Source organism: Carassius carassius, chromosome 27 (assembly GCF_963082965.1).
Source record: "Carassius carassius chromosome 27, fCarCar2.1, whole genome shotgun sequence".
In the NCBI taxonomy this organism is placed as follows: domain Eukaryota; kingdom Metazoa; phylum Chordata; class Actinopteri; order Cypriniformes; family Cyprinidae; genus Carassius; species Carassius carassius.
The window spans coordinates 19395523-19467611 of record NC_081781.1 but is presented as its reverse complement, the minus strand read 5'-3'; the positions used below and the strand labels follow the sequence as shown (position 1 = coordinate 19467611).

At 40.0% G+C, this 72089-nt stretch overlaps 1 protein-coding gene across 2 annotated transcripts; it reads left to right on the top strand.

Annotated features, from left to right (window-relative positions):
• Positions 1–17026: 17026 nt before the first annotated feature.
• LOC132106947 (adenylate cyclase type 1-like) lies at positions 17027–66005 on the top strand. Of its 2 annotated transcripts, XM_059513056.1 has the most exons (20): positions 17033–18052; positions 22856–23005; positions 32128–32246; positions 33922–34033; positions 41746–41873; positions 43925–44083; positions 44181–44322; positions 45310–45465; positions 47576–47770; positions 49888–49985; positions 50142–50226; positions 53061–53150; positions 53320–53573; positions 53848–53974; positions 55418–55534; positions 57781–57927; positions 58053–58151; positions 60255–60369; positions 62923–63047; positions 63131–66005. In XM_059513056.1, exons 1-20 carry the CDS (start codon positions 17435–17437, stop codon positions 63431–63433), a joined length of 3339 nt encoding a protein of 1112 aa, XP_059369039.1. In that variant the 5' UTR covers positions 17033–17434; the 3' UTR covers positions 63434–66005. The 2 variants fall into 2 exon arrangements, with proteins under 2 accessions (XP_059369040.1, XP_059369039.1); XM_059513057.1 differs by lacking the exons at positions 57781–57927; positions 58053–58151; positions 60255–60369; positions 62923–63047; positions 63131–66005 and adding an exon at positions 55992–56442 and having other exon boundaries at positions 17027–18052.
• The last annotated feature ends 6084 nt before the right edge of the window (positions 66006–72089 follow it).

Here is a 72089-nt window from a genome sequence, read left to right as displayed (position 1 = left end):
GATATATTTTTGTTGTTGATATGGACTACGCTGATGAGAGTGATGTTAACTGTGAAAGCTTACACTGTGATGTACCTGAGAGAAAACAGAGATGACCATCTGATTTTCACCAGTAAGAACAAAGTATTTTAAAGTTTGTTGTTTTACAGAACATCACAGTTATATATGACATGATAATAAGGCCTGAAGTTCGGAAGAACATTTTAAGGAAAATATAATTATATTTTCATAATGATTTTTTCCTTCTCAAACCTTGTCTGTGGTGTAAAAACACCCCTGGCCAAACGGGGTGCATCTCTTCCCACTTGGATAATTACTGTAGTTACCATGTTCTGAACATCACATCCTTTCTTTTCTCCCCAGATGTTATCTATATATATATAGGTGTGTGGCAGGGGGGGCGTGGTTTAGCGAAGTCTGCAGCGGGAGAGAGAATCAGGAAACGAGCGGTAAGTGAGTGGTTTGGGCGAAAATTATCATCACCTGTTTCTGGTTCTAGTAATTGGCGTGGAGAGAGTATAAAACGCCAGGAGAGTCGGAAGCAAGCGAGAGAGAGACGGACTGCTGACGCGAAGCCGGAAACGAAACCGGAAAGAGTAAATCGGAAGTGCCGGGACAACGTGCCAGAATAGAAGTCACCATTTGGTGTTTGCAAAGTTTAAGTTATTTTCTGTTCAATAAATACGTCAGCAGTCCTGCCGACCCCTTTGTCCTCTTCCTTGCCCACACGAACTTACTACACTGGTGCCGAAACCCGGGAAGGAAGTAGGACCGCCGCCGCCGCCATGCAAAGCCCGTCCTCCACGCCACTTGCGGACGTTATTGCTTCCCTCGCGGTCCTGCACCGCGAACAACACCAGGCCCTGCTGGACCTGAGGACCGATCAGGAAAGACGATTCCAAGCCATCGTTCAGGCCCAGCAGGAGGACCGCGAGAGGTTCCGGAGCTGGATTGATCGGGAGGTTCGCGCCGAGGCCTTCCTGGAACTGTTTGAGAAATCGGCGGAGGCCTGCGGGTGGCCCCGCGAGCAGTGGCCGGTGCGCCTCATTCCCCTGCTCTCCGGCGAGGCCCAGGTGGCCGCCCAACAACTTCCGGTGGCGAACCTCCTGGTCTTCAATGACCTGAAGAGGGCCATCATCCAGCGGGTCGGCCGGTCGCCAGAGCAACATCGCCAGCGCTTCCGGTCCCTGGACTTGGGCGAGGCCAGTCGGCCCTTCGCGATGGCCCAACAGCTCCGGGACTCCTGCCGCAAGTGGCTACTAGCCGAGGGAAGCGACGTGGAGCATGTCGTCGACCTGGTGGTGCTGGAGCAGTTCATCGCTCGGCTTCCCAAAAATCCATCTGGCGGAGGACCACATGGTGGCGTGCCCAGGGGTCGGCGCACCCCCAGCTACTAATTCTCTCTCTCCTTCTCTCTCTCCCCCCTCTCTCTCTCGCCCTGTCCCTCTCCCTAGGTCCCGTCCACCCGGCCCTCCTCGGTTTGACCAAGAGCACTTCGTGAGTCCCAGGGCCCCGCCCAAAACTGTACAGGGACAGTGCTTCCGTCTCTCCGCTCTCTCCGCGCCAATTCTCCAATCCACTCCCTGCCACTGGGGCGGCGGGTAGGTCTGGGCTGGCCTGTTGGCGTTGCCGGAACCCAGAGCATTTCGTGGACAGGGGTCCAGTGATGGAGATGGGGACGATGATCCGGGTCCCGGACGTCCCACAGGTCACCCCCGGTCAGGCTTGCGAGTACCAAATACCTGTGAGTATCAAGGGGGGTACATATCCGGCCTTGGTGGATTCAGGATGTAACCAAACCTCAATCCATCAAAGCCTGATTCAACCGGGGGCATTGGATACAAGCCGCGTGGTTAAGGTGCGGTGCGTACACGGGGATGTGGTGGAGTATCCGGTTGTCCCAATTATAATTCAATTCCGGGGACAAAAGCATAGTGTGGAGGTGGCGGTTAGTCCCCACCTTCGGCATCCGATAATCTTGGGAACGAATTGGCCCGCGTTTACGGTTTTATTGGGGTCGTTATGTGCGGATGATTATTGGGGAAATAAGGTGCGGAAGGAGACCGCACGGGTACAGGTGGGGGAAACTGAGCCAGGACCGCTGGGTTCTGCTTCAGGGGAACCGAACGAAATCGGGAGACTGATTCTCTCGGAGCGTGATGACTTTCCTCTGGAGCAGTCTCAGGATGAGACCCTAAAACATGCGTTTCAACAGGTCCGCGCTATCGATGGCCAGTCTCTCCAACCTGCCCTACCGCTCTCCTATCCATATTTTGCCATTTAAAAAACCGGTTGTATCGAGTGACCCAAGACGCTCGGACAAAATTGAATACAACCCAATTGTTAATTCCAAAGGGCTGCAGGGAAATGCTTTTCCATGCGGCTCATTCTAATCCTATGGCGGGCCATTTGGGACAGGCAGCAACACTAAATCGCCTCATGGCCCGTTTCTTTTGGCCGGGCATTCATGACAACGTGCGCAGGTGGTGCGCGTCTTGTCCGGAATGTCAGTTGGTAAACCCACCGGCCGCCCCAAAAGCGCCTATGCGCCCTCTTCCCTTAATGCAGGTCCCCTTCGAGAGAATTGGTATGGACCTCATCGGGCCATTAGAGCGATCGGCACGAGGACATCGCTTTGCACTAGTCATAGTTGATTATGCAACACGATATCCTGAAGCGGTGGCCCTCCGCAACATTTCCGCTAAAAGTGTTGCGGATGCCCTGTTTCGTCTTATCTCCCGGGTGGGGATTCCAAAAGAAATCCTCACCGATCAGGGCACAGCGTTTATGTCACGTACGCTACGCGAACTGTACGGATTATTGGGCATTAAGTCGATTCGAACTAGCGTCTATCACCCACAAACCGACGGCCTGGTCGAACGATTTAATCGCACGCTTAAATCCATGATCCGTAAGTTCGTTCACGAAGACGCCAAAAATTGGGATAGGTGGCTAGAGCCCTTGTTATTCGCTGTGCGAGAGGTCCCGCAAGCCTCCACGGGGTTTTCCCCCTTCGAGCTTCTCTATGGACGCCAGCCCCGGGGGTGCTCGACGTACTGAGAGAAACGTGGGAGGAGGGACCATCTCAGGGCAAAAACGAAATTCAGTATGTGCTGGACTTGAGAACAAAACTCCACACATTGGGGCGGCTATCAATGGAGAATTTGTTACAAGCCCAGGACCGCCAGAGCCAGCTGTATAACAGGGGAACTAGGTTACGCAAATTTGCACCGGGAGAGAAAGAACTTGTATTACTCCCAACGTCGAGCTCCAAATTAATGGCTAAGTGGCAGGGACCGTTCGAGGTCGCACGACAGGTTGGTGATCTCGATTATGAGGTAATACGGTCCGATAGGAACGGGTCCCGTCAGATCTACCACCTCAATCTCCTTAAAAAATGGAATGAGGCGGAATCAGTGATGTTGGCAACGGTGATTGGCGGAGACGCTCGGACAAAATTGAATACAACCCAATTGTTAATTCCAAAGGGCTGCAGGGAAATGCTTTTCCACTCGGCTCATTCTAATCCTATGGCGGGCCATTTGGGACAGGCAGCAACACTAAATCGCCTCATGGCCCATTTCTTTTGGCCGGGCATTCATGACAACGTGCGCAGGTGGTGCGCGTCTTGTCCGGAATGTCAGTTGGTAAACCCACCGGCCGCCCCAAAAGCGCCTATGCGCCCTCTTCCCTTAATGCAGGTCCCCTTCGAGAGAATTGGTATGGACCTCATCGGGCCATTAGAGCGATCGGCACGAGGACATCGCTTTGCACTAGTCATAGTTGATTATGCAACACGATATCCTGAAGCGGTGGCCCTCCGCAACATTTCCGCTAAAAGTGTTGCGGATGCCCTGTTTCGTCTTATCTCCCGGGTGGGGATTCCAAAAGAAATCCTCACCGATCAGGGCACAGCGTTTATGTCACGTACGCTACGCGAACTGTACGGATTATTGGGCATTAAGTCGATTCGAACTAGCGTCTATCACCCACAAACCGACGGCCTGGTCGAACGATTTAATCGCACGCTTAAATCCATGATCCGTAAGTTCGTTCACGAAGACGCCAAAAATTGGGATAGGTGGCTAGAGCCCTTGTTATTCGCTGTGCGAGAGGTCCCGCAAGCCTCCACGGGGTTTTCCCCCTTCGAGCTTCTCTATGGACGCCAGCCCCGGGGGGTGCTCGACGTACTGAGAGAAACGTGGGAGGAGGGACCATCTCAGGGCAAAAACGAAATTCAGTATGTGCTGGACTTGAGAACAAAACTCCACACATTGGGGCGGCTATCAATGGAGAATTTGTTACAAGCCCAGGACCGCCAGAGCCAGCTGTATAACAGGGGAACTAGGTTACGCAAATTTGCACCGGGAGAGAAAGTACTTGTATTACTCCCAACGTCGAGCTCCAAATTAATGGCTAAGTGGCAGGGACCGTTCGAGGTCGCACGACAGGTTGGTGATCTCGATTATGAGGTAATACGGTCCGATAGGAACGGGTCCCGTCAGATCTACCACCTCAATCTCCTTAAAAAATGGAATGAGGCGGAATCAGTGATGTTGGCAACGGTGATTGGCGGAGAGGATGATCTCGGGCCAGAGGCGAATATCAAACCACAATCCCTCGCCCTGGCTCCAGGTGGAGATCACCTCTCGCCGTCCCAACTCACTGATTTAACGAAATTGCAGGCAGAGTTTGCCGACGTCTTCTCGCCCCTACCGGGCCGTACTAACCTGATTCAGCACCATATCGAGACCGAGCCGGGCGTGGTAGTTCGCAGCCGGCCATATCGTTTACCTGAGCACAAGAAAAAAGTAGTTCAGGCTGAATTAGGCGCTATGCTTGACATGGGGGTAATAGAAGAATCTAATAGTAACTGGGCGAGCCCGATAGTTTTAGTTCCGAAAACGGACGGCTCAGTCCGTTTCTGTGTAGATTACCGCAAGGTGAATGCTGTGTCGAAATTCGACGCGTATCCAATGCCGCGGGTTGACGAGTTGCTTGATCGGCTAGGCACGGCTCGCTTTTATTCGACATTGGACTTAACAAAGGGCTATTGGCAGATCCCCTTGTCTCCATTGTCCAGAGAAAAGACAGCTTTCACAACGCCGTTTGGATTACACCAATTTGTTACCCTTCCGTTTGGCTTGTTCGGGGCTCCCGCTACCTTTCAGCGCCTCATGGACAGGATCCTACGGCCCCATGCTGCGTATGCAGCTGCCTACCTAGATGATATAATTATATTTAGTAATGATTGGCAGCGGCATATGCAGCACCTGAGGGCTGTCCTGAGGTCGCTGAGGGGAGCGGGGCTCACGGCCAACCCAAAGAAGTGTGCGATTGGGCGGGTGGAAGTACGGTATCTGGGCTTCCACTTGGGGCATGGGCAGGTGCGTCCCCAAATTGATAAGACAGCCGCTATTGCGACCTGCCCACGTCCCAAGACCAAAAAGGAGGTGAGGCAGTTCTTGGGGCTGGCGGGATATTATAGACGGTTTATTCCTAATTATTCGGACCTCACCAGCCCTTTGACTGACCTCACTAAAAAGGAGGTGCCAGATACGGTCCAGTGGACGGAGCCGTGTCAGCAGACCTTTACTCAGGTCAAGGCTGCCCTGTGTGGCGGGCCGTTGTTACACTCTCCTGATTTTTCTCTCCCTTTTCTGTTGCAGACAGACGCGTCGGACAGGGGGCTGGGGGCAGTCCTGTCCCAGGAGATAGAGGGAGAGGAACGGCCGGTGCTGTACATTAGCCGGAAGCTCTCGAAGAGAGAGGCTAAGTACAGCACCATCGAAAAAGAGTGCCTTGCCATCAGATGGGTCATCCTCACCCTCCGCTATTATCTCCTGGGACGGGAGTTCACCCTCTGTTCGGACCACGCTCCGCTGCAGTGGCTCCACCGCATGAAGGTGAACGCGCGGATCACTCGTTGGTATCTAGCTCTTCAGCCTTTTAAGTTCAAGGTGATCCACAGGCCGGGTGTTCAGATGGCGGTGGCCCACTTCCTCTCCAGAAATGGGAGAGGATTGCTCCCCGGCCTGAGTCGGGCGGTGGGGGTATGTGGCAGGGGGGGCGTGGTTTAGCGAAGTCTGCAGCGGGAGAGAGAATCAGGAGATGAGCGGTAAGTGAGTGGTTTGGGCGAAAATTATCATCACCTGTTTCTGGTTCTAGTAATTGGCGTGGAGAGAGTATAAAACGCCAGGAGAATCGGAAACAAGCGAGAGAGAGACGGACTGCTGATGCGAAGCCGGAAACGAAACCGGAAAGAGTAAATCGGAAGTGCCGGGACAACGTGCCAGAATAGAAGTCACCATTTGGTGTTTGCAAAGTTTAAGTTATTTTCTGTTCAATAAATACGTCAGCAGTCCTGCCGACCCCTTTGTCCTCTTCTTTTCCCACACGAACTTACTACAAGGTGGTTGAATAAAGTATTTGGACATTATTTATAAAAATTACCTCAAGTTAGCACCAGCAAGCTTGTTAGCTAGACAGTTAGCATCAGCTAACAATATTTACTTATTTTCGGTACGGTTATGAATAAATATTCATGTCTGTCTACTTGTCTAGTTAATCCAAACAATATAACGTTACTGTTGATAAACAATATAAAAACAGATGTCACATAGGACATGATATCATTTTAATAAAACTGTTAATATTACCGCAGCGGGGAATTTGAACATGCATGAGTTATTTTATTTAATCTGTGTTAGTTTAATGGTTATTTTTATTTTATTTTTTACCTAAAACACAGAGATGATTGATGTGTCTGCATCGTCTGCACTCGAGCATTTCAGTGGGCTTAAATAGATCACTCTTTACAGTGGATTTAGTTCCCAAACAACTGACAATTTTGACCTAAATATGATTTTCAGTTACAATAATTAATCCTAAATTTCGACATTAATAACTTACTTTTAGCAACATCCAGGGCCGTAGCTGGGGTTTGCGAGGCCCCGCTGAAGGTTGTACCAGTGGGCCCTGTTTGAAATTGTTTAATTTGTATGTTCGTTCTTTTTATTTATTTGTGCTATTTACACAATGTTTAAGTTTTTTTTTTTCAAGTTTGTAGGTGTCAAGGTACAGAAACCGAATAATTAAATGTAAAATAGAACTGGATAGTCTTCAATGTAAAAATGAAATATACAATCAAATCAAAATTTATTCAGACACCTTCAACATCTCTCACATTATTACAGTTTATTTGCTATCGCTTGTAAAATGGTTATAAAATATGACAAGAACTTAGAGTTAAACTGTGTCAGAACAAATTAGTTTTGATAATGTCATAACTTTGACAGAAATTTATTTGATGGATTACAATCAACCAAAACTACAGACAACTGTTACAATATTTACACAACTATCAATACTTTGTTGACCAATTAGCGAGCAATGCTTTATTTTGTTCAGACTGTGGTGTGAAAAGGTTGCACTAGCAATTCAGAAAAAAAAAAAAAACATTAGCAATGCATGGTGCTTTATAAGGTGCTGAATAATTTTATTATATAGTATAATTTTATATATAGATAGAGAGATAAAAACATTATATTTATCTATTTCGCTAGTAGTTCACTGTATGAAGATTCTTTGGGTATAATATGTCACAGTTTGCTATACTCACTTACATAAATGCATTAGTGTCCTGTACCTACTAGTAAAATATACATATCAAAAATTATATCTGGAGTCTGAATATTTTTTGGTTTGACTGTGCATACATTTTTGTTAAAACTACAAAGTAGAGGTGGGGGACTCGAGTCACATGACTTGACTCGAGTCTGACTCGAGTAACAATTTTCAGGACTTAACTTCCTTGATTAAAGTATGAAAATGACTTGACTTTGACTTGAGAACAAGTTACTTGAGACTTGACTTTACTTGAAGTGGAAGACTCGACAATGACTTGAATGTACAATAAACAATCAGCAAAAAAATTAACAATTAAAAAAAATATATTGTGACATCAGCACCACTAACCAGCGTCTGTGCCTTTAAACGCTGCAAAATTCAAACCACGTCAAACATGGTAGACATTAGTCGAGCTCCACAAATAGGACTTTGAAGTGGACCGTTCCGATAAAAAAAGATTTGCCAGATGCAAAATATGCAAAGCAAGAATATCCGACACGACAGCATCAAATTTCATTCGACATTTCAAGAACCACAAAGAAAGGTAATAAAGTAATTTCTTTATAGTTCGTTTCATTAAGATCTATAACGATTACTAATGTACGTTAATTAATCTTTTATGTTTGTCATAATTTGGCCTTGGTTGCATATGTTTTATTACTTATTAGAAATGTGACCATTATCATTACTGATACGTCTCATAAATAGATGTATTGGGGAATTTAGCTATAACAGTGGCATAACCTGAATTTTAATGCTGGACGCGTCCGAAGGAAACAGTTCTCGGTTCAGTGTACTGGTGATCCGAAAACCGATGCAACCGGATCTTGACTTGAGAACGAGTCAATCGTTCGTTCGTTATCTGGCTCGGCTCAGTGTTCATCTTCAGTTCTCTCTTCACAGCAGTTCAGTCAGTGTACTGTTTTAGTAAATGAATTACACCGGGATATTGGTTTGTTTGGACTCAGAGGGAGTGTCAGCCACATTAAAAAAGTTAACAGTTTAAGTCTTTTGTGGATTAATGCGTATTAGAGATGCGAACCGTTTAAAACGATTCAGTTCGATTTGGTGAACTGGTTCAATCGAACGATTCGTTCGCGAACCGGACACTATCGTTCACAGCTTAGTGCCATTGTCTTGACAAACCTTATTTTCTGTAAATGCAACACATTTTAGACTGTTTCAATTAAATTTAATTAGACGACTGGATTGTGTAAACAACACAATTTAATTGTATTATATATCAGATATTAATGTAGCACAGATATGCGTATGATTCATATATAGCAAATGTATAATGAATAAGATACATAATAATTGTATACAAGTTCATATTTTCTGTGCAAAAATAAATATGTATTGAACAAAATTTACCTCTATTTATTTTAGTACTGACTTGACTTGACTTGAAACTTATCAGGACTCAACTTGACTTGCTTAGGGTGAACGCTTGACTTGACTTGACTTGCTTGATTTATCTGAACTGTGACTTGAGACTTGTCTCGAGACTTGATGATTAAGACTTGAGACTTGCTTGGACTTGACCATGTGTGACTTGTCCCCACCTCTGCTACAAAGTAATGCAGTCAAGAGCAGTGAGTGAATTTTCTTTCATTTTCTTGGATTAACATTACAGCAGCTAGTAGCTAAATTAGGCCTGGTCTCTTTAAGAGACGATGAACGCATCTTTTTCCTCAACGGTTTACTTTCACTTAAGAAATAACTGACAAATAACTGAAAAAAAAACTGTTTTTTCGAGCATACTTTCCAAGGCGGGTATTTTTGATATATTTTGTATGTATTTGTCGGCACAAGAGCAAAAAGAAGCAGTTTCGGTGTTCAAGTGTTTTGAGAGACGCCTCTCTCTGCGTGAGCCCTGAACACCAGAACACCGCGAGTACTGAATTGGGCTCTTTCACATCTTTTTGTTTGTTCAAACTGCGATTTGCATTTGTTCGTTCAGGTGCAGGAGGGACTTCGAGGAGAACTTCGCAGAAGACAGCTCGGTTCACACCGAACTCAGCGCGCGAGTAACCAGCTACTCTGTTAAGCTTTTTCGTGTCTTGTGTTTGGATGCTTTAATGTTTAAATCGTCAAGTGGTAATTTAAAAACACGTGAAAATGATAAGCTTTCATGACTACGCGCAGCAGTGGCCCGTCAACTGTCCTGACTGAGCATCTCCCGGTTCTTACTTCTGGAGACTCGCACTAAATGGTTCATTTGAATCAGTGAGTGGTCGACTCCAGACAGCTGCTGTCGAATCATTCTAATTCGTAAATGAATCGTTTGGTGCGATTTGCGATCCGATTTAAAAGTTTATTTTGAAAAGACTCGTTCATGATGAATCAGACACCGCCTCTGCGTGTCGGAGCACGTGATATATTATAAGGAGTAACGATATGTTTTATGAAATGTAGTGAAGTTAAAAGTACGATCTTATGCTTTGGAATGTAGTGAAGTAAAAGTAAAAGTTACTCAAAATAAAACTACTCCAGTAAAGTACAGATACTTGAAAAATGTACTTAAAGTCCCCGTGAAACGGAAGTTGCAAACGACTTTTCTCCAGTGTTGTGACGTATTTCCGAGAGAAACGGAATAATAAATGAGGAAAATAGTGGGCGTGGCTTATATTCCAACTAGCACCTGATTGGATCTAAATAAGTAGGTGTTTAATTCAAAAAATGGAGGCAGATCTAAACGCAAGTTTACAATCGGTTGCAATCAGGAATACTCGCCACCTGAATCACCGCAATTTAGTTTGCAGCAGGAGGAGGAGGAAGATGAAGAACAGGAACACACGGAGTTCCACAACCAAAAATGCACCTCCTCGCCATCTCTCCTTTCACGCGCTGTCAATGCTCGCAAACACACAGGCAGCCTGTCTACTGTCAGTTGGAGGGGCGTGGTTATGGATTAAGCAGACACCAAATTCCTCAAGCCTACGTCATCAGTGAAGGTCCTCCGCGCAGAGGACATAATTACAAACCTCAGTGATGCTCTAATAATAACCAAGATCGTAAAAATACCCTAGCAACCACCAAAATACACTACCAAGCCCCAAGCAATGCCCTAACAACCACCAACAGTATGGCATAGCAACCCACAGTTGTAAACCCCTAGTGATGCCATAATAATAACCAAAACCCTATAACTGCCCCATCAACCACTGAAAACACACTACCAAACCATTAGCAATGTCTTAACAACCACCCACACCCTATAAATTCCATAGCAACTACCCAGAACATAGTTGTAAACCCCAAGTGATGCCATAATAATTACCAGCATCGTAGAAATGCCCTAACAACTAACCAAAACATACTATCAAACCCCTAGCAATACCTTAGGAACCACCAACACACTACCAAATCCCTAGCAACCATCCAGAAAACATGTGCAAACCCCAAGTGATGCCCTAATAATAACCAACACTGTTGCAATGCTCTAACAACCACCCAAAACATACAACCAAACCCATAGCAATGCCTTAACAACACCAACACCCTATAACTGCCCCAACAACCACTCAAAACACACTACCAAACTCCTTGCAATGCCTTAACAACCACCCACACCCTTTAAATGCCATAGCAACTACCCAGAACACACGTGCAAACCCCAAGTAATGCCCTAATAATAACCAACACTGTAGCAATTCTCTAACAACCACCCAAAACATACTACTATACCCCAGCAATGTCTTAACAACCACCAACAACCTATAACTGTCCCAACAACCACTCAAAAGTCAAGTCAAGTCACCTTTATTTATATAGCGCTTTAACCAAAACAGATAGTGTTCAAGCAACTGAACAACATTAATTAGGAAAGCAGTGTGTCAAAAATGCCAAATGACAGTTAAAGGCAGTTCATCGTTTAATTCAGTGATGTCATCATCCAGCTCAGTTCAGTTTAAATAAATACTACTATACTACAACTGTACTATAACAAAACACACTACCAAACTCATAGCAATGCCTTAACAACCACCCACACCCTATAAATGTCATAGCAACCACCCAGAACACAGCTGTAAACCCCTAGTGATGCTCTAATACTAACCAACATCGTAGAAATGCCCTAACAACCACCTACATCCTAGCAATGCCTTAGGCCAGCAAATCAGCTTAGTTAGGGTTATCAACACACAGAATATCACATCTTTGCTATGCAGCTCATAAGCTGTGAGTTTATGAGTTGGTGTGCGTATGTTCTATAAAGGGCAAGCACTGCGTGACTCATCCCCGAATCAGACATTTTCACCCAGCTTCAGAAAAGGAAGTGACCCGTGCCTGGTCACAGGAAACCAGCCGGAAGTTTCTGGCTCATCTGACCCATGTGCTTTAAAAGTTCTTTTTGACATTTTGGAAAATTGCGACTGGTTCTCTTTAATGTTTGTGTATACGTCGCAATACCCACATAAATGTCATATCGTAATTGCGGTTTTGTAATTCATAGCATATTATTTGTCATTTTTGGGTTATTAACATAAAACGTCTCACCAGTGTGAGAAAATATTTACACGTTTGAATCCGTGGTGAACTTACAGCACTTGTGCACATAGGAGGGGCCTGGGGAGCTCCCTTTTTCTGTTACTATGGAAACGCAACCCCTGCCCACCAACCAGGAGGTGGAACGGAGGTTCCAAACTGCAAGCTGTCATTGCGTGTGCACATCTGTTTTGTTTGAGCGTACATGTGCGTATGTATGTGTGTTGTTACTATCCAAATATAATGCAAGGAGACTGGTGCGTGTAAGGCTGTCTGTTCTCATTTCTCTGCTGTCTCTCTTACTCTCGAGACACGCGCGCACACACACAAACATGCGCGGCAGAACTCCTTTGGAAGCAGACGTTCTGAGATGTTCATCTGATTGACTGCTATTCTTAGAGTCTCTCTACTCACAAAGGGCCTGGCAGAGAGGAATACACACAGATGAAAAAGAAAAATGTGTTAGCATAAGTGTGTGTGAGTGTGTGTAGATGTACTGCCACCGGTAGGTAGCTGCACTCAAAGAGAGCATGTACGGGAGAAATTGAGAGAGGGAGCAGGTGAGGGGTAGATCAATAAAAAGCTAATCTGTGAAAACAGGATGGTTTAGAAGCAGGGGACCTCTCTCTCGCATCTCTTTTTTTGTTGCGTTTTTCCCCACCCCTTTGCTTATCTGTCCATTTTTAGCTCCTGCTGTGTCTAAGACTGGCACAGTGACATGAGCATTAGCTGAGTCCTACTCTCTCGTTCAAGAGGGCGAAGTGGTGTGACATCACTGACAAAGGTCTCACAAATCCACAGTGTCTTTTGTCTAGTCAGGGATAACAAATATGACAAATGTGATGGAGAAAATTTCATATGGCCATGGAAACCATGGCCCCGAAACATCTGTTCTGCAAAACGGGTAATTGTTGTTTAATATAAAATGTCATCTATCATATGTTCTATTTGTGGAATGTCTCTTTGAGGTAATTCCTTAGTTAATTGTTCAAATGCAATCTGCATTCAGTCAAGCCACATTGAGAGCAGTGCTCACAAGTCATAATTTTTGCCTTTTGACAAGAAATGGTAAATGGACTGCATTTATATAGCGCTTTCAACAGACCACATGGCCATCCAAAGCGCTTTACAATTTGCCTCACATTCACCCATTCATACACTCATTCACACACTGACTGCGGTGTCTGCCATTCAAGGCGCCATCCAGCATGCAGGAGCAGCTGGGGTTAGGTGTCTTGCTCAAGGACACCTCGACACTTGGTCAGGTGGAGCCGGGATCGAACCACCAACCTTCCGGTTTGTAGACAACCTACATGAACCACTGAGCCACTGCCGTCCCAAACTGAGCCACTGCCGTCCCAAGAACACATCCTAATTTTACAAAATTACCGTATCACATGATAAAAAAAAATGCTAATTGAAATAGAACTTAAACTTGTATCAACAAAAGCTGCTGTTCTGATAACCTGAAATATTATTACATTACTAAAGTAAAACCATAAGATTACAAAACTTGGAGTTGGTAAGATGATTTTTGAATGATTTAAAAAATATATTTATTTTTATGCTTGCCAAGCCTGCATTTATTTGATTAAAAATACAGTTAAAACTGTAATATTGTAAAATATTCATACAATTTTAAATGTTTTATATTGTAATATATTTTAAAGTATAATTTATTCTTGTAATGTCATTACTCTGATCTTCAGTGTCACCTAATCCTTCAGAAATCATTCCAATAGAATATTCCGGATTTTTTTGATGACTAGAAAGTTCAAATCAACATGCCTATAATTTTGAGGTGAAAATGGTAGGAGGACGATTTAATATTAATAGAATTCACAATTCATTTCAGTCCATATCTCAGAATGTGTATTTTTTTGTTTGTAATTTCACAGTTGTAATACCATGATGTGAAAGCGCCGCTTTACTATCGTGAATGTGCTGAATCTGCTGATGTTATTACAAATGCTAGGTAATACTGAAGGGTAGGGGGAGGCCGGGGGACAAATTAGCTCTCGTGCCTCCGTTAGTAAAAAAAAAAAAAAGCCAATCAGCATCAAGTGTTGACTTTCAGCACTGAGGGGTGTTGAGGAAAAGAAACCTCGTAAGGGAGGCTAGCCTCCCTACTCATATAAACCAATCATCATAGAGACGTAAATTATGTCATATTATTTTAAACGTCTGCCGCTGCGCTGATAATGTACCAAGTACTTATGATGAGTAGCGATATTAAATATTTGATTGCTAACAGATTTACGAAGCTGTCATTCAAACAGTATTTATACAAAATTAAAATAAAGGGAAAAGGCGCCTAAACTGGAAATGCTATAGCAGTCGTGGCTTAATTTAATGGCGCAACAGGCAGCTCTCTTTTAACACAGACTTTTAAGAAGCGATGGATGTTTGTTTCAAGTGATGGGACAGGTAGGCTAAGTGAAATTATATTATCTTGCTGTATGTGTGTCGTTTTCTTTACGTTTTCAGACTAAAAGCAACCAAAAAGCCATTTTAAAGTTGTTAAGCAAATGATAATAATAATAATAACCCCCCCTCCCCAAGAATGTTTACGATTATCCCCCCATGTCAACAAACCTGGATTGATGGTTAAATCAATGGATAAAAAACATAAAGAGCCAAATGTGCCTGACCTGTTGCCCCCGATAGCTATTGTATCATATGCATGTTTTATGTTAATTTCATTGTACATTAGAGAGTACTTTGAAAATGCAGGTTCCTGCTGTTGGTTCACCTTAATTGCACTATTCAGATTTAGTTGGAAATATTTTTCATCAGATGAATCTGTGTGAGACATGGACAGAGAATCAATAAAACTTTCAAAAAAATCAATCACTCAAACAAAGTGAAGCAAAAAGCTAACAAAAAATACACAAGCTTAAAAGGTGAAATATAGTGATCAATCACAAGTGCAGATCAATATATAGATTCCATTAAATTAACAAGTTTAAAAGTAGCAGGTGAAAATAAACTGAGAGAAAGTATATATTTTTGCAACAGTAAATGATAGCAGTCTAAAATAGGTTAGATGAACAAATCAGCGATAACTGATAAGCTGAAAAAGCACAGTAGGGGTTTAGATTTAATTCATAATGTTGACAGACTTTTCATGAGGATAAATGCTGGGACAACTCTAGCAGCCATCGAAATGATCTGCTGCATGCTGTGAGATCAAAAGCAGGCCATACAAGCAAGATACTCAAAAAAATACACATTAACTTTTTTGAGGGTATTTGAGGAAGTGACTAAAATGACTTCTAACCACCCTGTCAGTCTGCAAGTCAATGCCAAGGAGGCCTCACGTCATAAATTGTAAGAGTACTTCACTTGCAACTCTCTCAAAAGCTTGATTTGATGTCAGCCTTTAATTATCGCATTTATGAGATTCATGGATCACTCAGAGGTGCTAACGGTTATGTATTGTGATAGGTATGACAGTTACCATTCTGTTGAGTGCCAGCTCGGCTTATCTGAAATGTATTTACTGAGCATAAATGGCATCTTCACAATAAATCTGGAGCCAGATGGATATAAAGTTACAGATCATACTCACTATAGCACAAGCTGCAGTCGTGTTTAATCAAGCGCTCATAAATAATACAAGCATGCTCCTTTGCCACACAACCCACACACAATTCAGTATTTTAACGCATCTAACCTCCTCTTTGGTGTCATGGTTTGAATGATGTCTTTTTGATGCCTACTGATACTGAGCTACTAAAACAAGATGATTCTGGGTTATTTGTCTGCTGCACTGAATAGCCAGCAGAAACCCTGACTTTTCGCATGATTTAACTGCCCTTTTGGAAATCTTATCATACAAATTAAACAACATTCCTGTGATTTTGAAATTGTGAAACTTTTCTCCGGTTTTTAAACCACTTGAACAATGTTTAAGCTGTTGACATGATGTGTGTTGGACCATAATCGGTATTAGTATACATGTTTGTGCATTTAAAAATAAATACTGTATGTATGTAATACACAAAATACAAACGTTTTGACAAAAACAATAACAAAAAAAATGAATGTAAGTGTAGTGCAAATTTGTCAAAAATATTTGTTGGGAAAACTCTATGATATAGTTCAAATGTGATTTCACATCAAATGTAACATTTATAGAATGAACTCAGTAGCGTATGGTTTCTTACAAGAAGCGAGACATGGAACATCCACACCAACGGGAGATAACCTTAAAATTATTTGAACAGTGCACACTTTAATTTTGGATGTATTTAGAATGTCAATGTGTTAATCTTCCATCAGCCTTTCTGAAAGTGTTTTCCTGTATTGTTATTAGCTGTGGCGTGAACGCACAATTTTCTTAGACTGAAATGTATTGTTTTTGGTGTGACCAGTCCTAGCAATGAGATAAAAGAAACGAACTAAATAACAATAACTTTATGTGTTTTGAAAGTTGTCAGGGACCCTAACAGCGCCAAAAGTCTGCTTCTATTCTGGGTTTAGGGTCCGAGGGGCCATTTAACAGCAGCCAAGTGAACACAAGGAGCTCATCATGAATCCTCAACCCCATTGTCCCAACGTAAAAATCCACTTAGGCACCCGGCGGTAATCAATTTAGCCGCAGATGCGCGAGAATAAAAGATGAATGCGATCTGTAATCCGCAACACCTGCTCCGCCGCCGGATCGGTAACGGCACTCCAAACAAAGGCACGAGCTGGAATTAAAGTGCTTAATTAAAAGGCCACTGATCAGTGCGCTATTTATAGGCGCACGGCGGGTATACTCTCCTGGGTCATTTCGGCTTTAGTGAGTCGAAAAGGAAAACATCGTTCGCTCGTTTCATAGACACGGAGGCTGCCCTACTGCTCGCCGTTTTCCCATTTAAAACGAGCCCTGTCAGAGCTGCGCTGCTGTCTTGTCTTATCTTTTTTGAGGACTGGGAGACGTGCCTGGTTTCTCAATCTCGCGCTGACATTGCGCATGCGTGATCCGGCCGCGGCTCTGAGATGCAGCTGTGGGATGCGGAGAGGGGAGTCCCGACACTGGGCGATCGATGTTAACCTCTTTCTGGTGCCGAGCAAACGCAGCGGGTGGTCTGTTCCCTGGATACCGCCTTGAGGAGGGAGGTGAGAGAGCGAGGGGGAGAAAAGAGGAGGCGCTCGTTACAACAGTCACCAACCTGTGGATGGTGGCGGCGCGTGCTGCGGATTAGAAACTGTCTCGCGCTGGGGTCAGTGCGCGCGAGCCCTTCTCGAGGCACGACGGTAGCCGCCAGGACAGCGACCACTAAGTGCCAGACATGCGCTGCTTGTGAAGAAGAGCTCTGGCTGTATGAATGGCCCCGCTATGGACGAAGTTCCGTTTCCCAGAGTCCGCACGCGGCGGAGGAAAAGTCGCTGCCTGGCCGGAGCGTGCGAGCGCGAGTTTGACTGCAAGGAGCTCGAGACTCTCTTCCAGAAGTACAACCTGAAACTCGAGCAGACCGCGACGCTCAAAGCGCTGGCCATCCTCATCCTCGCCGCGTCCGCGCTGGCGCTCGTGGAGCTGCTCTCCGCTGGCTCGCGCTTCACCATGTCCAAGGGCTCGCACCCGGTCCACTGCGTCATCTTCACCTCACTCTTCATCGTCACCAACGTCAAATATCTGCAGGTCACGCAGCTGCAGCAGATCGCGCGGCTTGCGCTGCTTTTCAGCTTCACGTTCGCGTTGCTCTGTTGCCCGTTTCCTCTCGTGCTGGGTTACGGGGCGCAGGGCGCGCAGGGGCCTGACGCACCGAGCGCAACACCTGAGCAAGGGGTCTGGCAGCTGATGCTCGTTACGTTCGTTGCTTACTCTCTGCTACCTGTCAGGACGCTTTTGGCGGTTTTGTTCGGCATCCTTGTGGCTGCGTCGCACTTCATCGTGACGGCGACATCGGTAACGGCGCGTAGATCTCGCGTGTGGACACCGGTAAGTTGTGTCATTGCACGTTCCATCCCTAAAAAAATCGCATTTATTGCTTTTGGCGTGTCATATAGGGTGATGCACAAGCGATTTGCGCGCTCGGTGGAGCATGAGGTCTGTGGGCGCACGCACTGCAAGTGCACACAGGTGGCGTGAAAAGCGCGCAAAGGCCAGTCTGACTTCAGCACCACCGAGGATGGACAGCTCCTAGAGAGAGCAGTCAGTTAGAAACCTATCAAACTTATTTTATGAAAAATTAAGTTAAGAAAAATTTACATAAAGTCAGTTAGTGGTTAATTAAAAAATATGTGTACGTTTACAATTTAATCATTGAAGTTTAGCCAACATAAAATTAAATAATTATCTGAATTGTGTACATTTTAAATGCCCATTTTAAATCACTTCCAACATTGCTTATATATATATATATATATATATATATATATATATATATATATATATATGTCAGCACAGTTTTGGCCATAAACACAAGGCTGCAGCTCTGATATTCAGTTAAACTGTTTTATACAGTTCAGTTTGTTTCAGACAAAAATTGGTCAGGAATAGCATGCATGAAGCTACAGAGATGTACCTTTACCACAAAATTGTTAACAATCAATTCTAATACTTCTAAACATTTTAAATGTTATTTCACATTTAACATTTCACAATATACTGTTTGGGGTTTAACTTCTCACCCACCCACCCCTCGCCACACACACATTTAAGCATCAGGCTGATACTTAAAGAGAAGTAAAAAAAAAAAATACAAATAAAATACAAATCTGTCATCATTCATCCATATGTCATTCCAAACCATTGACTTTTTTCTTCTATGGAAGATAAAATACATTTTGGAAAATGTCTATAAAATGGAAGCTGGTTATGTTTTCTATGTGTTTTTGATTAAAAACATAAACAACATTACTGAAATAGATACCAGTCACAGAGGGATAAGGCTCCACTAACAGAAGTGAGTTTTGATTAGGTTAGAGAAACAAAATTTAAGAAACTGACATGAAAATAAGAGGCTTATTTCAATATCACTACTGTTATTGTTATACATACATCAATGGTGTCTCTGAGACATTAAACAGCGTAAATCTAAACAGAACAAGAACGATCAAATGAAAGGAGTGAGGCTGTAAACAGGGCAAGATATTAATCTTAATATGGAGAGTTCTTTGTATGCATTGACCTTTCATTTAATCCAGCAGACTGACAAAATGACAGATTTCAGTTCAGCTTGTAACCTCTACGCTTCTTATTTACCGAATGCTGTGACAGTTTCACAAGTCTTGCTACATCCTTGCGGGATGCTAAATGATGTTTGTGACAAACGCTCACACAGGAATTGCAGCTTCCATCATCAAAAACCAACCTGTGAGAACAGGGACTAGATTTGGTGACCTACTAAGCCTTGATTTCATCGGAAAGACTGGTAGAGTGCCTGAAATCCAATCAAAATGCTCCAAAGACCTTAAGCAAAGAGGATCAACATAAACTCATTAAAAACACCTAATCTAAAAATATCAGCATGCCACTTCACATTAAAACAACAGCATTGCACAGCACACAGATACAGTATTTCATTATTGCTCTCCAAACTTCAAGAGCACTTCACGTCTAGACACAGGTGTCACCATTCACATGCTGAGTTAATGAGTTTTTTTTTTTTTTTTTACAACCCTTTCACTCAGACTGTCACAGCGTAACCTTGATGAACATCGCATTAAGATACAGGACGGTCAGCTGTCTATAAGCCACATGATTTTAAATCCTTGATCAGTGATAACCAATCAATAGCCAAAAACAAATATTAAAACTGGCCACTATGGAAGATTGTTTCAACCACTGGATAAAAAAATAAATAGAGCCAAAGGTGATTTTGTAGGCAAACATCAATGCCTTGAACTTTATGCGAGCAGCTATTGGTAGCCAGTGTAAACTGATAAACAGAGGTGTGACGTGTATTCTTTTCGGCTCATTAAAAATTAATCTTGCTGCTGTGTTCTGGATTAATTGTAAAGGTTTGATAGAACTGTCTGGAAGACCTGCCAAGAGTGCATTGCAATAGTCCAGCCTGGACAGAACAAGAGCTTGAACAAGGAGTTGTGCAGGATGTTAAAACTCAGATATAAACTCAAAATTGCAAGACAAACACTATTGTGAGATTAAAAACTCTGTTTTGTAAGATATAAATGCAGAAATGTCATATAAACTCACAATTTCTGAGATATATTATAAACTCATATTTTTGAGTCTCAGAACTGTAAGATGTAAAAAAAGTTAGATATTCTTATTTAAAGTTTTACATACAACTTACAATTATTATAGAAAAAAATCAAAATTGCAAGTTTTATATCTCTGAATTCCCTTTTCTCAGAATTGCAAAGAAAAAAGTCTGAATTGTGAAAAACCTAGAATTGCAAGATATAATTGCAGAATAACGAGATATAAATTTAGAATTTCTCAATGTTGAGAAGAAAAGTCTGAATTTTAAGATATAAATTTGCCATTTTCAGGATTGTGAGATAAAATATTTAAAATTACCTTTTGTTAAAACAACAACAACACTGAGGGTACATTTACACTAGTGTATTTTCTTTTTAAAACATACATTTTGCTACGGTTACGCCTGTCGTTTATGCTACTCTGGAGTTTTCGAACATCGAGAATCGAGACTTTTAAAAATGCTGCAGACCCCGTTTTAATTTGAGAACTTTTGAAACCGATGTCTTGGCTGCCCACATTCGCTTTGCATATCCTAGAAAATCGTGTAAACAATAACATCATGCTCATTGGTTTACTGGCACGAATGGTCATGTGATATGCATTTTTGGTTGTGTAGTGTGGAAGGAGATCATTTCTGAAAAGAAGTGAAAACGCCAGTGTAGACGAGGATCATTTTCATTTTAAAACGCTTTTTTAAAACAAAACACTAGAGGAAACAGGGCCTGAATTGTGAAATGTAAGCTCAGAATTCTGAGGGGAAAAAAAATTAAATAAAGAAAGTTTAAATTCTGAGTTTATATTTCTCATATTTTTATCTCATATTTCATATTTATTTTGTCTCAGAATTGTGGAAAAAAAGTCTAAGATATATATATATATATATATATATATATATATATATATATTTATTCCATGGCAGAAAACAGGCTTCCATATGCCACATTGCTTATTAGCCTTGTTAGCTAATTTGTAAACCTCATAACCTTGCTTTGTGCTATTTAACAAATGGCCTTCATTTTCATTTACAAGGGGCTGTTAAAGGGGTCATATGATGCGATTTCAAGTTTTCCTCTCTCTTTGGAGTGTTACAAGCTGTTTGTGAATAGATAAGATCACTAAAGTTTGCAAAGACTAAAGTCTCAAACCCAAAGACATATTCTTCATAAAAATTAAGACTCGTCCACGCCCTCCTAAAATGCCTCATTTAAACATGCCCCCACATGTCTACATCACTGTGTAGGAAGATTTGCATAACACTGCCCAACTATTATTCTTACTGTAGTATTGTTGCCGCCACCATCATGTTGTGGAGACCCTGTTTGTTTCGTTGTGTAAGCGAAACTACTTTTTTTTGGCTTTCCAAAAGAGGACACAACTAGAGATCAGTGGTTAAGTTGTATTTATAACACTGAACCAGAACAGTTCAAACTAAATATTCAGATACATGCACATTTTATGGAAGACAAGGACTGTTTCCTGGTAGAGAAGCCTACAATGCCGGTGTTCTAACAAATAATGCTGATTCACAGCCTTTAAGTACGTTTTCATATTTAAAGGATTTGCCACTGAGTCTGAATATTCAAACGCGAGTTTGAGCAGTGTAGAGCCGTGCTAATTGTTTGTTGTTTCTACGATTACAAATACAGACATGGTTTTATGTTTACGCAGCGCGATGCAATGCAACGCTAAAAAATACAGTAAGTCATTGTAATAAGTAATTATGTCCCGACTGGATACTACAAATGCCTCATTTGTAATGGGTCTTATTGGTTTTGTCTCGTCACAACGGGATATGGCATCACAGTATGGTAAGGGGTGTAATATTTCCATCACACGCTTCAGGCATTCGGCCAATCACAACCCACTGGATAGTTGGCCAGTCAGAGGACACCTCACTTTTCAGAACAAGAGCTTTGTAAAAATCTACGCATTTCAGAAAGACAGGGCATGAAGAAACAATAATGTACAGTATTTGGAAAATAATGTGTTTTTTAACCTTAAACCGCATAAACCCATTTCATTACACCAAATAAACCAAATAATGTTATTTTTTAGCAACTTCATATGACCCCTTTAAAACAATGCATACTGTAGACCAGTTGAAGGGATTCTGGTTAATCTAATTTCTGTTGATCTATGAATGAACAATTCAAAGCCTTTAATATGCACCCATTTGAAGTGATGTGTCTCAAAAGCCAAGCAATTGCTGATTCTTTTGGTCACAGAGGCTAATCCGTAGAGATTCTCTGGCTATCTAGCGTGGGGGGTTTGTGTTTGTCTCCGCACTGGAGTTTATCATCTCAGGATGGATTTTAAAAAAAGAACCTTCTGCCCCCATTCTTGGCATCTGTTTCTGTCTCTCCTTCAAGCTAGTTTCGCTCTTTGCCCCCATTTTTCACTCCCGTTTACACACACACAGACACACACACACACATTTACCAGTACGCCACTCCTAATCACTGAAAGTTCATATTAAGTCACTGATGTGTTGTTTAAATGTCAGAATCCTTCAGCATGGTCTGATAAACAGAGATGGTTACACAGACCCTGTTATTTTTCTCTCTGTGTTCGTAGCTGGTAGCAAATGCAGTGTTGCTGGTTGGCGTGAATCTGTCGGGTGTGTTTGTGCGAGTCCTTACTGAGCGCGCCCAAAGGAAGGCCTTCCTACAAGCCAGAAACTACATCCAGCAGCGCCTGCAACTAGAGGATGAGAACGAGAAACAGGTCAGACTTTCAAGACACGTGTACTGGCATACATGCAAATGAACAGCTGCATGATTTCAATGTTTCATTTTTTCCCACAAGTTAAAAGTTGCAGTTTGGACAGGTAATTTACCTTGCAAGATTGCTTTCATGCCCCCACCCCCATTTCCACACACAGATGCATGTATGCTAAGACACACAAAACAGTTGTGAGATTGTGTCTATGGTCAGGAGCTTGACTTAGTTGGTATTCAGGCTGCATGCAACTTAAATGCTATTATAGCCCACCAAAAGCCCCTCAGAACAAACCCTCGATGTTACTTAATGTGAGTAATGGCTTAGCATTTTTATTCAACTTACTAACTGCAAATGTAAACTTATAAGTCAAATTGAAATAATTCAATATCCTTTTTAGCTTCTTACTGTATACTTTATTGTGTAAAATGTAACAGTACGTTTAAAAAAAAAGCTTGATACAAGTTGAATTAGAATTTAAGTTCAATTAATGTTTTCAATTAATTACAATTAAACAGTAATGACTTAAAAATCTGTTTATTTAAAAAAAAAAAGTGTTTATTACATTAGTTTATTACTTCCGCTTACCCCATTGAAAGGCTTGGAAGAGCAAGGACAATTTTTTATATAACTTCGATTGGATTATTCTGAAAGAGGAAAGTCACATACACCTACAGTAGGATGCTTCGAGCGTGAGTATGAGATGGACAAATTTTCATTCTTGGGTGAACTAACCCTTTAAATCAAAGTTGACAGTAAAGACAATAGGCGTGTTTCCATTACAGATTTTTGCAAAAGTTTGGTGATATTTTATAAATTTCTATAAAAAAATATTGCAAAATGACGGCGTTTCCATTAACCAATGTTATACGACTAAAAAAATAACCATTTGCCACCTACAATAAGTCATGGCAACGGATTTTGGTATGGTATTTATAGGAGGCCTATGTGTGTATCTTTACAGAAGCAGCAGAGAGCCGTTTCAGAAACGTGTGCTGTGTGGCTGGAATAATCACAAACATTGACTAGTGTGGCCGCAATTGGCTTCAGATGTGTGCAGTGTAAACTGTCTAAGCATTAATGGTAGGGAAAGCCCCTTATACTGGAGAGCAGCCACGTATGAAGTGTTTGAGAAAAACCACCTGAAAAACCACCTCATGTTAGCGTAATTTTTTTTTGTGATATATAGGCGTTTTTGCTAAATTGACGCATTACCTTTAGGAGTATTTTCAATTCGCAGTTTCAATTTGCGAAATTTGAAGGGTTATTGGTAACACGCCTATTGAAAAAAAAGTTTTGAACCTGATATTGTTTGTGTGGTACAAATGTATGAGAATGAATGAGATCAACAAAAAGGTATTCTAATTAGAAAATCCAGGAGACAGGTAAATAAATCCACATTAGATCAACAAATAAACAAACGAGAAAGGACAAAATATCAAACAGGAAGACTTTAAGGCAGCTGACGAGGGGATAACAGTTCGCCCCCTCCCAGAATGGCACCTCCTTGTGCCAACAAAAAAGTCCAGAGGATGGAGGGTGGGGGTTCAGGAGGAGGGTGTGGGGCAGGCAAGGAGCAGGCAATGGAGAGGGAGCATAGTCCATAGTGCCAGGGCAGAGTGGATGGAGGGAGTATCCAGGGAGGAGCTGACAACACCAGGGGGCAGATTGATGGAGACTGAGCCGATGGATGAGGAGCCCAGGATGGAGCTAAGGAGACAGAGAGCCAGCGTGACATGGAGGATCTTGAAGGCCAGGGCGGAGCTGAAGGCTCAGGCTACCAAGGTGGAGGCGGGGCTCTGGATGACCGCAGCGGAGCCGGAGGGAAGAGGGAGCCCAGTAGAGCTGGTCGGATGACAGGCCACGGTGGAGAAGAGGGAGCTAAAAGCCAAGGCAGAGCCAATGGGTCGAAGGAGGTGGAGTCCAGGGTTTGGATGCTGGAGGCGGAGACAGGGGATCCTCACGCCAAGGCGGAGCTGGAGACTGGAAGTCCTGAGGCGGATCAGAGCGCCCAGATGGTGCTGACTGAGGGAGAGCTGAGGGAGTGACAGGCACCAGTAGAGATAGGACTGAGGAACTGGCTGGTTTAAGAGAAGGTAGGAGAGGGAGGCTGGGAGGGAACACAGGAAGACTTGAGCTGGGTGGAACCAGTGGAGACGCAGACGATTCAGGGCTGGGCGGAACCAGCAGAGACACAGGAGAACTGGGTAATGCCTCCATAAACCAGTCTATTAAATCCATCTGGAAAATGTCCATAAGTTCCTCATAGTACTTTCCAGTACTTTACTCTCACCCTCAGTGGCGGGAGTGTGGGCAGGGCTTCCATCTAAGCCCTCGATTTCCACCAGAACTCCCTAGGGGTGTTGCCGGCTCACGCGACTGGACAAACGGTATTGAGACTCGGGCTCCAGGGTGATGATAGGCTCATTGGCGGTGATGCCAGCTCACGTGGGCTCTGGAAATGGCTCCATGCAGCAGGATGAGAGCTGGCTGGTCCCTGCTTTGGGAGTGGGACTGGAGATGTCCTCACCAGTGGGGCAGGCAGAGAAATATAGTCCATTGGTCTCCAGCACCCACTCCACATATGTAGTGAAGTTATCCCGAGGACCGATCCCGGAGAGGCGTGGTTTGGATCGCTCGCTGAGGCTGGAGATGTAAAACACACAAAACGAGTGGTCTGTGTAGTGCGTTAGGCATGCCAATTCCAAAAAAATCCCTGATGTGAGATTCTAGGGAGCGGTCCCTCTGCTCCAGGTATAATAGGGCAACATTAGGATTGTCCATGTTGACTGAGGGGAAAAAGGGAAAAAAAGGCAGCAAAAACTGTGTTATTCTGTTATGGGCTAGAGAGGTACAAATGTACAAGGATGAAGGAGATCAACAAAAAGGTATTTTAATTAGAAAATCCCAGAGACAAGGTAAATAAATCCACATTAGATCAACAAATAAAAATAAATGAGAATGGACAAAATACCAAACAGGAAGAAGGCTTTAAATAAGGCAGCTGAAGAGGTGAAAACAGGTGGAGGGAGTTAACTAATAATTACTAATGAGCAAATTAATAAAAAACCATAGAAACAAACAAGGCAGGAGAAAGGGAATCACAGAAAACTAAACCAAAACAGATCATGACTATAACAGCTATACCACAAAAATATTCAGTAGCACAACTGTTTTCAACATTGATAAATGTTTATTGAGCAACAATTCAACATTTTAGAATGATTTCTGAAGGATCATATGACACTGCCGTACGTAAAAGAAAAACGTGCATTTTGAAATACTGTATATTAGAAAATATTTATTTTAAATTGTAATAATATTTTACAAAATAAATGTTTTTATTATGCTTTTATTAAAATAAATGCAGCTTTGTTGAGCATATGAGACCATAAAAAAATCTTACCGGCCACAAACATTTTAACGGTAGAGTATACATTTTTTTTTACAACTTTCAAACAAGGCTGTCACTGTTACGATTCACTGCGGGAAGGAATGAAGGAGCCATGGATAAACTAAACTGTCATTTATTAAATCCAACACACAAGGTAAATTCACACTTGGAAGGGAAGGAAGACACACGTACACAACTGGTAGACCCAACAAATGAGGAATGCACAGACTGGAACTAAATACATGATTTAACCAATTGGGAGGAACACGGATGAACAGAATTATTAATTGAGAGACAACGAGGACAGGAACTGGAAGGACCAAATAATGGCACATGAGGGAGAAACACAAAGACAGACCAATCCGGACATTTTGCCCCCTCCCAGAAGTGCCATAGAACCAACAGAGGGAGTGACGGGTGGGAACTGGGTGAAGGCTCAGGAGGAGGATGGAAACATGAGGATGGAGGGAGGAGCCAAGGAGGAAAAGGGAAGAGCCAGGGTGGATCAGACAGAGGAATAAGCCAGGGAGATGACAGAATGGATTTAGAGCATGTGGCACCAGGTGGGAACAAGCTATTGAAGTGCCCGAGGCGGAGATGTAGAGCCGATGAGCCAGGTCGACAGGCAGACCAGCAGAGCTTGCACCATATTGATGGGCTAAAGGCAGGGGAGTGTGGCTGGGTGGTCATTTGTGAGCCTACCGTGCTTAACTTGGGACCAGGAGCCCTCTCAGGGCTGAATGTGGGAACAGGAACCTTCTCTGGGATAGACATCAGAACAGGAACTTTCTCTGGGCTAGACATGGGAACAGGAACTTTCTCTGGGCTTTTTCAGATGGGAGGGACAGAGTTCACCAACAGAGGAGGAAAGAAAGGGGGCAGGTCAGTGAACAAGTCAATTAAATTTTTCTCTGCTTTGCATTCTCCCAAATACCTTTTCAGCTCACCCTCAGCCATGGCGCAGGGGGCGGAGCTTCTCTCCACACTCTTTCTGTCCACCGCTTTCTTCCTCATGGTGGGCATTGCAGCCACCTCTCACACCTGGTTTGATGATCTGTGAGGCTCTGGCTCTGTGGCGATCCTCAGCTCCTGATCACTCCTATGCGATGGCTCATTGGTTGTGACGGGCTCTGGCTATCCATCAGCATTGGACTCATACTTGCACGCTGCGCTGTGTTGAGATGGTGGGTTGAGCTCTTGGTCTGGCCGTGTTCCGGATCAGGGGCAGACACTCTCCAGACACGAGATGGTTGCTTCCCTCCAGCTCAGTCCAGTGGTGTCTAGGAGGTCGATGGGTTTATGGTAATTGGCACCGATCCAGAACTCAACTGCATGCTCCAATAGGGAAAGGTCTTTGTCGGCAAGGGAGATGAACTTTGCAGCAAGGGAATCCATGGGGAAGGAAACACTATGGAAACAAAAAACACTGAATGGAAACCAGAAAACAAATGGAGAGGAAAACATGCAGAATTAACTGTTTTGGTTGGGTCCTCTGTCATGATATGCTGCCGGAAGGAACGAAGGAGCCATGGAAAAACGAAACTGTCATGTATTAAATCTAATACACAGGGTAAATCTATGGATGGCTGACGCGAAACTGACATTTCGACACGGTGTCGACAGTTAAGCCAAAGCCTGAATATATTAAACAACTTCCATTCCTCTGTCTAGATACTCAGCAGCACATCTACTGTATAAGCCCAATACTAAATGAAACAGGACTTTATATACTTAAAGCAAACTCTTTGCCATATCTGCGGAATTTGCGATATTGCGATAGGATATTGCGGAATGGACATTTCTGGAAAAAAAGGCACACACAGGAGATTGTGGTGCGCTTATTCAAAGATTCTTTTGAAGTGGCAACCTACCAGAACAAGCCAGATCCACCATCCCACTGTATTTCTCAGTAAGACTGCTTCATCTTTCGCTGTCATTGTGGATTACATCAATGATAAATAATGTGAATCAAATAGCAACATTAGCATAACTTATCTCCCTTCACTGAGCTCTGGGTAGATTGCAGTGGATAATTACTGAATGATTTATAAATGAAGTGGAGAGGGGCATAAGATGGAAAGATGCAAAACACACTCATACAAACTAAAGTGGAGAGGACACTTTCCCCTTGTTCCTTAGCGACTGAAATTGGTTATAATTGTTTGTACATGACTCATCCACCTCCTACCCAACAAACTCCCTGAATAGAAGGTAACACCACCCACTCTATACATCACACCAAGCTGTACCGCACAACTCTCTCTCTGACAGTCAATCTCTCGCACAACACGTGTGCACTTACTGCAGAGATATGGACTGGTCTCTCATCTTTCCATTTGGACTTACAGATGATCTGTCATTTATGTGCACTAAAGTGCACATTCAGCAAGAAAGGCTAATGTATTGATTCTAAAAGTTTGAGAGTTTCTTGCAAAGATGAATTAAATCACAAGGAGGGAGAATATTTGAGTAAAAAAAAAAAAATTCTGATTAAATGGAAAGGGGGAGGCCAGAGAGACATGGATGTTTTGTTTCAACTTCTATATTTTTTTGTGCTTTAAATAGTAGTAATTATAAATCGTAATAAAAATAGTAAAAAAAAAAAAAAAGTATAATAATAATTACTAATAGTAATTGTAAATAGTATTATTTATAATAATAATAAAGCTAACACTACTATTACTACGACTACTTCTAAAAATATACATTGGTGGCCAAAATAATTGGAACACTTAGCATATTTAAGAGATTTCAGTTGTTGTGGTTGAATTGGCCATTATAATACCCATAAAATGAATCATTGCCAGAACTACCGGCGAATGAAGCAATCTGCTTGGAACATTGAAAATTATGGACTGGCCTCCTCAAAGTCTGTACCTTAACCCCATCAAGCAAATTTGGGGCAAAGTTAGAAAACTAGACAGATCTATTGTACATTCAAAGGAAAGCCTTTTGCTTGAGTTTCAGAAGGCATTGGATAACATTTGTTCTCAGGAAATATATTGATTCTATACCAGAGAGATGTGATGCTATACTTGCTGCAAAAGGTGGCCATACCAAATATCAAAGTTAAAAGTGGATAAAAACAGTAAGACTCACTTCATGTGATATTTGTTGTGCTTTGAACAACCATCTGCATGTTTCATGAAGGTTAAGGGAAAAAGGTAATAATTTCAGATCTGTCAGGTGTTCTAAAACATTTTGGCCACCACTATATATATATATATATATATATATATATATATATATATATATATATATATATATATATATATATATATATATATATATATATATATATTAATGCTGTCAAAAAATTAATCACGATTAATCGCAACCAAAATGAAAGTTTTTGTTAACATAGTATGTGTGCTTATTATGTACGTATATATAAATACACACACATACAATATATATTTAGTATGTATTTACACGTACATATATTATATAAAGTATAATGTAAAAAAAAAGTTTGACAGCACTATTAAAAAGAAATTATGTTATTTTGAACTTATTCAAGGAATCTTAAGAAAAATCGTATTTTCCCCCAAATTTTCATAACTGTGATAAAAATAATTTTGTTGAGCAACAAATTCATATTTTACAATGATTATGCTGCACATAGATATCTAGTTCCATATAGCTATGATTGTCAGGATTCTGGACTGTCTGTGTTGTGTTTTCTCATGTTTCTGATTGTTCATTGTTTCCAGGTGTGTCTCATTAGTTCATCCTGCTCTCCTGTCTGCCCCTCGTTATCTGCCCTATTTAAGTTCTAGCCTGTGCCATTTTCCCTTGTCAACATGTGATTCTGTCATCCTTGTGTATCCCATGTTGGTGTTTACTGTGAAATCTCCTGCTTCTCCACGCTCCTCAGTGTAGTACAAACTTGACAATGATTTGGTCATCAAAGAAAAAGAAAACATCTAATGTATATGAAACAGACACTAATGATATTAAGTTAAAAAATTCTTAGACAATTATAGTGATGCTGCTACAAACTCTCAACCCAACTCTCAGCTCAACTTTTGAGTGCAAGGGACTGACAAAGCGACCTGTTGGGTTTTTAACACACGTGGCATGGCTTGCTGGGATTTTTTTATGGAGCTGTTCAGTCATGACGTCAATTTGAAGACTAACCGGAAGGCCCGGCTTCCCTTGGAAATTTCCATGTCTGTGGTGGACATTACTTAAAGAGACTTCCACATTTGTTATGTAACATAAATTACATATTTGCATCTTTACATAAACAACAGTCTTAATCTAAAATATGTTAGAGTTGATTTGTTGGTCATGTTTGTTCACTGCTGAATTCTTCTAATCCCATTTGTGTTATTTCATAGTTTGGCAACACTATTTTATTAACCTTAATAACTGGACCAATTCTCACTATTAACTGCTTATTAGCATGCTTATTATTGACATATTGGCTTTTTATTAGTACTTATAAAACACATATTCTACATACACATCCCAATACCTAAACATAACAACTACCTTACTGAGTATTAATAAGCATAAAATTTTGCGTTTATTAAGGCGAAAATAATAGTAAATGAATGTAAATTGTGACCCATATTTTTAACAACTTTATATTGTTTTAAATTATGTGGAAAATCATGTTAAAGAATGAGTAAATTAATTCTGCCGAGTACTAGAATTATTTATTAGTTTATTCTTTAAACTATTAAACTGCTTTAAACTAGTTCAATTTAACTCTTTCCCCACCATTAACGTTATATGGTTATACAGTAGGGGGAGCTATTAGAGATCTTCTGAAAGAGTACTGAATCTCCAGATCAAATGACAGATGAAAAAGAAGCAGAAACATGCGGTTTCATATGTAAGCAAATGCATATGTAAAATAACGTATGTGCAAAAAACTGCCCAGCTTTATCAAATAAAATGTTGACCCAGTAAGTTGTGTAGGATTGTGGAAGTGTTTCTTGAAGCGATCTTCTCCATCTGTGCTTTGATATTTGTTCTGAAGGCCTTTCGGACTTTTCCAGTCTGAAAAAATAATATTTAATTTTTTATTTTTATGAAACTTACCCACAACTTACCAAATGCATTAAAGGGATAGTTCACCCAAAAATGAAAATTCTGTCATTAACTCATACCATTCCAAACCCATAAGACCTTCATTCATCTTCGGAACTCAAATCAAGATATTTTTGATGAAATCTGAAATCTTTTTGACTCTAAATAGACAGCAAGGCAATTGTCCAGGCCCAAAAGCTCCATGTGACATCGAAGACTGTCCCGCAAGAGAAATTGTTGAATAAAGTTATTTTTGTTTTCTTTGCACACAAAAAGTATTCTCGTAGCTTCATAAGATTAAGGTTGAACCATTAATGTCAGGTGGACTATTTTAACGATGTCCTTACTACCTTTCTGCGCCTTGAACCTGGTAGTTGCATTGCTGTCTATGGAGGGTTAGAAAGCTCTCGTATTTCATCAAACATATCTTAATTTGTGTTCCAAAGATGAACGAAGTGTCTTATGGGTTTGGAATGACAGTTTTGGAACCCTACCTTTTTTTCTGTTAACATTGTTTTTTTTTTGTCAGATATTAATACAGAAAATTATTATGGGAGCCATGAAAATTTTGTTAAAATGATCAAAAATGTTGTTGGTGGCTGGCAACTTTTTTAAAAAGAGAAAAAGAGTTCAACTTGACTGAAGACATTCGGAAACTTGCTGTTTATCCTAAAATGTAATGGAAACATTACAGGAACGCCTTCTCATGAGCCTGCTGCCCAGAAATGTTGCCATGGAGATGAAGGAGGACTTCCTGAAGCCACCAGAAAGAATCTTCCATAAGATATACATCCAACGACATGACAACGTCAGGTACAGAAAGAACGATAGTGTGTTTCAACAATCAAACCATTCATGTTGAAAACCCTCACTTATTCCATGAATGAAGGATGAGAGCATTACACACAGTTTTCTTCCAGACTAGACAGACAGTGTCAATTCCATTGTACTTAAATTGTGATTGTGAATATTGAATCAGTGAGTCAATAAGAGTCAACAACTCTCCACTCACACGCAGTCGTCTAAGTTCCTGAGTCTGGCTGCCAACCAAAGCTCCCACAGCGTGTATGGCGCCCACAGCGCTAGTGCTATCAACTCAAAAGCTGCTCAATTAACCCACACTGCCCACACACGCAGAGAGATGGAGAGCGAGAGATGGAACAAGGCAGTGCTAGGGGCAAATTCAAACAATAGCACATACACACATATGCCATCTTAAAGACCCGTTCCAGCCAAGAGATTGGTGAGTGAAAGATGATGCATGCAAGTAACTTTTCCATGACTAACTGACTGTCTAAAAGATGAGGTTAATGCAGGCCCAGCTCCAGATCAAAGATGAAGAGTGGGCTTTATCTCTGAGTGCTATAAAAGCTATATGTTTGTACTGTCATTCATATCTTGCTGCCATGTTTGCTTAGTTTCGAGATATAGGTTTTATTGAGCTCATAACCTGAGTCAGAAATGCCATTTAACTAAAGACTCTGGAGCCATTTGTATATTACTGTAGTTTTGAATTTACATTTTTGTTTTCTTTCATGTTTGAGTCCTTTTTAATTTAGCTGATATAAGTGGTTGTTTGTTTTAGTTTTTTAAAGTTTAGTTTATATTTAGATGATCACATTTTCATTTTAATTAAGGTTGTTATAAAATGTGAAATCTTTATATTCAGTAATACATAATCTAAGAGTAAAACAAAAAAATTATTTGTGATCATTTTACTTGACTGAAGTCAGCATAAATGAGAATGCACTATATTTACTAAATTCATGTAATCAAATTTTTTTTTCTTTTTTTATTTTTGGCCTTGCAATTTTTTATCAAAATGTCATAATTGAATCTTCTGATGAAACAATACTTCTCTCTGGTGGCATACGCTGAAAAAAAATGTGTAGACATTATTTTCACTCAGAAATTGCAAGTAAATTGCATAAATAATACAAAGAAATGACAAAAAACACACTGAAATAAGCTAAATTTTAAAAGACTGAAATAGTATTTTCTTCTAAAGACTCTGTTTTATTTTACAACTTAGAATGTGTTACTTTTTTTACACTATATACCAACTTCTCTAATCACAAATCAAATGTTCAGCACAATACAGTCATACAAGATATGTCACTATTTCTGTCATTGCATTTTTATTTAGTTTTTGTTAACAATAATAACACTACCAACGTGACAATTGAATGATACAATGCTGAGTGCTTAATTGGACTACACTAACGAGCAAAACCTTGCCCCTTCAGTTAGGTCAAACTCACCCCGTGGACCTCTGGCCTGGGCTTATCTGAATGACTGTAATGTTTTCATGAAAAAAATCCAACAGATTCAATAGACCCCATATACTTAATGTTCATTCAAAATCATGTTTCAGATGAAACTGTTTTTTTGTGAGTTGTCCACATGGCGATACAAAGAACAGTGTAGGTGTAACACAGTAAGGTCTCTTGTGAATCACCATAACCTGTTGTCCTCTTGTTCTGTGCAGCATCCTGTTTGCAGACATCGTGGGCTTTACCAGTCTGGCTTCACAGTGCACAGCCCAGGAACTGGTCAAACTGCTGAACGAGCTCTTTGGGAAGTTTGATGAACTCGCTACAGTAAGTAATGCTATTTACATATGTGTGGAGAGAATCTTAAATCAGTGGGCATATGTGGTAACATATGATTGCTCACAGTCTGACTGCAATATGCTAAACAGCATTATAATTATAATCCCCATTTATATATATACACATATGTACAGTCTCTCATTCATTTTATTTTCCGGCACATAAAAATCATAAGTTTGATCACTTAGAAAAATGTTAACACACTTTATCCTGAACAAAGAGCAATAATTGAAGTGATATCTGGTCTTTAATGTTCACAGAACAAACTGTGCAAGACAGGTTATTCACAGATGTTTAATAAAAGATTAAGGGTTTGTTCTGATCCCTAACAATAGTAACAGAGATACTTGTCTTAGCAAACAATAGTAAATATTTCAGCAGGCCCTCACAGTAAATGCTAAATTGCCATCCTGACAGCTATGATGGTGTTTGCATTTTTCAAAGGTGCTGTCTGAGATCCTACATGTGTGTCTTTGATGTTGAATAACTGCAAATTACAACTGCAGCTTTTACTAGAGGCTTTTGCATTATTTGTATCTTTTTCATCATGCATTGTAATTATCAATCCAAGTAAAACGCCTAGGTTATGTATGTAACCCCTATTCCCTGAAGGAGGGAATGGAGACGTTACGTCAGAAAGAAACTGACTAATGGGGTCTCACCCGAGAGCCCAATCGCCTTCAAGTGGTAACAAAACGAGCCAATGGTACACAGTGTACCTTGGTCTGTGGAATTTGCATCGCGAGCTCTGCCCCGCTGTGTGGGTATATAAGGAGCAGCACAAGCAACTCACATTCAAGTCTTCGCTGAGGAGCCGAGCCCAGTGACCCGGCCATTCAGCGGAACAGTGATGTCGCAAAGGGACATAACATCTCCGTTCCCTCTTTCAGGGAACGAGTGTTACATTCGTAACTTAGACGTTTCGTTTCAGTCGGTCATGTTCAATGTTATGTCAGAAAGAGACTGACGAATGGGGTCCCTTACAAAATGCCACATGGCTGTCTTCCAGTGACCCATATGTGAGGGCCTATACCTGACACAGAATGCACTGGGTAGCATATTCCAGCTGGACATATGCTAGCAGGCTGCCTGCTCATAGGATGACTTACAAAGGTAGGTATCAACCATGTGGTGGTGATACACATGAAACTCTGAGGTACCCAGCCCGCAGTGTGGAAGTTTCAACAGAGCTGGCAAGGTGCTTGCCAAGGGAAAGACACACACTACCAAGAGACTTACTGTGGAAATACACACGTGGGATTGCCCAGAGTAAGGGGAATCACAACACATGGAGGCACCTAGTCTAACACAGGGCTGAGCGATGGGGCATGCACACAAGTGCTCGACATCAAAAGTGCTGGAGGAACCCAGGGTTCTGAACTGAGGAACTCATCTGAGGGGAATAGCGTATGCATCCAGAATGTGAAGTGGAATGGCTCAGCAAGCGGCTCCTTACTGTCCCGAAGGGGTGTGTACCTGGTAGGACATGGGCTCTACACTGAGATTATAATATCTCGCAAATGTGTTAGGTGTCACCCAGCCCGCAGCTCTACAGGTGTCTGTTAGCAAAGCAACATGCGCCAGCTCCCAGGAGGGGGCTACACTCTTAGTTGAGTAAGCACTCACCCCTAGGCGGCATGGCAGGTCTTGAGCCTGTTAAGCCAGGACAATAGCATCCACTATCCAGTGGGATGACCTCTGCTTGGATACAGCCTTTCCCTTCTGCTGGCCTCCATAACAAACAAAGAGCTTGTCTGAGGTCCTGAGGCACTGAGTTCTGTCAACGTAAGTGCAGAGCGCACGTACCGGACAGAGCAGCGCCAGGGCTGGGTCTGCCTCCTCCAGGGGCAGCGCTTGCAAGTTCACCACTTGATCTCTAAAAGGAGTGGTGGGAATTTTTGGCACATATCCAGGCCGGGGTCTCAAGATAACATGGGAGTTGGCCGGCCGGAATTCCAAGCACAATTCGTCAACTGACAATGCCTGCAGGTCCCTGACCCTTTTAACCAAAGCCAAAGCCGCCAGGAGTGCAGTTTTCAATTATAAAAACTTTAGCTCTACTGATAACAAGGGTTTGAAGGGAGCCCTCTGCAATGCAGATAGAACCACTGCGAGGTCCCAAGAGGGAACATGATGAGGGTGAGACAGATGTAGCCTCCTGGTCGCTCTCAGGAACCTGATGACCAGACCCTGCTTCCCAAGAGACTTACCATCAACAGGGTCATGGTGAGCTGAAATGGCGGCCACATAGACATTCAGGGTGGAAGGAAACAGCCTTCATTTCAACACTTCCTGAACTATGAGAAAGCAAAAGATGTGAAGAACACCAAGTGATGAAAAGGTTCCACTTCAAAGCATAGGCATGTCTGGTTGACAAGGCTCTAGCCGAAGTGACAGCAGTTACCACCTGAGGTGAAAAATTACCTAAACCTTCCATGACCCGTCCAGAACCCACACATGTAGGTTCCAAAGATTGGGATGCGGGTGCCAGAGGGTGCCCCATGTCTGAGAAAGAAGGTCCTTCCTCAGAGGAATTGGCCAGGGAAGGGCTGTCGCAAAGAGTACAAGTTCGGGGACCCAGGTCCGGCCGGGCCAAAAAGGCACAACCATGAAGACCTGCTCCTCGTCCTCCCTAATCTTGCACAACGTCTGTGCAAGAAGGCTCACTGGGGAAAACGCATTTTTGCGCAGGCGCACTGGCCAGCTGTGCGCCCGTGTGTCCGTGCCAAGGGTGCCCTCGGTCAGGGAGTAAAACAACTGGCAGTGGGAATTCTCTGGGGAGGAGAGGTCTACCTGAGTGTCTCCGAAGCGTTCCCAAATCAGCTGAAACAACTGGGGGTGGAGTCTCCATTTCCCGGGGTGAGGCTGCTGACGTGAAAGCTCGTCGGCTGCACTATTGAGCCTCCCCGGGGTATGAATGGCACGAAGCAACCTCAGATGCTTCTGACTCCACAAGAGGAGATGGTGAGAGAGTTGTAACATGCAATGGGAGCGTATACTGGCCTGATGGTTGATGTACGTTACAGTGTTGTCTGTATGGACTAGAATGTGCTTGTCCCTCAGCAGGGCCCTGAAGCAGTGCAGAGCAAGCAGGTCGAAGCAATTTACATTCCACTAAAGTCGGGGTCCTGTCCGGGAACCTGATGCAGCATGCCCATTGCATGCCCCAGCCTGTGGCAGAGGCATCTGGCAGAGGGGCCAGTGGCGGAACAAAAAGAAAATGAGAACAAAGGATTCAAGGAGGATGAGGAACGCCGCTTGGCCTGACGCTTGGCAGGTTTGGGGGCAGAGACGGGCTGCACTGCCCTTCTGCAGCCATCTCCTCGCTGCTGCTGGGGTGAAGGCTGCTGCTATGGCCGAGCGGGAGTGGAGGAGACCACAGTGGGGTGCCCTCAGTGATGAGCAGACTGAGGTGGCTGCGCCAGTGGCAGTGTGGAAGCAGCAGCAGACCACCGGGGCAGAATATGCTTGATAGCCTCAGATTGCTTCTGAGCGGCTGATCAGACTCCCTCATATCTGCCAGGTTTAGCCATAGGTGGCACTCCTGGACCATCAAAGTGGACATCACCTGACCCAAGGAGCATGCAGTAATCTGCAAAAAAGTGCATGCCTCCTGCAAAACCTCTGGGTCAGCACTGCCCCGTCAGCTTTTTGAGCACCTTGGCCTGGTAAACCTAAAGGGTGGCCATGGTGTTCAGTGCAGAAGCGGCCTGACCCACAGCTCTGTAAGCCTTGGCCAGAAGCATGGATGAGAACTTACAGGACTTGGTGGGAAGCTTGGGACTACCACACTATGTGGAGGTGCTCTGAGGACACAATTGCATTGAAACAGAACGCTCCACTGGGGGAATCCCAGCATACCCCTTGGCCGCTTCGCCATCGAGGGCAGTGAAGGCGGAGGAAGCACCAGAACGGTTTCGGGCAGTTAAATGTGCCTTCCATGAACTGGTCACTTCCTGTTGCACCTGTGGAAAGGAAGGAACCAGTGGGGGTGCTGGCAATCAGCACGAACCAATCGTCCAGCCTCGAGTGCTCGGGACAGGGTGGAGGATTCCACTCAAGCCCGATGCTCTCAGCTGCCTGGGAAAGCACGGCCGTCAGCTCGGGATCAGACTCGGGCAACGCTAGCACTCCTGAGAAAGGAAACGCAGCCGAATCTTCATCTCCCGAGGACTCAAGCCCACCTTGTAATGCGGCGATCGACATCTGGTCTTCCTCCCGAGCCCCGAATGAGATGTCAGGAACCCGAGAGGGTCCAGCAAACTTATCTGGAAATTCAACCGGCTGCGGCATTTGTGAGGGGGTGTGGAGCGAGGAGGCTGGCTCGTCGGGAAAGCCCACATGGTAACTCTCAGATCACTTTGGCCACCAGCCGAAGTAGCCTTCTTACGAGAAGAGGAGCTAGAATGGGGTGTGGCAGAGGGGTCTCTGTACCTTTTAAGGTAATCAAGTCTCGATCTTAACACTGAGATGGTCATGTCCCCGCAATGAGAACATGAGACATCTTTAAAAAGATGCAAACACAACCTGAACTCTTTTAGAAGCTCTTTCAGTGGTGCTGAAGCGCTCAGGGGAACGCGGGAGCTGAAGGCAGGAAGCTCTTAACGAACCACTGAATCACGCCGTCACACCAACACCAGCTGACTTGCTTTGTAAGCACTTCAGGGAAAACAGCAGGAGATGTGCTCGGCTCTGAAGTGAAAGCTAGAATGTGAGTTGGTCGCGCTGCTCCTTATATACCCACACAGTGGGGTGGAGCTCATGATGCAAATCCCACAGACCAAGGTACACTGTGTACCACTGACTCGTTTTGTTACCACTCTTGGGTGAGACCCCATTTGTCAGTCTCTTTCTGACGTAACGTCGAGCATGACCGACTGAAAGGGAACTGTGGTTTCTTGTGTATTAGAAAGAGATAAAAGCAGTTTAGCTTCACATTTTCACCTTTGTAATTTTCCTTTCATGGCTCACTTTGTCTTTCTGTATCCCCAAATCAGCAAGTGTAAATCTCAGGTTAAATACAGTCTGTTCCAGAGAAAAGCAAAACTTATTGTGAAATGCAGCTCTCTGTCACAAAAGCTAAAACTATTCTCAAGTTTGACAGTTTGAAATTCAGATAACAGTTGGAAATGACTGACACAGATGGTGTGTGTGTGTGTGTTGTGACAGGGGGTTTCCCACAGTCTCCTCCTGCCCTGTGGTGTCAGATGGTGCATTTCTAATGAAATAGAACACTCGATCTGTAGAGTTTCTTCTTTTCTATCTTTCTGTTTGTCTCACTCTCTTTAGTTTAAAGTGTTTTATTGTTCTGTTTAATCAATGTGGAGGGCCTAATCCTGATATATTTGCAGAAGGTTGTATCAGCATCTGGGTGTGTTTGTAGTTTTGTAAATCTGACAAAGTGTCTCTTTTTGTCTCTTTGGTCACGTGGTCCTTCAGAAATTAGTCTAACATGCTGATTTGGTGTTCAAGAAGCATTTCTTATTGTTATCTATAATGAATACAATAGTGCTGCTTGATTTTTTGTGGATTATTTTTTTCAGGATTCTTTGATAAATAGAACATTTAATATAACTGCATTAGATCTTTTGTAACATTATAAATGTCTTCACTGTCACTTTTGTTTAATTTAATGCATTCTTGATGAATAAAAGTATTTCATTAAAAAAATAAAATCTTACTGAGCCCAAACATTTTTATTAAGTGTAGAAAATTAAGTTTGGTTTTAAACGTACAGTATGGAATTTTTGGCCACCAGGGGTCACTCAATCAAAATAATAACATAAGACGTACTTTGATGACGTCGGGAAAGAGCGTAGGCTCATGGGAGTTGTTGTTCATTGGAACACGCGCTCTGTCGCTCCCCACATTCCTCACTCATTTTAACTGAGGCCGGCGACTCACTGGATGCGTGGCGCAAGCGTCTCAGCTGCGTGGCGTGTCAGTTTTTAATTCGGCTCCCATGTTAACAGGTTAGAGCTTGCAGACTGCCTGTGTGAGCTGCGCGGAAAATGCGTGCTTGCTAGAAATAGAACCGACGCCTATTTTTCACGCGACACGCGCGCGTGTTGGAAGCGTTTCCAGGCAAAATATAATAGGAAAATATGTTTATATGTAATTTTGTACACAAATACATATTAATTCATGACATTTTGATGTTTGAAAGTCTATAGGTTGACATAAATTCAGATATAAATGTAATTTAAAAAATAAATAAATAATTATCAATTTTCAAATATTGCACCTGTCAAACATAGTCTATTTTGCCGTCAATACTGTTGACGGTGTCCTTTATCAGTAAGCTTTATATTTATGTTCAACATGAAGTATAGATATTGTTGTCATGAAGACAAGAGCCTGGTCTGTCAGCGGTCTCCCTTCACCTACAGCAGCAGCAGCCTAGTATCTTGACAATCACGTCTTTTCGAACGGAGAGATATATGAATTATCAGACCCCTATCAAATCAATATTCCATCTAGCTAGTAGTAATATATGTAAAAAAAAAAGCATGGTTGCCTTTCGTTAATAATTATAATTAACGTTACGTTTATACTATGATATCGAACAAGATAGTGAACTGCATTTGAAGCTACTTTATCCAGCTAGATATAGAACGCATGTAGATTTACATTATACTCTACATGAGAGCTAGTCCGTCTGCGTTTTACACAAGACATCATCGTTTCACAAAATATACGGATAGATACAGTTAGCTGAATGGATGCATACCTGTTTATTAGAATGCAAGCATCTCTCTGTAGTTTCAGCTTGTCACGAAGCTCTCTCTATTTTGGAAATGCAACTCCAATATTTACCCGTGTCTTGTTTGTTCTCTTGTCCCAAAACCTTCTCAGGTCATTTATTTCACCCGTACGTTTGACTGCGCTTCACAGAACGTGCAGGCAAAGCATAATCATGATCCCTAACTAAGTTATTGATTGAGGTATAAATACGAATATAAACAATATAAATATAAAATATAATAGTCTCGATCAAGGCTAGCTACTACTTTTTCTTCTTCGTCTCGTCTTTGCTTCTGTTCACCTTTGTATTTGGCGGTTCCGCAGGAAGTTAGATAAACTAGAGGGGTCAAAGTTTATATGACGCCATAGACGGGCGACAAAACGGAAATAAAGAAACGTGCCGTGTCTTCTAATTAAACTATAATTTTCTCTGGATTTGAAAGTTCATGGAAACTTTCGGGATAATGTAAGTACACAACTAAAAAATATATATAACATAGATATAGTGATATATGCTATTTTTAAAGCAGAAAAATTACATATTGCGCCTTTAAAATTGTTAACACATTGAAAATTCACTGTAAACCTATTTATCAATACATATTTTTGCTATAGGCATTTTGTGACTTGGAACTCAAGTTCCAAATAAAGTGACAAGCACAAAAACATAGAAGTATATATAATATTTCTTCATTTAGATAGGTAAGTAAACACTCATCTGCTCAATTATTAGCTGTCAAAATATGGAAAAATAGTAATAGATTGTTTTAGCAGTACTATAATCATTCTTTCATTCACTCAGAAATTGCGTATATACGTAAGAAATCAGATTCTGTATAACCTGGGGGAGAAGTGACATTAATCATCAGACTTGCTTTCAACTATATATCCAATTTATTGGCTTTGTGTGTCTCTTAAAAAAACTCCCTTCATGCTTCGATGCGTCTGATTGGCAGGAAAACCATTGCAGGAGGATTAAGATCTTGGGAGACTGTTATTACTGTGTGTCCGGCCTGACCCAGCCCAAAGCAGACCACGCTCACTGCTGTGTGGAGATGGGTCTGGACATGATCGACACCATCACGTGAGTGTTTGTGGCCAAATCTCATTTTGTTTTAACACCAGTCACTGTTTTAACAGCAGCAGCAGCTGCTACGATCATCTGACAGACTGTATTTGTAAGCTAGAGTGATTTTATTTGTGTGTGAGTGTGTGTGAGACCACTATATTCATTTCTCTGCTCTGAATTTTAAGGCGGCTTTCACTGCTGCAGTCTCTTATCACCTCACACAGGTGCTAGAATATGCACACACACGCATGCATACATGGACCAGAACTCACACTCACACAGAAATACATTTCTCTCTCTCGCTCTCTCTCTCTCTCTCTCACACACACACACACACACACACTTTCCATCTCACATTAGTGTAGATCTCCTGCTTTGTGCTGGTTGCAAACAGAGAAGAAATTCCTCCTGCCAAAGCTCTCTCTCTCTTCAATCATCAGATCGGGCATTATAGTGAGCGATGTGGAGAGAATAAAGAGCTTTTGAAAAAGAGGTAAAAAACCTGACTCTAGTTTTCTAGATGGGAAAATATGGTGTACTGGGTTCCCACAGGTTTTTTTCCAATGAATTTTTCTAGGACCTTTCTTGTTGTTTGTGATTTTGTTTGTTATGGTGATTATATGTGGTGATTTAAAATACATTTAAGATCTATTTGCTATAGAACTTGTTGTATATGATTCATCAATGCATATATTTCATTTTTTTTACCTTCATTTCTTTTTATCAAAATGTCAAAACTATTTATTTTCTATCTCTGATCATTTAGTGTTTTTTTAGTGTCATTGAGTTATTATTATGTTATTATTTTATTTTATTTTATTTTATTTTATTTCAGTCAATGTTATATTTTAAGTAATGAGAATGTTTTTCATGGTTTTATTGTTAGTTATAATAACCCTCATCCTAATTGATTAACAATGTCACGATCATCAGCTGGAGTGCCCATGAACTCCAGTAGAGGGCACTCAACTCAGGACTCTTATATTTGGTGTCCATTTCCATTCCCAACTCCATTTCCCATAATCCCGTGCTTAGGCCTAATCACCACCAGGTGTTCCCCATTACCACTCACCTATATATACTGTGTTTGGATTCTCAATGATTGCGAAATCTTGTTTAGCCCCGTCTAGCATTTCCGAGTGGTTTCCTAGTGTTTATTCTTTCTGTGTCTGATTTTGGATTGTGTATACCGCCTTTGATTCTCTGCCGCCTGCCCCGACCTCTGCCTGGTACTGTTACTGATTTTGGATACCCCTTTACACACTTGACGCCGTTGTTGGTTTACTGCCTGTTTGACCACTCTATAATAAACTACTGCAAATGGATCCGACCATCTCTGACTCCATGTTACAAACAAAACCAAATCTCGCCCTACATTTTTTTTCACTCAAATTTATGTCATTGTATGGAATATCTGTCACTACTTTTTATCGCAATTTTTAAAAAGTTCAAATCACTTTAATCTTTTGTTAATCTTTTGATCTACTAATGAATGATTTAAAATGGTTTGTGAACAGGTTTAACTAATTAATTAAAAAAATAAAAATAAAAAACAGACATCTTAATGAAAAAAACAGTTTGTACACAGCTTGGACATCACTATAGTTTAGAAGCAAATTTTATTTTCAAATAATATTTAGACAATAAGATATTGAACAGCAGATTATAGCTGACATTTTAAGGACCTTTCCAGTTCCATGGTTTGGAATTACAATTTCATGATATTTGCACATTTTCTTTTAAATCAGTTAATTTACTTAAACGTTTATTTATTTAGCACTCAAATAAATTGCACATTGGATGGATATTTGAAATTATGTGAAAAAAAAATTCCTGTCAAAGATTATCGGTGGCTTATAAAAAACTCTATTGGCTGCCAGCATTTTGAGATCACCTAAATTTGTCAAAATATATTACCTAAATTCGTAAATTAGTGTCAAATGTTTGGAGAACCCATTGCTAAAATGGAAAACTTATGTACCAGTAGGTGTCAATATAAAGACCACTTATATATAGAATCGAAAATGAAAAGTTGACCTTTTTTGTGAATATGTGTATAAAATCAGGTCTGTTGCGGAAGCGACAGAGGTGGACCTGAACATGCGTGTGGGTTTGCACACGGGCCGTGTGCTGTGCGGGGTTCTGGGGCTCCGCAAGTGGCAGTATGATGTCTGGTCCAATGATGTGACACTGGCCAACATGATGGAGGCAGGAGGATTGCCTGGGTCAGTCACACACCACATTAAAAAACATATTCAGATAGGTGAAAGGTGAATTCTCAAAAAAATGTGAGAGTGTGATTGTTTGCCCCTCCCCCAACAGGAAAGTTCATATCACCAAGGCAACACTGGAATGTCTGAATGGAGATTACGAGGTGGAGCCGGGATTTGGCAACGAGAGACACGCTTTCCTTAGCAAACATGCAATCGAGACTTTCTTCATCGTGCCCTCACACAGACGGAAGGTACAAACACATCATCATACACAACATGACACCATACTATAGTAAAGCATTTCACTTCTGGAATGTGGTGTTTTTTATTTTTAATGAAATGAAACTGTAAATAAAGTAAAAGGGAAACTTGGTTTTATCCAGAATTTGACTGGATTGTTAAAAGTGAGCATGTTTTAAGCAGTAATATTACTGGGTAGTATTATGTTTCTCTTCCTACATCACTACATTGGCAGTAAAGATTTGGTAATTTTACTGGTTGTGAAAATGACTGCATTTGATTAATAACTATTGACAGCAAAACAGAGCCATTGAACCAGGTGGCTTTTTTAAAGCACCTCAGAAATCAGTTGATGAGCAGCTTTCTTTCCTCTGTTGACATTTTTTATTTTGAAAAAGGAAGTGGGGCATCTAAATAGACTATATTTACAATAGCCAATACACTATTTTTACATTACAGCCATGAATTGTTTGCTTCTTGTTATTGCTATTTTTATTGCTAAAGTTATAGTAGTAAAATGAAGCATTCATTCTTAAAGAAGTTCTCAGCATGCAATTGGACAAACATTTGTTGTGAACTTTGAAATTTGTTTCATCAAACAATCCTGAAAAAAATTTATATATCATGGTTTTTACAAAAATTGTAAGCAGCACAACTATATTCAACATTGATGATAATCAAGTCTCTCTAAGGTCTGATAACCTGAACATCCATAAGATGTCTATTTCTGTTAAAGGTTTGAGTTGCCAAACTGTATCTTCCAGATCTGAGAGATAAGTGCAATGCAATAAACTGATTCACACATGCACAATCAAAAGCCTAGTCTATCTGGAGTGCTTTACAAATGGATTAGAAGCGTCTTCTTTATATAACTTTTTTAAGCCTCTTCTTTTTTTTCAGCCAACAGTCACTGCAGCCATTTTCTCACATTCAGTTAATCTCTTCTCTTTCCTCATTCCACATTTCTTCCCACCCCCTCTTTTTCTCTCTCTCTGCAGATTTTTCCTGGGCTGATCCTATCAGACATAAAGCCAGCGAAAAGGATGAAGTTTAAGACCGTCTGTTACCTGCTGGTGCAGCTCATGCACTGCAGAAAGATGTTCAAGGCTGAGATCCCTTTCTCCAACGTCATGACATGTGAGGATGATGACAAGGTGCGGGATTATTAACAAGGAGGACCAGGGGTGGCAATGGCCTGCCATTTTTTTCACATCAAATAAACATAGTTGACTGATATTAAATAGCTTTCTAGTTGGTTAAAATTGTTTTAACATCCGGAATATCAGGAAAACACTACACAGCCTTTGTCCAAAATTTGTTGCCTTGATTTGCAGTCTGGACAAGCCAACCTGCAGATTTTGGACAGTTGGAATTGACAGATTTCACAAAAATTGCACAGTGTAAGATAGTCACAGACTCCAATTTTTAGCTAAGAGGATAATAAACATGTTTGAGATTTTGAGACAATTTTAAAACACATTGTTTTCATTTGTCATGTGTCTCCCAGCAACGTTTCTGTGTGAGTTTGTTGTGTTCAGAACAACACAAGTGTATGATGCCTTGTGTTTTAAATTCTTTTTAAGTCACGTAGTGTATTCTAGCCTTACAATTGTAACATCAGATATTATTTCAGAGAGTTAGCTATTTATAAAAAGAGAATATACAGATGTCTGAACCAAACATCTACCCACTGACCCACAAAATCCCTGCATCGAAACCGGCAAAATGAATGAAGGTAATAGTTTGGTCATACAAATGACTGCGATTGGCTGAACTCATACTGTATTTACTTATACAGTAAAACAAAACGCTAATGAATATTAAGAAATATTGGTAACACTTTAGAATAAAGTTCCATTAGTTAATGTTAGTTAACTCCTTTAGTTAACATGGACTAAGCAAGAATAAACCTTCTACAGCATTTACAGTATTAATCTTAGTTAATGTTAATTTCATCATTTACTAATGCAAAAGTTGTGCTTGTTAACATTAGTTAATGCACTGTGAATTAACATCAACTAACAATGAAAACTGTATTTTCATTAACTAACATTAACAAAGATTAATAAATAGATTAATAAATGTATTGTTCATTGTTTGTTCTTGTTAATTAAAACATTGACTAATATTAACTAATGGAACCTTATTCTAAAGTGTTACCGAAATATTTATATTTAAGTGTATATTAAACCTGGCTTTGAAAGTCATTGGGTTTCATTTTGACATAAACATAAACATAAACAGATTTAAGCATAAAACCACTCTGGTTTCAGTTTAAGTCAGTTGCGGTCTGATGTTCAATCGAAGTAGCATATCAAAATGATCTGCCGTAATGTAGTCAAGTGTATCTCCACAAAAGCCAAACTGTCAAAGGTTCGGCTCATGAGTATTGATAACCCAATTAATATTTATGAAGTAAGACATCACCATGTCATGATGTCACAACCAGTCATCGAAAAGTTCCATTGCTGATGATACTGTATACTGTGATTGCTGTTTTTTTTTTAAATCCTCCTTCATTTATTAATCCAAGATCCCCAAATCACCCAAAGTCACATTTCACACCCACACAAATCACATTCACTGTGTTAATCCAGTGCACTCTCTAATGCCACTCCTTCAGATGAGTGGATGATTGCACACAGATCCAATCACTACTGCAGATTTACTGTTCTCATCATGTCTGACTCTCTGTGTGTGTGTGTGTGTGTGTGTGTGTGTGTGCGTGTGTGTGTGTTTTGACTTGTATCACTGCATAATTAAAGATCTTATCACCACTGCATGTGTGAGAAAATATGCTGAGATGTGTTGAACACCCATCTGTCACCATGTACTGTTGATGTGTGTAGATGAGTTTAAAAGTACACGTGAGTGTGCTGTTCTTTCTTTTTACCTAACTGTAATGGGGTAGTTTACCATAAAATTATCTTTTGTAATCACGCACTCATCTTCATGTCATTGTAAAGCTGTATGCACACAAATAAAGTCATTTTGTAATGTTAACTCAGTCAAACTCAAAAGAGCGCCATAAAAGAGGTCCATATGATTTCTTGCAATATATTTGAAATCTTTTGAAGTCATATCGTAGCTTTGCATATAGAACAAACCAAAATTATTATTATTTTTTTTTTACTTTTTTCACTATTTACAAAAAATCCTACAGTAATTTCAGTTGAACTGGAAGTTATTTGTATCTAAACTTAAATTTTCAAATTTAGAATCTGCAATATTGTAATTCAGTGTAAAGTTCCCCTGTGTTTCCAGAGACGTGCGCTACGAACAGCTTCTGAGAAGCTGCGGAATCGGACGTCATTTTCAGCAGGCATGGTGCAGAACTCTCCCGGGACCAGAGTGAACCGTTACATCGGCCGTCTGATAGAAGCACGACAGACAGAGTCAGAGACGACAGACCTCAACTTCATTACCCTCACATACAGGAGCAGTAAGAGAGAGCAGAGAGTGAGTACACACAGATGTATGATGGGTAAACATGTAGGTGAGAGGGTTGTCACTTTGGGACAGTTGTCAGAGAGGGATTGAACCTTTTAAAATAGAATGATTTCTTGCTACAGTTGATGGGAAAATGAGTAAACAGCATAAAACCACAAAGACATACATCTGACCCACAGAGTTTAATGTCTGGTTTTAAATGTCATACATTTATTGAAATAATTTTTAACTGAAATGTTTGCTGGCCAAAGTTGCCTTTTAGAATTTTTTTTCTTTTTTTTGCTGTGCCATGATTTGTTTTTCTTCCGTTTGTTATTTAAATGTTTTACTGTTTAAAATGTCAACAATACAATGTTTAATGGCAAGTTGAATTGTGACAACTTACCCCATATGGTGTAACAACATGTCCCACTATTGGTCAAATTCTGGAGTCTTTTACTTTTTATTTTTATGTGTTTCAATGTAGTCCGTAATGCTAACCAAGCCTGCATTTATTTGATAAAAATACGATAAAAACTGTAATATTGTGAATTATTGTAATGTAACAGTATAACATATATATATATATATATATATATATATATATATATATATATATATATATATATATACAGTACAGACCAAAAGTTTGGACACACCTTCTCATTCAAAGAGTTTTCTTTATTTTCATGACTATGAAAATTGTAGAGTAACACTGAAGGCATCAAGGGCTATTTGACCAAGAAGGAGAGTGATGGGGTGCTGCGCCAGATGACCTGGCCTCCACAGTCACCGGACCTGAACCCAATCGAGATGGTTTAGGGGTTCCAGATTTTCAAATAGTTGTATATTGGCAAAATATTGTCAGATCCTAATAAACCATACATCAATGGAAAGCTTATTTATACAGATTTCAGAAGATATGTATAAATCTCAATTTAAAAAAAAAGACACTTAAGACTGGTTTTGTGGTCCAGGGTCACATTTATTATTATCGATGTTGAAAACACTTGTGCTGCTTCATATTTCTATGTAAACTGTGACCCATTTTTTAGGATTCTTTGCTGAGTGAACAGCATTTATTTGAGTTAGAAATCTTTTGTAACACTATAAATGTCTTTAAGACTCCTTTCAGACTAAAAAAAAAAAAAAATCATACTGACCCCAAACTTTTGAATGATTGTGTATGGCTATGCAGAAACTTGAACAAAATAAACCTACTCCGAAATATCCGGCAAAGTGAAAAGTGTGACAACCTGCCCCGGTGTCCCTAATAAAAGCAGTAACCAATCCAGGGCATTGGCAGGAGTGACTTGGCGAAATGTGAGAGAGATGGATTGAAGAATTTCCTCAGACACACACGCTGCATCCCCCGCATTGTTCTGTTGAGCTTCGTGACTCCCTGTCTCCTCTCACTTTCAACATCCTCTCTCCCCCTCATCTCTCTCGCACTCTCCTTTCTCTCTAGCTCTCTCCATTGCTCTGTTCTCTATTTCTTTGCCTATATTCAGTCCTCTCCAATCCCTTCCATCTTCGATTCATGTAAGACATCCGCCCACCCTAACAGAATGGGGGCAACAGTAATGATTTAGGAAAATCTGTCAGACTCACGACATATTCTCTCTCTCTCTCTGACACACACACACATACACACTCGTGCGTGCAGGAGCACAGTGGCTTTCCCTGCTTTCTCTGGGAGTATAATGACATTGCATCTGGTTCTTATAAAGAGAGGGATGGTGGTTTTTATACTCTAATGAAGCTGACGCACAAAGCAGCGTGTTGCATTGATCTCCTGCAGACTGCTACTTGTGCTACATGTTACTTGTGACACTTACAAGAGATACAACAAAGCATATGCTTACACAAACACACACAATGTCTTTCTGCAACTTTGGGCACTTTTACATATAGATTTTTTTCAGAATTGAACTATTTAAATGTTTCAATATATATATATATATATTTATGTTTCTTAGAAACTTTACCATGTCTCATTGTTTATCTTTGCTACTTTTTAAAATGCCTGTAGATTTAAAGGGGTGGGTGACTGTTTTTTTTTTGTTGTTGTCTTGATTGTGTTTATGGGGTGTAGTCCAACATGTGTTAATGCTTCGTTTTTGTTTCTGTCTCTCTTTGTCACACAGTATCAGCAAGTGTATGACGATGCCTTCATCAGTGCGGTGGTTATCTCGCTTGTCCTCACTTCATTTTTTGCAGTGGTCTATTTTCTCATCATTCCTCAGTATGTAAATTACACACACAATACCTGACACATTAACATAACACAGCTTTTCTTTATTTGCCAAATGCACTAAATTGATCACACATTCTACATGCTCAGATACAACATACATGCATATAACATCCTCTCTCTTTATCTTTCTTTCTCTTGCTGCAGAGGTCTTCTGGTTGTGATTCTGCTGGTTCTCTGTTTATGTTTCCACATGGCAAGTGTGATGTACCTTCACATCACTCATGTGCAGGTAACACTGGTCTCCAGGTTGGGCACTCTCCATAGTCATAATGATTTTTATACTGTACAAACTGTATTTTCTATCCCATACCCCTAAACCTGTCCCCCACTTAAAAGGTTAGTTCACCCAAAAATGAAAATTATCCTGTGATTTTACTGTGATTTAACCTTATTTCATTTCTCTTAGACTGTTGAACAAAAACACCTGCCAAATGCAATGATAGAGCTTAGAAGTGGCAGGACAATTTTTAATATAAGGATCAATATCACTGAAGGCACCCTTATGGTGTCCTGTACATAAATAACTAATTTCCCATGATAACTTAACATAAAAATTACTATGAAAGGGTGTGTAATATTAGGCTAAGTTTTTATATTCATAACAAAAGGAAAACCTGGCTCTTTAGATACATTCTCTATATTTTATTTTTAGTTTTGTGTAAGAAAATGTGTGTTATTTTGCTTTGTCCCATGCCCTGCTCATTAAATTTGAATGATATGCAACTATCTAGATCACCCCAACACCCCAGCAACCACATAGAAACACCTTAACAACTTCCCAGAGCTCCTTAATACCACATTGGAACCATTCAGAACATCCTAGCAATATCAAAGCAACCATATAGCAACACCCTAACTACCACCTAGAGTTCCCTAGCAACCATCCAAAACAGCCTATAAATACCCTAGCAACTATCTAGATTACCCTAGCAACACTGTAGCAATCAAACAGAAACACCCCAACAACCACCCAGAGCTCCTTAGCACCACCTCGGAACCATTCTAGCAACATCAAAGCAACCACATAGCAACACCCTTACAACCACCCAGGGCTCCTTTGCGCCACATTGGAACCATCCACAATACCCTGGAAACATCAAAGCCATCACACAGAAACACCCTAATACTCCTGAGAGTATCTTAGCAACTATTCAGATCACCTGTGCAACATTTTAGCAATTACGTAGAAACACATCAACAACCACAAAGAGCACCTTGCCATCACTTAGGGACCATTCACAACACTCTAGCAACACTGAAGCAACCACATAGCAATACCCTTAGAATTAGCCAGAGTACCCTAGCAACCATCCAGAACATCAAGCCTTCTCTGAACAGAACCATCCAGAACACCTTAGCACCACCTAAAAAACATCCCTAACACCCTACATATATCCTAGTAACTTCAAATAACTCCCTAAAACCACTTAGCAACCACCTAGTATCCCCTTGCCATCACTTAACAACAACTCAGGAGCCACATAACAACACCATAGCAACCACCTGTCAATTTAGCACCACCTAAATATTCAGAACACCCTACAAATAACCTAGCAAGTAGCAGCCAATTAGTATCTACAGTACTAAGAACACGACAGTGGCACCTAGTATCCACACAGACAGCCCTGCCATAACCTCACAACTTCTCAGGGCACCCTAACAGCAAAATAGTAACACTGTAGCAACCATCCAGAGCAGCATAGCACCACCTAGGCAACAAACCAGATCAACACTGCAGAAACTTTACCCCCAAGAATGCCCTGCCATCACTTAACAATCATCTAGAGCAACCTAGGACCACCTTACAACCACCGAGAACACCCTAGCACCATCTAGCTACCACCCAGAATTCCCTGCTATCACCAAATAATCACCCAATGCAACCTAGCAGCACCCAACAACCATCCAGAACACAGTGGCACCACCTAGTAGCTACATAGCACCTTAACAACCACTCAGAGCAACCTAGCACCACCTAACAACCATCCGGATCACCCTAGCACCACCTAGCAGCCACCTAGCAGCCTAACAACCATCCAGAACACCTTAGCACCACATAGTAGACACATACTGTAGCAACACCTTAACAACCATCCAGAGCAACCTAGCACCACCTAGCAGCCACATAGCAACACCTTAACAACCACCCAGAGCAACCTACCACCTACTAGCAGCCACATAGCAACACCTTACCAACCACCCAGAGCAACCTAGCACCACCTAGCAGCCACAAAGAAACACCTTAACAACCACCCAGAGCAACCTAGCAACACCTAGCAGCCACATAGTACCTTGACAACAATCCAGAACACTATAGCAGCACCTAACAACCATCCAGAACACAGTGGAACCACCTAGCAGCTACATAGCACCTTAACAACCACTCAGAGTAATCTAGCACAACCTAACAACCATCCGGATCACCCTAGCACCACCTAGCAGCCTAACAACCATCCAGACCAGCCAAGCACCACCTAACAACCATCCAGAACACCTTAGCACCACATAGTAGCCATATAGCAACACCTTAACAACTACCCAGAGTGATCTAGCACCACCTAACAACAATCTAGAACATCATAGCACCACATAGTAGACACATACTGTAGCAACACCTTAACAACCACGCAGAGCAACCTAGCACCACCTAGCAGCCACATAGCAACACCTTAACAACCACCCAGAGCAACCTAGCACCACCTAGCAGCCACATAGCAACACCTTAACAACCACCCAGAGCAACCTAGCTCCACCTAGCAGCCACATAGCAACACCTTAACAACCACCCAGAGCAACCTAGCACCACCTAGCAGCCACATAGTACCTTGACAACAATCCAGAACACTATAGCAGCACCTAACAACCACACAGAACACGGTAGCACCACCTAGCAGCCACATAGCATCTTAGCAACCATACAGAACAGCATAGCTCCGCCTAGCAGCCATCCACAGAGCTCTAGCATCATGGAAGTAATTTTCTTCAGGAAGTGTCAAACTAGTTGTTTGTGTGCATTTGTTCTGTAGGTTTTCTGAATGCTCTTTCCTATCTTTGTGTTCTCAGTGCTCTCCTGACTGTCTGACCCTGCAGATCAGAACGGTTCTGTGTGGGTTTTTGGTGCTGCTGATGTACTCCGTGACCCAGGGGTGTGTGGTGAGTGTGTGTGTGTGTGTACAGTAGAAGAGAGTAAAAACTGTATGACTGAGGATCTTGGTTATAGAATATACACTGATCAAAACATATATATATAACTTCCATATAAGTGTTCATCTGTTAGTTTCTTTCTGATGTTGAGTGTGTTTGTGTTGCTGTAACTACACAGGTGGAATGTGTACCGTGGTCACTGGAGGGGAATTCCAATGTCTCCATGGTGACAGTTGTCACAGTCAACGGGACCAGCGTGGGCTCCGGGGTGTGCAAATACACTCCGTATGTATTTTTATCATGTGTGATGGCGTCGCTATCTGTGGCTCTCTACCTCCGTGTGTCATCACTACCCAAGATCCTCCTGCTTCTCCTTCTCAACATCCTCCACACTGTCGTCATGGAGACTAGCAGCTATCGGAAGGCCATAGGGTGAGTCGAGCTAAACGCAAAGGTTATAGGAGTGTTTGTAGTTCATAGTTGTTTAATTATCTTAGGGTTAGCTAAACTGGGATTTGTGAGAAATATTTTGTTTACCTGCAAGTAATATCACCATTAACTGACACCAGATAACCGAGAACATGTAAATGTGTTGTCAAATTATTGAAACTCAGGAGCCAATTTAAAAGTAAATGTTTTCGGTCCAAAGGCTGAATCCCTGTTTTATCTGATAATCTGATGGGTGTCATTGTGATTGTGTGTGTAGAGGTGGATTCTTTCACACACACAGCTATGACCCTGTTCTGGCAATGCTGCTGTTTTCTGGAGCTTTGGTGCTTCACTGCAGACAGCTGGATCTCAAACTCAGACTGGACTACCTCTGGGCCACCCAGGTGAGTGCACCTGTGTATGCAAACATTAAGGTTGTGTGTGTGTGTGTGTGTGTGTATAAATGCATCACTTATTAAAAAGTAATATATTTAAAATATGTTTATTTTATACTAAGTATAGTTCAGTATAGTAATCTGTTGACATTAAATCCTGACATTTTGTTTGAGATTTACTGACATAAAAATTATAATTAAATTTTATTTGGAGTACTATTTGTGCACAATGCACATTTCTTAATATTAAGCCTAAAATGTGCAGTAATGTCATCACTGATGAGGATTATATGATTTTGAAAATAATATCAGTCTTTAAATGTACCTGTAAATGTAAATGTATTGTAATAGTTCCACTTTAGTACAATCAAATATACTTCAGTATATCTTTAGTTGGACTTCAGCACAATTAAAGTGCATTAAGTACTAAATTAAGTTGTTCCAAATTAGCAGACTTTAAGTATACAGTATCTGGTTAGTATAATAAAAGTACATTTGCAGGGTACTGTTTAAGTACATAAATATGTAAATGTATTTGTAGAATACCTAGGATAAAATAAACACTCACAACACACACACACACACACAAACACAAATTTTCAAAAGTTAGAGGTCGGCAAGAATTTTTATGTTTTTGATGGAAGTCTTCAGCTCACCAAGGCTGAACCAAGGCTGAACAGTATTGTAAAATAATATATATATATATATATATATATATATATATATATATATATATATATATATATATATATATATACATATATGTATACATATATGTATACATATATATATATATGCGTCCAGGAGGCATCCGAAATAGATGCCCGAGCCACCTCAGCTGGCTCCTCTCGATGTGGAGGAGCAACGGCTCTACTCTGAGCTCCTCCCGAGTGACCGAGCTTCTCACCCCATCTCTAAGGGAAATTTCAAATGGTCCTTCAGAAATCATTCTGATATGCTGATTTGGTGTTCAAGAGACATTTCTTATTATTATCAATGTTGAAAACAATTATGCTGATTAATATTTTTGTGGAAACTGTGGTACATTTTTTCCAAGATTCTTAGGAAGTTCATAAGAAAAGCATTTGTCTGGTATAAAAAATATTTGGTAGCATACTGTGAATTTAATGTGTTGACTTTACCATGCTGAATAAAAGATTAATTTCTTTTATAACAATTCCCCAAACTTCTGTTCTGAGCAGAAGTGTATATTTTCAAAAATAAAATAAAAAAAATAAATAGTGGAATATCTTAAGCATCATCAGCACTGTGATAGCAAGCTATTTCAACAGTAACATTGCCCTCTAGTGGATGTTTTATTTTCAGAATTTAATTCAATATGAACACAAATTATTTTATTACTGACCTTTAAAATATCCAGTGACAGGCGATACAGTTAATATGAGAATACAGTTAATTGTTAATATGTCAGTTTGTGTGTTTTGTCCACAGGCTGAGGAGGACAGAGATGACATGGAGAAAGTGAAGCTGGACAATAAGAGGATTCTGTTCAACCTTCTGCCTGCACATGTAGCTCAACACTTTCTGCTGTCCAACCCACGAAACATGGTCAGATTTCATTTACAGATCACAAAGAATAGCCTTAAAGACAACACAAGATACAAATTAACTTCTAAAAATTTGACACAGTTCTAAGCCAAATAGCATTAAGATGAAGTGAAGTGGGGATTGTTGTGGTTTGTCAGATGTTGTAGTTTCCAAAGTCACCACTTCATAGCAATGTTGTTACGATCCTGCTGCTAATTAGGTAAGAGGTCAGTGCAGATGCTTTGATGATAGCTTGTGTTTTTGATCATGCAAATGAGATAAGATTGTGATTGTGTGTAGTGTAAATGCACAGCTGCTCCGTCTGGCTTTGTGATCTCACTGCCAGGCTTCACTGTGAGGCCTCATGAACACAATCAATGTGTGTTATGTGTTTTGTAAAGGTTTTTTTTTTTTTGTTGTTTTTTTTTATGTTTGCTGCATGCTCAACACATGCTGCTCGGCTCTTTTCCTGTCCAAGATCCTTCACAGGGATTGATGCAATCAGACATCCTGAAATCTGTTGCAGCAGCTCTGAAGCAAGCATCCTCTCCTGAGCATGGAATTATATTGTAAACAGTGGCATAAGGAAGTGAAAATCTTGGACACATATGCAGGAGTACACATGCAATGCAAACATCACTGGAATGCTTTCTTGTTAAAAATCTTTTCTTTTACTATAATGATAGCTTGGAAAAAGTGTACAACTGTTTTCTGAAGTCCTCTTATGATGTTAGTCATATTTTCTCACACCAAAACATTTTACATTACCATTTCTTTCTCTTCTACCAATCAAAAGTTTGGGATCAGTATTTATTTTTATTTTTTTCAAGAAATTAATTTATACTGTTAATCAGCAGGGAATGCTTTAAAGTGGCAGTAAAGACATTTATAGTTTTACTAAAGATTTATATTTCAAATAAACGCTTTTAATTGTTTCTGGAGTCCTGAAAAATGTATTACAGTTTCCAGAAAAAAAGGTAAAACTTTACCTATAGCTTTTATGTAAAATGCATTATAAAAGTAGTTGTAATGCATTAATTATACCTTATATTGTAACCACAGTTTATACATTCAAACACTTATCAATTTATTGTTACACAATGCATTACATTTTTTTTTTTAAGTTATAATTACTTATGACAAGATATAATGTTTTACAACGCATATTATGAATAATTAGAATGCATTATACTCTTTAATAACCCTTTGAAATGCAGTTTTAAGCAAAGATAAAAAAAATAAAAAAATAAGAAGCACAAACAACACAATGTTCAACATTGATAATAAGAATGATTAGAATGATAAGAATGATAATTTCTGAATGGTCATATGACAAAATCTAAAAATAAAAAACTAAAGAAATGGCTGATGGTTTTGGCACCACAAAAAATATATATATATTCAATTATATTAGAATAGAAACTGTTTAAAATTGTATTTAATTATCATAAAAAAGTGTTTTACATGGTATTTTAAAGTGTAATATTTCACAATGTTATTGTTGCTGTATTTTTATTATTATTATAATTATCTTTTATTTTTATAAACTTTTGACTTAATTAAATTTAACTTATCAAAACTCCTACAGACCCCAAACCTTTGAATGGTAGTGTAAAATGACTAACCTCTGTATATGATTTCAGCCAGATGAAAGAATTTATGTCACACTTAAAAAACAGATTATTGCATTGACAAATTAGCCTGTCTAAAATCAAACATGCATGTAAACACTAATATTAGTTTGGAAAACAAAATAACACCGTTTTATTAATCTTTTGGTGCCATGTTTCTTGTTTGCAGCCATGAAACACCAAATTGTTGCTATGGTTATTTCCAAAATCATAATTTTGGGAGTGACTCCTATACTCCATACATATACTGTAGAATGGTAATTAAAGGGAGTCACTTCTGTATTTAAATGCGGTTGTTATTCCCAAAAGTTTGCAGTGTGTACGTGGCCGATATGTCTACATAGTAAATCAAATCCTTCTATTTCAGAAGAGCAAGAAAACCCCTTTTATATGCTCATAAACCACTGTGATGCTGTTGAATCTTTGATTTGAGATGGAAGGGTCAATCTAATGCACTCTACATTTTAATGCCAAAAGCAAGTTTTGCTTTGACCAAAATCAACTTGTCCAATTCATGCATGTCGTGACTAATTACTGTAGACTTAACTTCTTTAACTGCTGTTATATATCAGCTCAGCCTGGATCAGTGGTATCGTCCCCTGAGGGTCTCATTGCTTTCCTGCTCTACTGTTCTAGGACCTGTATTATCAGTCTTACTCTCAGGTGGGCGTCCTGTTCGCCTCAATCCCCAACTTTAATGACTTCTACATTGAGCTGGATGGAAACAACATGGGTGTGGAATGCCTCCGGCTGCTAAACGAGATCATCGCTGACTTTGATGCGGTGAGAATTTCTAGTCTCCCAGCCCGAGATATGTATGTTTTGGCTCAGTGTGCAAGTTACCTTAATCCCACATAGGCTTCATTTATTTCTCCCATCACATCATCTCTCTCTTTCTATGTCTGTAGCTTATGGATAAGGAATGCTACAGAGACATTGAGAAGATCAAAACTATTGGGAGTACTTACATGGCTGCGGTCGGCCTCGTCCCCACCGCGGGATCAAAGGTACACAGAGAGTGTATGTGTGCAAACACAGCAAAAAAATATTTTTCTAAATCAGAATTTTTGCCATGTTTTTCAATAAAATGATCTAAACAACTTTAAAACGATATATTATTTGAGAAGCAAAAAGACTTAGATTTAGAGAATGCACTGTTCTAAAGTTTGGGGTTTGTAAGATTATTATTATTATTGTTGTTATTATTATTATTATGTCTATTAAGGCAGCATTTATTTGATCAAAAATAGTAAAAAATCTGCAATATTGTGAAATATTATTATTAAAATGTAAAATAACTGGTCTCTTTTGGAATATATTTTAAAATGTAATTAATTCTTGTGTTGCAAAGCTAAACTTTCTGCAGTCATTCAGTGTCACATGATCTTGCAGAAATCATTGTGTGTGTGTGTTTGTGTGACTGTGTGTGTGTGTGTGCGCGCGCGCGCGTGTGTGTGTGTGTGTGCACGCGTGTGCGGGCGTGTGTGTATTTTCAAGGTAATCTCAGTTTGGGTGTATTTGCATTTGGCCTTGAAAGATGAAAATCATGTCATGGCACCACTCAAACCTGCCACTGCCTTGAAAGCAAAACTAATATCAAATGCAAACGCATGTGCATGTTTGTTTTTCTGTCATAGTGGAGACTTTTCTCATCGATTTTTATACCGAGGTAATGATATTTTCTCCTCACCCTAAAACTAACATAAACACAGCCCACGGCTTAATTAAAGGGATAGTTAACATGAAAATGAAAATTCTGTCATCATTTACTCACTCTCATGTTGCTCTGAATCTGTATGCATTTCTTTCTTCTGATGAAGAAAGAGGGTATGTTGAAGAATGTTGGGAAACAAACCATTTCGGAGCCAATTGACTTGAAGAATTTGTTTATTGTATATTGCAGATATACTCACTGAATATAAACCTAACAGAGCACTCAGATCATTAGGATCGAGTCAGTTAGAAATACCAAGGGTTCACACAAAACAATGGGAGTCCTCCTTTAGTTACTATGCCGCCCGCAGTTGGAATCAGCTTCCAGAAGAGATCAGATGTGCTAAAACACTAGTCACATTTAAATCTAGACTTAAAACTCATCTGTTTAGCTGTGCATTTATTGAATGAGCACTGTGCAATGTCCGAACTGATTGCAATATATATTTTCACTGTTTTTTTTTATTTAATTTTATGTAAAATCATTTTCTAACTGTTTTAAATTCATTTTAAATAAGTACAGTTTTAATAATTTTAAAAGTTTTAAAATGGCTTGTTTTATTCTTGTTATTATTTTTCTTCATTACTATTTTACTTTCTTTTATGTAAAGCACTTTGAATTACCATTGTGTACGAAATGTGCTATATAAATAAACTTGCCTTGCCTTGCCTATTGAAAAATAAATAAATAAAGAGACATTTCTCAAAATATAGTTTTTTAAGTTCCTACATAAGCCATACAGGTTTGGAACAACATGAGGGTAAGTAGATGATGACAATTTTTGATGACCTCTCCCTCAGATTAGTGATATGAAAATTATGAATGTGTTAGTGATATGAAATTATGATATCTCATAATGATTTCATCCTCACTTCACTCTAAACCTGTAAAATTCCTCAATTGAAAAAAAAAAATAATGCTCAGAATGTTCAAGCTTCCATTTTCCATGCACCTAAAGCAAGTGGACCAGAAATCATATTTGACCTTCCTCATATTCAGACACATGATAACCAGATTGATATAATTTATGGCATAGGTCAAGATTTTGAGAGAGTAACTGTAACAGTCTGTTTCGACACAAAGCTGTCATGTGACTTCAGAAAACTTGGAAGATTTTTTTGTCTGTTTTGGAGATTGACAGCTCCAGGTCACTATTATACGTTGTTTGAAGGGGAAAAAGAGCAGCATTAACATTCTTCAAAATATCTTCTTTTGTGTTTCACAAAAACTTCAAATGGTTGCGTTTATAGCATAACTTTTGTTTTTTTTGGCAGAAATACTCCCATATTCTGATTATAAAACAATCCAACAATTACTCTGTTAATTACCATCATCTCAGAACAAATGTAGAGGTGGTGGTACATGAATAATGTCTTTCTGTTTTCTCTCTGAATAGGTAAAGAAGTCTATTTCTGAGCACCTGTGCAGAGTGGCTGATTTCGCCATCGAGATGTTTGATGTACTGGATGCGATCAACTACCAGTCCTACAATGATTTTGTGCTTCGAGTTGGTTAGTGACCTTGTTAAAGCGAGGTGTCAACCATGTCTGTTTGTGTGTGTTAGTTTGTGTAGATGAGTGTGTGTGCTTTTGTTAAAATGGAGGAAATACCTCAGTAAGTGTGGACATTGTGCCGGACATCCCGCATCCAGTAGGATGTCCTGAGTGTAACATGTTTTCTAAGGAACAGATTACATATAACAAACACAGAGTTACGCACATGCATGAACAATGTACACTACATACACACTTCTTGAGAAAATGTCATGAATTTAAACACCTCACTACTGGTACCCTGCTGTTAACACAATATCCATCCCTTCAGTTCTGATGGCCTCTAGGTGCTGAGTAGAATTAATTTTTTCTTTAGCACAGGGAGCTGCTCAGAAAAACATTCCTGCTACAAATCATTTTTAATGAGAAGGGCACAATCCTGTAAAACTGTCCCAAATGATCAATCTGTAATTACATTTTTAAGCCACTTGACAAGTCACATTTGCAAAATTTCAAACTGCAGTTACGAGAAGGAATTTTGTCAATATACTAATGACAAAATGTAATCGCTTTCTCCACCTCCGAATCACATTTTTTTTGCTGATTTAACCAAGGCTACATGGTCATGAAAAATGAAATTCTACAATTTATATTAGTATTTGTTTATTTTTTTAACAACTACTGGCCTCTTTCAATGCCACACTACCTGTTTTTAGTGAATTAAATCACTGTTTCCACAAAAATATTGAGCAGTTTAAAAAATATATATTTACAATTTTTTGAACTACTTCAACATTGATACTTATATGAATCGAATCTTTACCAGCAAATCATCATAGAATGATTTCTGAAGGATCGTGCTCTAAAATAATGATGCTGAAATTTCAGCTGTACCATTACAGGAATATATTACATTTGAAAATATAAATTGAAATTATTATTTTAAATTGTAAAAATATTTCACAATATTATGTTTTTTACTGTATTTTACTGTAGTAGTGTGTGTGTGTGTGCATTGTCTTCTGAAAAACATGCAACTATCTTCTGTAGCATCTGAAGGCCAGTACTAAATAAAAAAAATATGATATTTAGGCAAATTATGAAAAATATACACATCTCCATTCTGTTCCATTCAAAGTTTTCACTCCCATCTCTTAATGCATGGTTTTTCCTTCTGGAGCATCAGTGAGCATTTGAACCTTCTGTAATAGTTGCATATGAGTCCATAAGTTGTCCTCAGTGTGAAAAGATATTTATGTATAAAATATATTTTTTAGTTAATTTATGTAAGTGAGGATAGCAAAATTAAGTAAACTGTGACATAATATACCCAAATTCTTTAAACAGTGAACTAACAGTAAAATTGCTAAAACATTGGGACCAAAAATTATTCAGACACTTTGACCTAAACATGTTTTGCTTAAGTGTTTTTTTAATTGCTAATGTGACCTTCTTACACCACAGACTGAACAAAATTAAATATTTCTTAGCAATTGGTTGACCTAAATTGCTATTATCTAACTGTGTACTTAAAGGGATAGTTCACCTAAAAAAAGAAATTTCTGTCCTTAATTGCTCACTCTCGTGTTGTTCTAAACCTGTAAGACCTTCTTTAATCTTTGGAACAAAATGTAAGAGATTTTTGATGAAATCTGAGGGCTCTCTGACCCTCCCATAGACAGCAAGGGAACTACTACGGTCTGGGAACAGAAAAGTACCAAAATGAAAGTAGTCCATGTGACATCAGTGGTTCAACTGTAATGTTACGAAGCTATGAGAATACATGATGACATTGAACACATACGCCGTGCCTTGTGTTCAATGTCATCACGCCGGATCTTGGTCAGATCCACATGCTTGCGTCATGGTACTGTCGTGAACACGCGTCCACAGGTGACACAGTAGAGACTATAAATTATAGTCATTATTTTTGTTTTCTTTGGGCAAAAAAGTATTCTCATAACTTCGTAATATTACGGTTGAACCACTGAGGTCACATGGACTACTTTGTCAATCATCCTGGTACTTTTCTGTTCCTGTTCTTTAAATTTAACAGTTGACAGCTATTCAGCCTAATTCATTACATACTTTTCTATCAAAGCGATCAGACATTATCAATATGAATTTGTTCTGACACAGTTTAACTCTGAGTTCTTGTCATATTTTGTTACCATTTTCTAAACTGTATCAAATAAACTGATAGCGTGAGAAACGTTGAAGGTGTCTGAATACATTTTGGTTTGACACACACACACACACGCACACACACACACACACACACACACACACACACACACACACACACGCACACACACACACACAGACGCACACGCACACACACACACACACACACACACACACACACACACACACACACACACACACACACACACACACACACACACACACACGCAAACACACTATGTAATATATAGAAGCAATAAAAATCACAATTAAAAATTAAAAAAATCTTACCAACCCTAATTTTTTAACAAAATTTGTTTTACATGTAAAAATGGCAGATAAAAGGACATTAAATCTGATTACTTATTTTTGTTGATCATTGATCAGGTATCAACGTGGGTCCAGTAGTTGCTGGTGTAATCGGGGCTCGCAGGCCTCAGTACGACATTTGGGGAAACACAGTCAACGTTGCCAGCAGAATGGACAGCACTGGAGTTCAGGGAAAAATACAGGTAAAACAAATAAACCATCATTTAAACAATCCAGCACACCACTCAAACAAACAAATCTGACTTCATTGGCCTCTTCTTCCCAGGTGACCGAGGACGTCTTCCGCCTACTCTCCGGTTATTATCACTTCCAGTGTCGTGGCCAGGTCAGTGTGAAGGGCAAAGGTCAAATGCTCACCTACTTTCTGGAAGGCCGAACCATGCAAGGCGCACAGCACACACAATCCAAGATCCCTGAGTGTGGGTCGAGCCCTTGCATCCGGACCAAACTGGGATCAGCGCCCGCTGTCAGCAGCTATGGGGTGAAAAGTCACACTGTAGGGCACATTAGCACCCCAAACAACAGCATTCTGTACCTTCCCTCTGTGTCCGTTGACATGGAGGTGTGATCGACAAGGAGACGGGCTCTACGGTGATCAATTGATGCATTATTAAATCAGAGGCAGGGAGGGAAACCGAGCATAAGGTAGGAGCGAGATGAAAAATGAGGAGAGACGAGACAGTCTTTGCACATTCAAACGTGCCAAACCAAGAAAGCTCCTCCCCCTTTACGCAAGTACATAATAAGCAAGTATGTCTTTCTGTGTCCACGTATGCATGTGTTTTAATGAGTCTTCCCCGACAAACAGGATATCAGGGTCTCCTAAATGGGAGCATGCGATCTACTGCAAAAAGCAGCTTCACACCAGCCGAGGAGACAAGTACCCACCGTGTGTGAGTGTGTGTGTGTGTCTGTCTGTGTTATCTTGCATCTAAAAATGTCAAGAGATGCCACGGTGGTGAATATTTTGAACATGTGAATGGTGAGGACCAAACATTTCATTTTAAAACAGCGCTGTATTTTGTACGAGACTGAGTCAGGACAGTTTCTGAGACGACGGAACACATGTCGGGTTTTTCCCACCGAGACAAAAGAAAAGCTGGTTGCTCATATTGAGATCTGCGTTGGATAAATTGTTTACATGAAGAACACGTCACGGGTTTTACAGACCTGATAGCAAAGTTATTCCCAGCTCTTCGGCTTTCAAGCACTCGTCTGCGGTTGCAGAGAGAGAGGCAGAAATACTAAACAACCGCAGTGAATCAGAGACTGCAATGATTTACTAGCGAATGTTAACGCAATCCTGTTTTGTAATCATTTACAGAAACTCGGTCGAGTCTGTGACGTGGGTAAATGTTTAACTTTGTGTGGGTTGATTCAGCACAGTTTTCCTGTTATGTGATGTGTGTACGCACTTGGTGCTTGCACAAAACATCTGTATGCACTTGCTGCTGCCCTTTGCCCTCTGGGATATCCTTTCCAGTAATAACACGACAAGCGATCCCATTGCATTTAAGCGTCAGTGATGTGAAATACCAGTACAATTGAGAAGCCAGCACAATCAAGGCTGTCACCGATAATACTATTCACAAAAAGCAACCAAATTGGCTTCCAGTATGTAATCAAATGGCTTAATATACATTTATTCCACATCTATTTTGTCGGTGGTGGCACTTCGCTTTCAGATTCTCCTATCAAAGGTAGCATCTCTCACTGTGCTTGCAGAACGATCTTTCCCACACGGTTGAACATGCATGATATTTTAGTGCTGGATGTGTCATGTACTCTCTAGATCTTAGGTTAAACATCTGGATTTTAGTGCATCTGTTTCAGAGCATGTGAACGTCTCAAACCTGCTCTTGGTTTGGAAAGCCTCACAAGCCTCATTTCAGATTTCAGAATGATCTTTAGTTTTTTTTTTTCTGTGCTATTACTGTATCTTTGATAGATTTCCCATGATGCCTAGCGAAAGAAGTTTGGCTTCAAGCATGCCGTTCTGCATGTCCCTTTCAGCATGCCGTAATTCTGTCACGTCGCTCTATTTGATTACTGATTTGTGTCTCTAATGCATGCCTATTGCAAAAACACAACTGAGGGTGACAAGTGTTGAAGACATGTTGCGAAACATGCTTTAGTAGCACTGCATGAGCCCATAATAATGGCCTTGATGAAACGAACCATCTTTTTCTTCATTATCTGAAGGTGTATCTTCTTACCTGGTCCGTGTGTGGTGCTGTGGGCAAAGCTTTCTGGGAGTTTTGTAGCATTGGCGCCTTGTCAAGCTCTTGAAGTGACTGCCTTTTTATCCAGGGTCTGTTGGAGAAAGTGTATTTCTTTGAATATGTGCCAACACATACGGTTACCAACATTTCAAACGGTGTTCTTTTCTAGCGCAACTTTGCAACATTGTGTGCATTCGGTTCCGTTTCGAACTTAACTCTCATATGGACTGATTGAACCACATGGGGCTCAATACCGACTCGCAAATGGGCTATTCCTTTATATTTTTCGACGTTTAATACATGTTAAGCTACGTAATCAGGAATGCTCTCTTCGATTCTATTTTTCGCTGCATTTAGCTTCATTTGCCATGTACGGAATTTTGCATATTTATTAACGTAAAGTAAGGAGCTGTTCATTCGAGTTTCATATAAATAGATTTTTTTTGTTTTTTCTTTAATGAATATGAATGCCAAATGCCAAAATGCTTATCGTATCACTGAATATTTCAGATTCTATGATCCAACAAATGTAGCCAAACAGCTAAATGGTTCTATTTGATATGGCTTAATATGATCTATTTTGACTAAAGTGGCCTAACTTACTGCTGTTATAAACATTAATGATATATTAACTTTATTAATACATAAAGTGTGCACAGTAAAATCATAGAATAGATTTTCATGTCGATTAGATATTTTCATATTTGATACGGGTCAAAATTATTGTACGTATTAAATATATTGTAGAGTAAACGAAAAGAGTATTTTATTGATGATTTGTAATATTTGTGCTATTTTTGGGGTTGCAATGTATTTATTGCGATGGTTCTATGTGAATGTAAATTTCATATTGAGATGAAATACCTGTGTTTGCACTTTTATACCTGTGTTTGCACTGTTCGGGAATAAAATAACAATGAGAGATGACATGGGGATTCTGTGTTATCTTTGCAATTGTTGTGTTGTCATGGCCGTGGCCTTGACCTTGAATAAGGAGACGTCAGTCTATGGACTGATTGTGAGAGTGAATGACCTGGGAGTTCTGACATTGTATAACTAAAGAAAAATAAATGGGACAAACAAGGAAGATTCAGACCCTCTCATGTGAATATTTTATTTGATTTTGTTGACTTGAGACTAGACTAGAAAATTTATATATATATATATATATAAATCGAATTTAATTATATTTTCATTTATTTTATCTTAAAGAAACTGATGGAAATGCTTCCTCTTCCAAATAAGTCAATGTCTTCATATTTAATTTATTTATTTATTGTTTTGTTGAGTTGAGTTGAGTTTATGAACCAGTTTCCTCTCCCACAAAAGACTGTTTGTTCCTGCCTGGCTATTTGCATTAGATTAATGTGTGAAATAAACAGAAGTGCTTCAGAACATCGAGGCTTTAGGAACTGCCATAGATCCGGCCTATTGTCCCAGTACTCTTTTCTGCATACTTCCACAGCTTTCCGACCGGGAACTGCATTTTTTCATATACAGGATGTGCCCGTTCCAAAGCATTTTGGGGAACAGGGGAAAACAAAGAAGTCTTATCAGGCTGGCATGTGTAAGCAGCAAATAGATAGGATGTGACACATCGTACTGCCGGAAACGTCTTGCAAATGTTATTTATGAAAGAAAACGTACATATGCACAATCATATCAGGGTGTTAGGATGGATGGACCTTTCAGCATTACCCATGATCATCGCCATATTTACTGATTATTATGGCCTGCTGGGGTCAAATTGTCAGTCTTAAAAATATAGTGTCAAATTGACATTAACCTGCAATGTAGGGCCTTTATGTTGTAGTATAAACCATCCTTCCCTACCCAACAACATTTAAATAGGAGTTTAAATAGACTTCATACTCTATGACTGCAAAATTAATTCCACTTTAAAGGGGTAGTTCACTCAAAATAAAAATTCAGTCATTAATTACTCACTCTCATGTTGTTCTAAACTCGTAAAACCTTCTTTCATTTTCAGAACACAAATTAAATTCGAAGCCCAGAAAGGTAGCCCATGAGAGTATCAGCATGCATGCATGTTGTACTGCTGATGCAGGAACTGGCATTCTGACATAGATTTTTAAATAGTTTTTGACTATTTGAAAAAATATTCTCGTAGCTTCATAAAATTACAGTTGAACCAGTGATATCACATACAATTAACATCTTAACAGTCTGGGCTTTGAACATGGTAATTACATTGCTGTCTTTGCAGGGTCATATTTGACCCATATATTCATCAAATCATGTTTTCCTTTCCATTTGGAGTGTTCCAAGCTCTGGGTGCATAGAAAAGATCTGTAAAGTTAGAAATAGATATTAGATATTAGATATATAAAATCTCCAAATATCCAAATAGATATTCTTAATAAAAGTTAAGACTCATCCCCGCTCTCCTAAAATGCCTCATTTAAACATGCCCCCACATGTCTACGTCATGATGTGGGAAGATTTGCATAACGCCACCCAGATGTTCATGCAAAGAAAGAAGAAGTACCTTTGATTCTTGCTGTTGCTGCCAGCACCATGTCATGGAGACGCTATTTCGTTGTGAAAGCGAAAATACTTTGTTTGATCTTCCAAAAGAGGACACAACTAGAAATCAGTGGTTAAGTTGTATTTACAACACTGTTCCAGAACAGTTTACCCCAAATATTCAGATGTGTGAAGTGCATTTTATGGAGGATTGTTTCCTGATCCTGGGAGAGAAGACTATGATGCCGGCTGTTCTGACTCACAGTTTGTAAGTACATTTACATATGCAAAGGATTTGTCAATAATGATTCAAACACAAGTTTTGAGCAGTGTAGAGCAGCAGTTCTCAATTCCAGTCCTCACGACCCCCTGCTCTACACATTTTGTATGTTTCTCTTATGACTTCAGACATTTGTTCTATTCGAACGTAACTGCCCTGCGAAGGACAATACAGGATATTATACCATGATTCAAGTTCGAAGTGAATGTATATGTTCCATTTAAATTGCATTGAAGTGTGCAAGATGTGAATTTAAATTGTATTTATTTTGTATGAAGACGTTGCGCAGCGTAAATCCGTAAATGAATGTTGTGAGGTAAACTTTAACAGATTTCCCCTGCTCAGGGAGTAGGGAGCAATGAACACATCCATCGCACCCAAAGATAAATTGCAGTGCTTTACAAATATAGGACAGGAAGAGCTAAATATACTTATCACTGTATCTAAACCAACAACATGTTTATTAGATCCTGTACCCACTAAATTACTGAAAGAGTTGTTACCTGTAGCCGAAAAACCGCTTCTCAATATCATTAACTCGTCGTTGTCTTTAGGTCACGTCCCAAAACCATTCAAGCTGGCGGTTATTAAGCCTCTTATTAAGAAACCAACACTAGATCCTAGTGAATTGGCAAATTATAGGCCTATTTCAAATCTTCCATTTATGTCTAAAATTTTAGAAAAAGTTGTGTCTGCTTCCTTCCTGCACAAAAATGATCTGTATGAAGAATTTCAGTCAGGTTTCAGGCCCCACCATATCACAGAAACTGCACTTGTTAAAATTACAAATGACCTGCTTCTTGCGTCAGATCAAGGCTGCATCTCATTTCTAGTCTTACTTGATCTTAGTGCTGCGTTCGACACCATAGATCATGACATACTCATAGATTGATTACAAAACTATACAGGTATTCAAGGGCAGGCTCTAAGATGGTTTAGATCCTACCTGTCCGATCGCTAACATTTTGTTTACTTAAATGGGGAGTCATCTCATTTATCATCAGTAAAATATGAAGTGTCCACAAGGATCAGTCCTAGGTCCCCTTCTATTTTCAATATACATGTTGCCCCTTGGTAATATTATTAGAAAATACGGAATTAGCTTCCACTGTTATGCTGATGATACTCAGCTATATATCTCAACGAGACCAGATGAAACTTCTAAATTATCTAAGCTAACAGAGTGTGTTAAAAATGTAAAAGATTGGATAACAAATAATTTTCTCCAATTAAATTGGAGCTTTTTCACATTTGGCTCCCAAACTCTGGAATAGCCTTCCTGAAAATGTTCGGGGTTCAGACACACTCTCTCTGTTTAAATCTAGATTAAAAACGCATCTCTTTCGCCAATCATTTGAATAATGTATCTTAAATTGTGAGTGTAGTTGCATCTGATCAAATGCGCATTTTTATTCTTTAGCTTGGGTTAAACTAATTAATTTTACTTTGTTGGATCAGCAGCTATGCTATTGATGTCTCTATTTGTTTCTATGTTTTGCCCGAGCGGCAACCTCCCGCTCTCTCTAGTGAAGCCAATAAGGAATTGACTAAAACTGCAATTCATCGACTGGCCGCTTGAGGCTGTCTGCAAAAAAGAGTCAATCCCATAGACTCCCCATGTTAAAATGCCCAACTTTACAGCAGAAAAAAACATCAGCCTGGTGCAAAAAATTATTTTGGTCTACATAGCTAATTTTGCCCTTCATGACAACTGTGAGGGGGGTGAATTTTTTTTATAACTCATCCGTTTAAATTATATTAGGCCTTAAAGTTCTGCATAATTAAGGGCGTGGCCACTTGAGTGACAGGTGAATTGCCACTGCTTTCACAGCTGTCGCGCTAGGTGGGCGTGGCTTCAGCAACCAGCTCCTGCCCTTTTGCCCATTTTCGATTGTCCGGGAGAGTCACGCAGTGACGCACTGCCAAGATGGCGACGGCTCGCTCTGCACACTTTAGGCTTCAAAAACTCTCTTCAGGAGTCTACGGGTGACGTCACGGACACTACGTCCATGTTTTTATACAGTCTATGGTTTTGCCACAGGATTTGCATCCCGTGGTAACTAGGATTTACACAAGCTCCAGTCTGGATCCAGAACACCTGAGAAGAGATGATGCTGACCCTCAAAGGACCCCAGATGATGCTAACCCTGAATCAACAAACAGAACTAACAAATATTGCTACAAGTGTGACTGCATCATATAATAATTGTTAATAATATTAATAATGTTCATCGTCTTGCTGACTACGTCTTGTATTAATTTTTCTAAAAATCCTGTCATACGTGCACAAACTGACAGTCACCACTTATAAGCTATTACTAAAAATTGTAGAAACATAATTTTCTGTAAAGTTGCTTTGTAACGATTTGTATTGTAAAAAGCGCTATACAAATAAACTTGAATTAAATTGTATTGTAGGGACAATGTCAATGGGAGCACTTCATGCGCGGAGTTCACTTCTTACGAGCTGATTATTTGAATTAGGTGTTAGCAAAGAGAGACATAAAAAATATGCAGAGCTGGTGGGCACAAGGACTGGAATTGAGAACCGCTGGTGTGGAGTAGCGATTGTTGTTTGTTGTGTCGGGGATCATGCATCACAGTATGGCAAGGGGCGTAACATTTCCATCACATGCTTGAGGCATTCTGCCAATCACAAAGCACCGGATAGCTGAACTGTTCCTTTAAAAATTATAGTTTGGTAATATTTACTCAACTTCATGTTTTTCTAAACCAAAAAAAAAGGGTTAATGCAAATCCAATACAATCTTGACATGCTATATTTGAATCAACATGAATGAGATTTTTTCATAGAAATAAAATTGCATGATGCTCACAGCTGTCAAGTTTTGCATTTTGCTTGATTCAAAAGTTTGGGTTTGGTAAGATTTTTTAATTTTTAATTTTTTTATTTATTTTAATTTTTTTCATTTTTGAAAGAAGTCTCTTATGCTCAGCATGCAAGGCTGCATCTAAATACTGTGAAAATACTGTTATAACAAATATTCTAACAATGGAAAATAACTTTTGTTTATTAATATATTTATGGTGATTTAATATAGTAATATTGAAATGTAATTTAATTCTGTGATAGCTGAATTTTAAGCAGCCATTACACCATAAAAACAGTGCTGTGGCAATTGTAAGTCATTTTCTAATGCATAAAAAAATTACATTTGTAACATTAGAAATGTCCTTACTGTCACCGTTGTTCAATGTAATGCATTCTTGCTGGATAAAAGTTTTAATTTGTGAAAAAAATAAAAAAATAAATAATAATATTTTTATTGATCTTAGAATTTGAATAGAAGTGTATTTGCCAGTGGGTCAAATACTTTTTTTTTTCTTCTTTTTTTTTTTTACTTGAATGTTTTTCAATAATTAGGGTCCCAGGGTTTGAATATAATTTCAAAAGCACAACATAAAAGAACAGTTCACCCAAAATGAAAATTGTGTCATCATTTACTCACCTTCAAGTTGTTCTAAACCAGGGCTGTCAAAACTTGGTCCTGGAGGGCCAGTGTCCTGCAAAGTTTAACATCAACCCTAATTTAACACACCTAAAGCAGATTATCAAGCTGGTGTGGCAGGTGTGTTGAGGTAAGTTGGAGCTATCCAGGACCGAGTTTGGACACCTTGTTCTGAAACTTTATGAGTTGTTCTTCTGTTGAACACAATAGAATATATTTTGATGAGTGTGTGTAAGTTGATGGTAGCCATCGACTTCTGTAATGACCTCAAATAATTATTTAATTGGTTTCATTAAAAAAAAAAAAAACAACCGGGTGAATACATCTACAGAAAAGCAAAGGTTGTCATGATTATTGTCCAAGGGGCAACATAAAACTGATGTTTCTGCTCGGTTTTTGACAGATTTCAGAAGGAAAAAAGCAGCAAATGCGGCAATGGAGTGGCCAGCGAGTGATGAAATGACCTGTGACTTCAGCACGAGGGGAAAGACAAGTGAGTGAAGTCAAACGACAAAAAAGACAAACCGTGAGTTATGAAAAAAGAGAACTGTGAAACGGTGGAAAAATATACATGAGACTGTTCAGTGAGTGGCAATAATGTTGCCCTGTGTGGGAGGCTATGCTAAATTAAATTGAGAGTAAATAACTCCCGCTTCGCAACTGAGAAGTTTGTGTGAACTGCTCAAGCTAAATGTGGGGGTTATGGGAACTGCATCAGAAAAAAATGTGAAAGTCATGGTAATAGAATCAGAATGTGCCAAAACA

Excerpts from the sequence above, each read along its gene's own strand:
- LOC132106947 (XM_059513056.1), top strand. The coding sequence starts at position 17,435 with ATGAATGGCCCCGCTATGGACGAAGTTCCGTTTCCCAGAGTCCGCACG. Across the intron at positions 44,323-45,309 it reads TGCCCTCACACAGACGGAAG|ATTTTTCCTGGGCTGATCCT; the intron begins GTACAAACACAT and ends CTCTCTCTGCAG. Across the intron at positions 55,535-57,780 it reads TGTCCAACCCACGAAACATG|GACCTGTATTATCAGTCTTA; the intron begins GTCAGATTTCAT and ends CTACTGTTCTAG.